Below are 70,306 nucleotides of genomic sequence, written 5' to 3'. Positions count from 1 at the left end.
AATCAGCCTGTTTAGGTGGTTATTTAAATTTCAAGGTCAGGTCATCTCTCTTAGCCCATACAGCATAATACATGATTGCCTCAGCAACCATGTAAGCAGCAATTTTTCTTTTAAGTGGACAAAAATATCTTGCACCAACTAGAAATAAACAAATTTAAAGGAAAAGTAGACACTCCTCCAAAAATAACTCTCAGAAGCAGCCCTGATTAAAGATCTAATGTTATGCAAAGATAAGTAGTTGGTTTCATCTTTGCACACTGCCAAAAAAAAGTCAAACGGGAATCAAATGGTAAAAATGTCACTCCCACCACTATGTTATTAACCAGTGAGTATAAGGGCTGATGAGCGCCCTATGATGGAGAGGCAGGAGACTCATTAATATTTGTGTATTGAACATATGAGCATAAGAAATAGAAACGGTAGAGGCCATACAGCCTCTCGAACCAACACTGCCATTCAATATGTTCAAGGTTGTCTGATCTTGGCCTTAGCTCCACATTTCTGCCTGATCCCCATAATCATTGACTCCCCTATAGTTCAAGAATTTATCTATCTCAGACTTGACTATACTGAATGTCAGCCTCCACTTCTCTGAGTTAGAGAATTGCAAAGATTCATGACCCTCTGAGAGAATACATTTTTCCTCACGTTCACCTTAAATGGATGATACCCTATTCTGAAACTATGCCCCTGAGTTCTGGATTCCCCCGCCCACCACCCACAACCAAAGGGGAAGCATGCTCTCAGCATCTACCCTGTCAAATCCCCTCAGAATCTTTTATGTTTCAATAAGATAATCTCTCATACTTTTAAACTACAATGAGTATAGCTTCATCAATAACCTTCCTTCCATCATAAGGTCAGAAGTGGGGATGTTCACTGATGATTGTAGTGAATGGTGCAATGAATGGTCAGCACCATTCCTCATTCCTCAGATACTGAAGCAGTCCATGTCCAAATGCAGCAAGACCTGGACAATATCCAAGCTTGGGCTGACAAGTGGCAAGTAACAATCACTCCACACAAGTGCCAGGCAATGACCATCTCCAACAAGAGAGAATCTAATCATCGCCCCTTGACATTCAATGGCATTACCATTGCTGAATCACCCACTACCAAAATCCTGGGGGGTGGTGGGTTACCATTGACCAGAAACTGAACTAGACTATCCATAAAAATACTGTGGCTACAAAAGCAGATCAGAGACTAGTAATCCTGTGGTGAGTAAATCACCCCCTGATTCCCCAAAGTCTGTCCACTATCTACAAGGCACAAGTCAAGAGTGTGATGGAATACTCTCCACTTGCCTGGATGAGTGCAGTTCCAACATCAAGTAGGCAGAAAATTAAAAAAAAAAATGGACATAAGAAAAATATCTTGCGCTAACTAGAAATTGAAAATAAAAGTAGACACTCCTCCAAAAAGAACTCTCAGAAGCAGCCCTGATTAAAGATCTTAGGTTATGGAAAGATAAGTACTTGGCTTCATCTTGAAGAAGCTCGACACTGTCCAGGACAGAGCAACCTGCTTGGCTGGTACTCTATCTACAAATATTCACTCCCTCCATCACCGATGCACAGTGGCAGCCATTGGTACCATCTGCAAGATGCACTGCAGGAACTCACCAAGGCTCCTTAGACAGCACCTTCCAAACCCATGACCGCTACCATCTAGAAGGACAAGGGTAGCAGACACATGGGAACACCACCACCTGGAAGCTCCTCTCCAAGTCACTCACCATCCTGACTTGGAAATATATCGCTGTTCCTTCACTGTCGCTGGGTCAAAACATGGAAGTCCCTTCCTAATAGCACTGTGGGTGTACCTACGCCACAGGGACTGCAGCGATTTAAGGAGGCAGCTCACCAGCACCTTCTCAAGGGCAATTAGGGATGGGAAATAAATGCTGGCCCCATGAATGAATTAAAAAAAAATGTTGACTTGAAACATTGGCCCGAATCTTCCATGAAGCAGCAATTAGCATCAGATTACTGCTCTACTCCTACTTTGCTGTGCCACAACTTTGGTCTGCATTTCTGGCTGGGTCTTTTGATCCTGGCTTCAGAAATGCGGAGTGGCCTTCCAGCGAACTGTTTCCTTGTAGCACTGGATCACCGGGGGAAGTCAAACCATGCCTCCATTCTACAGTACCAGCTGTCATATTCTGTTAAGTATTCACGAACACACTGAAAAGCTTTGGGCATTTAAGTAGACTTTCAGTGTTGAGTGAATGGGTGAATGTGTAGCCATGTAAGTGGGTGAGGTGGGTGAGCTAAGTAGGCAAGTGGTTAGGGTGGCAGCTGGGTAGGGTGGAAGCTAGGTAGAGTGTTAGGTGGGTGAAGTGGGTAGCCTGAGTAAGTGGGTTGGGGTGGTTGGCGCTGGTTGGGTTAGGAAGCATTGGGGGCAAGGTCTTGTCGCAGGTGGGGGGGAAAGTCAGGGGTATTGGGGGTTCAGGGGGAAAGTCAGGTTGTGAGGAGAGTCAGGGCATCCTGGGGGATGTAGTTGCTGCAGTTGGCGGGGGGGGCGGGGATCGAGTGGGATGTCGGGGGTGTCCGTTGGATAGTTACCCAAAGGTTAGACTAGGATTTTTCTAACATTTGTTGCGGAACTATCTAGGTAAGTAAGTCAGAACTGTCCAAAGTCTCTGACTCTAACTCAGAGCTGGAGACTTTTTCAAAGATGTCATGAAAGCATAATAATTCTCATAATATTATTGTGATTTATTGCAAAAATAGGTTAATAGTGGGGTTTGGATTTTTCGTGTGTGTGTGTGTGTGTGTGTGTGTGGGAGGGGGGTGGTGGATTTAATTGAACTGGAGACAGCTGGTCTGGAGGCTTTGACTCATCAAAAGAAGCTAGGATTGAAATACTAAATATGTAAGCATGGCTGAAGTCTTAGAATGTAAGGTGAGGAGAATTAACACTTTTAGATAAATCAGGGCAGTTTGAATTTCAAAGAGATGGTAGGATGTTTACACCTAGCCAGATAAGCGAGGCCAGACAGTGTGTTTATTTTCCCAAAGGTTACTGACAATATTAGCACCATAAAAAGATCTATATTATGAGAAAGGTAAAGTTCCAAAGACATTTGGGTACAATGGAATTTACATTAAAATGGAGAAACTTATAAAAAGGAGAATGAGGCTGTGTCATGAAAGGCATTATAAGATCTAACAGAAGTATGAGAAGTCTCCAGTATTTGTGCATTAAGCCTGCTGTCTACAGAAAATGAAGTTAGGAGAAGCCACTTTGAATTCCACTGTCCAGGGTATTGTGTTGACTTGCCGGAATCTGTTTAAACTCAATTTTTTAAATTGTTGCTTTAATGGTGGTGTAACTGGAAGCCAGATTAATTAGAGGATTTAGGAGTTATAATAGTAATAATTTGTAGACCTATGTATGTGCTTGAAATCTTTCCTTTTGTTAATAAATGTTTAATTTAGTTTTCTTAAAAAAGCTCTGAAGTCTTGGTGGATTTATTACTTCTGAATTCAGGGCATGCATGTTGAAATAAATATAAATTGCAAAACCATTGTGATCGTGTGATCAATTTTCCCTCATAAGTTTGATCAACCTGGCACACATCATCTGCCGTTTCATAACAAAGGGTACCTAGGACCAAGGGAATTGCCCATCAGAGGTTCAAACTTCCAGGCAATTCTCAAAGAGTCATTGCATCGGGACTTCTGCAGGGTCCCAAAACGCAAATTGGGGGCTATGTCCAGTCTCCCACAATCTGGAGACAGGAAGATCTGGCCATTAGTCCTGATTTTCCAAGACCTGCTAAGTATTTCCAGCGTTTTCTGTTTTTACTTCAGATTTCCAACATCTGTAGTATTTTGCTCTTGTATTAGGAATCCAATGTTATTTTAATTGCTGCACAGGAAATACTGAGGTTATGAATGATGCCAAGTGAACCCAGGGTTTGCTTCAGTATTGTTCAATATGCTGGATTAAGGGGCCACGATCAGTATAAAACTGCAATTGGATGATATTTTCCTCAAAAGTTAGGAGATTGGATGTATCCCATCAGATGTGTTTTGGAACTCTGCAGTAGTCCCGATGCAATTACTCCACGAGAAGTTGGAACTTCTGATGGGGAATTTCTCTGCTCCCTGAGATCCACAAAAAAGTGTCCAACTCTGAGTTAGGGTGGAATCGTCCGTGCCCATTGGCGTTGAGTGTGTTCGGTGGCGTGACAGAACAATATGGCAAGAAGGCCAAAAATCGGTTTCACAACATTGTAAACCAGTTTGCAATCGTCTGCTCAGCCCGTCGATGGCGGGCCGCATTTCCTGCCATCGGATGTCAGAAACTTCATTGTAATATATTAGCATACTATTATAAGGTTAGCCCATGGCAATCATCCCCCACTGTTGGATTGTCCGCCCACAAATCACGTCAACATGTTTCACAACAGCATATAAAAGGTGTGCACTTGGTGGTCTGTACTTTGAGGGGAACTCAGGGATAAGTGCACAGTAACATTGCGGAGCGCTCATAAGAGACACCTGTTGGTCTTCAAGGTTGAGACGTGTTGGGGTGGCAGGTTGGGGAGCAAAGGCTGCCCTGTGGTTGAGGCGACTTTGGGGGAGGGTGCAAAGGCTGCCCTGCAGTTGAAGGTAGCACACAAGCATGTGGGGGGTTGGGTGGGCAAGGGAAGTGGCCACGCATTAGGGATACCTTGTGCAAAGTGACCATTCCTCTGCAGCTGGGACAGTTCAGGCACAGCCATATTGATATGATTGGAGTCAGGCCTCTAGTTTACCTGCCCACTCAAGCAATGCAGAGGCATGAAAGTTGCAACAAGTGCTCCAGAGCTTTTGACCCCTTGGTCACAGACTGCAAACTAATGAGCATTTTAGTGGACTGTAGAACAGTTGGATGACTGGGCAAGTTGTACAATCTCCTTGCTAAAGCTAGCCATGGAGCAGTCACTGGTGGAAGTGCTCACAGCCCCTTGCAATGTCATCATCCTGGTTTGGACCAGTCTCTCCCATGGTTCAAGCTAACAGTGCAGCCTTACAGTGCAGGTTAGGAGAATGCCTGCACCTGAGCTGTGAGCACAGCACACAGTCCAATGGGCAAAGCTGCCACCAATCAGTCAGGTGGAGTGGAGTGGAGTGGAGGAAGATTGCATTTCGGGCAGCCTTACAGCACACTAAACTCTGGCCATCCAAGTGGTGGCCAACACTCCCTGGAATGTGTTAAGGGGCCTTCAGACTTAACCAAGAGAGGTTCTTATTACACCCATGCTAACTCACACATCTCTCTCTTTCATCTTGCAGCAGGAGTACATCAGGATTGTGGATCCTGGTCAACTAGCTGTATGCCTCATGGTGTACAGGGAGTGAAGGAAATGAAGAGACCGACTGAGATGCCAGGATGCTCAGAGGGAGGAGCAGCACCGTCTGGAAGAAGGGGCGACTGGGGCTCCCACACACATCACTGAAAGGCCACAGCAATCCGTCACTGGTCAGCACCTAGCTAGACACAGGGTCTATAGACGCCGCCTTTCATTCCTCCAAATGACTGACAACCAGTGTCATCAAAAACTGAGCATATCCAGGGAACTGGTCAGTCACATCTGCCACTTGCTGCAGGATTAGGCACCATGGGGACATAAAGGGCATTCAATGCCAATGGCCGTGAAAGTGACCGCGGCGTTCAAGCTTAAGCCTCAGACTCTAACAGAGCGAAGGTATAACAAGACTCATATTGCAACTTGCAACTTGGTGGAACAAACCATTGGGATGCTGAAAATGAGATTCTGCTGCCTGGACCAGTTTGGTGAAGCCCTGCAATACAGTCCACAGAGGGTGTTAAGCATCGTTGTTGCCTGCTGCGCCCTTTACAACCTGGCGCTGCAATGGGGAGGGGAGCTGGCCGAGGAGGAGATACTGGAGCTGAAGGTCTCCTCCGATGAGGAGAACATTGCTGGTGATGAGGGTGAGGAGGTCCTCGAAGATGATGATGACCTCGCACTGGCCAGGACGAAACGGGCGCACTTGGGAGGCCCTCATAGCTGCTAGGTTTGTGGAGGATGATGACGACATGCAGTGAGGAGACACCATAAGATCCTCACATTGCATCTATGAACTCTTGACTCCAACCTGGCTTGAGGCAGTGCACATACTCTCTGTGATAATGCTCCTGTGATGGAGACGCAGTGGAGGCCCTAATAGTCACATTGATTGTAGGAAGATGATGACGACATGCAGCAAGAACACACCATAGATCTTCACACAGCCTCTGAGAATGTCTGATTCCTGTTTGTCCGTGGGCAGCTCAGTCATATCATAAAGACGCATCCATGAAACTTTAAAAGCATCTGGTCCTTTGTCTACCGTCAGTACCTGTCCCCTTCAGGAGCACAGCATCACTAGTCACAGAAGCTGAAGAGATAGGGCTCAGCCCCACATTAAAAGTGCTGAGAGCACACAGAGAGAATGATGGAACTCTGTGAACACCTGCCTACTACATTCTGGCAGCAATGACAAGAACTATCGAGGTGCAGGCACTAGTAATGTGTCCAGGTAGTGTGAGGCTCTACCATCACTTTGGTCTGAAGGCTGCACAAAGCACAGGGAAGAGGCCATGGACAGAGACACCTGCCTTTATCTTGTGCAGAAGCATTTCACATCTGAGTGACAGAGACAATGCTGATCAGAACAAGGAGCCATAGGCAGGGAGACATTCTTGGGAGTTTATTGGTAATCGTGAACAGTATGTACAAGTGATTAATACCCGTGCCCAGGCTGTGTAACTACATCTTCTTAACCTTCCTAACCCTGCTGTTACATTTTCGTGTGCCCCAGACATCCACAGTGGAGGTGGAAGCAGCCTGCTGACTGCTACACCCTGTCTGTGATGAATTGGATGGGCGTCCTCTCGAGGGCTAAAACGTGGAGGGCCCTGGCCTGCTTTCAGGGACTTGCTTGTGGCAGTGGCACCCTCCTCAAGCTGTGGAGCTGGAGCTTCTCAGGTCACAGGAAGAGGGGATTCGGATGGGCTGGACGCTCCCAGGGTCACATGGGTGGATGGCCCTGGGGTGTGCACCTGCTGATCCTCCTCCCTATGGGTGCCCATGCAACCTTGGCTGACTCCTTTAGGAGGAAGGGTAGCTGGAGTGAGATTGAACTGCCCAGCACCTGTCTCACATACACACAGTTGGAGGCAAACTATGGCGTCAGCCATGGTGTTAAGCCCACACAACACTGCAGGAGCAACATCCTGGACCAAGGCAGCCACCATCCTACCAGTGTTGGTCTTGGTGCATTGGCATTTCAATGTTAGCACCTCAGTCTGAAGGTGGATGGACTCCATTGCGCCTTGCAACCTGAGGAGTGCAGCGGACATTCCTTCCTGATGTTCCCGAGCTTGCCTTTGCAGCTCCAGCAACTGTGACATGACCGAGTCCGGAGGCTCGTCATCTCACTCGGAATCAGCAATTTGCTGGCCTCCAGCATCCCTCCAAGTGCCGGACACCTGCCGCCGTCTGCTGTGGATCAGAAAGTGTGATGTGCTCACCAGATTGTGATCCTGAGGCTACTTTGAAGCTAGGTCCCACTGAGGTGTGTGTCTCTGCACTGGTGGAAGTTGTGGGTGAGCGCTGTGTCGGGACTTCAAGGAGGGTGTCTTCGGATTCCTCTTCAGAGGTTTCTTCAGTGCTTGATTGGAGGTCCTGGGTCATGGACTCCCTTGGTTGTTTGGCAGATGTGCCTGCGAAAGCAAGGGGAGATAATTAGTACATGGCAGTGGCTTGTGAAACAGGAAACATCATTCACAGCATGATTGTCTGATGGATGTTGCACTACTGAATCCTCATTTGATAGAGCACCGCCGAATTCACCGCCAGCACAGGAACGGTCCAGATCTTCAACTGCCAGCTGAATGGCTTTGTATTTGAAGTCCGTGACTTTGATTTCAGGCATTCCTCCACTGGTAAGCGACCTCTCCCTCTTGTGTGCCAGCTTGTCCTGCATGAATAGAGATGGAGAGAATGTAAGCAGGACGGCTGCCAGACCAGGTGATAAGTATGCCTGGCATGCATGGGTGGTGAGTGGCAGGGTGAGGACAATGAAGGAGCGTATGAGAGAGTGAATGGTGATGACCCTTGAATTGGCAGTGAGTGAGATCCCTGTGGATGTGTGTTGGGTTTGTGAGTGTGTGAGTTGAGAGTGATGAGAATAGTGATATCCCTGGCAGAAGGGAAGAGATCATTCATCCTCTTGCAGCACTGGGTGGCTGTCCTCTTTTGAAGGGCATTGGCGCTGACCACTGCTGCCACCACCTCCCAAGCCGGATTAGTGATGTTGCTGCCAATCCTGCAGCCAGAGCAGTGGTAGAGGACATCACAGTGAGCCTCCACTGTGTCCATTCGCGGGACACGCAATTGAACCTGGGTGCTGCAGTCTTTTTGCCTTTCGGGGCCATGTCTTCTGTGCAGCAGTCATGTGCTGGAAGCACTGAGAAGTGTGCGCAAGGCCGCGTTTAAATATGGCACCTGGTGTAATGAAGTGGCGAGGAGATGGTGTGGCGGGCAAATGAGAGCCTGCTCATCATGAAACCGTGTATTTCCTGTGAATGCGGCGGTTTGGGACGATATGGCATGAAAAGCTACCTTTGCAGCCAGTGGGTAAAACGTCATTTTCCCCACCCGCTACTGCATATAGTGCAAATCTGGGAAAATTCCACTCTTAGAGTCGAAGACTTTGGAGAGTTCCAACTTAATTGCCCTTATAGAAAATTCTTAGTCTAACTCCTGGGAGACACCACAACTGACATCCCAGACTCGCCCCTGGATCCTCAGTGTACCCGCTGACAATGCCCCCATCAAAACTACCCCCATTGACTTAACTTGCCCCCAGCACCTGATTCTCCCTGACTCCCTGACTTCCTCCAACCCGACCTGACTAACCCCCACCACCTGACACCCCCAACCTGACCTGATTAACCCCCACCACCCGATTCCTGCCTGACCTCTGTCTCCCCTCCGACCAGACCTGACTAGACCCCAACCTGAAAACCCCTCCTGACCCAACTACCCTGACTCACCAACCCACACACCCACCCTACCCACCTCACCCACCTACCACCCTACCCAGCTGCCACCCAACCCAACTTGTCCTACCTCCATTTGAGGAAGTTGAACACCAAACAATTTGAAGAGTATCCTTTCCACCATACCCCCTATGCTGAATGAGTTGGGCAAGAAGTCAGATCATCTCTTTGATGAGTAATTCCAATTAAAGTATCTCTACCTCTGGCACAAGCCAGCTTTGTTCACCAGAGAGGGGACGATATCAATATGATTCTTCAATGGAAATTCTAGAATAAAGGGCAGAAGCCGTGAATTTAGTGCAATGCAGAATTTGGGTCTGAAGGAGAAGAAGGTGCCTGCTTTTGGTTTCCAATACTTGTCGTTGGTTTGAGCAAGTTTGATGCTTGATATGGTGACTTCCAGAAGGTATTTTATAAAGTCCTTTATAAGAGGCCGTTGGCTGAAGTTGGAACCAGTGGAATGCCAACTATTGGCCTGGCTAGGAAATTAATTGGTTGAGCAGAGAAGTGAGAGAGTAGGAAAAATGGATAGGTGCTCTAATTAGCAGTACGTGCCTAGTGTTGTCCTGTGTTTGAGCTTCAATTATTCTCTACACTCAATAATGTCTTAGATGATGAGATAGAAAGCCACATATCCAAATTTGTTGATGCAAAGATAGGTGATATTATAAGCAGCGAAGAATTATTGGTAGGTTCAGTTATTTGGGCAAAACTATGGCAAGTGGATTTCATTGTAGGCAAATTTGAGGACATCCACTTTGGATCTAAAAAGGATAGAACAGGGTACTTTCTAAATGATGAAAATCTAGAAACTGTGGAGATCCAAAGAGTCTTGGGGGTCCAGGTAAATATATTATTCAAATGTCATGAACAGGTAGAGAAAATAATCAAAAAGGCTTTTGGAATGCTGGCATTTAAATCTAGAGGTTAGAATAAAAAGGTCTAGAAGTCTTGCTTCAACAATACAAAGTAATGTCTAGACCACACCTGGAGTACTGTGAGCAGTTCTGACCTTCACACCTTCGGAATGATATATTTTTACCTTGTAGGCATAGTGTAGTACATAGAGATGTTCCACCAGTGATTTACAATTCCTCAGTTTAAACATTGACTAGAGAAATTCCCTGTTTCTCTGGCCATGGATGCTGCCAAATGTGCTGAGTAGTTCTGGCATTTCTTGTTTTAATTTCAAGGTCAAGTAGGTCGGTTCTAAGTGCTCTTTCACTAATCATTTGATGTAGTATCAGTCTGCAACCAAATCTTTGAAGACTTGGCCTGTTTGATCAGTTATGGTACCACTGTGCCATGCTTGGTGGAAATTGAGCTGCATTGTTCTTGCTTCTCTTAGAGTCTCCCCTCAGTTATATTCAACATGGAGTAGTATTAGAGCAAGTCAACATGATTTTGCTAAAGGGAACTCCTGTTTAACAAATTTATTGGAGATTTTCTGAGAATGCAATTAGTAAGATAGATGAAGGGGAACTATTAGATGTAGTATACCTGGATTTTCAAAAGGCTTTCTATAAGGCCCACACAAAAGGTTAATAGACAAGTATGCATAGAGTTGGAGGTAATATAATAGCATGGATGGAGGATTAGTTAACAGGTAGGAAGCAGATAGTGGGCATAAATCAGACTTTTTCAAGTTAACAGATAGTGAATAGAACAGTACCAGGAGGGTGAGTGCTGGGACCTTGGCTATTTGCAATCTATATTAATGACTTGGATGAAGAGGCAGAGAGCAATATTAAATTTGCTGATGATTCAAAGCTAGGTAGAAAGGTAGGCTGTGGGGAGGACACAGAGAGGCTGCAAAGAGATGTAGACAGGTTAAGATGAGTGATGAATTATAATGTGAGAAATGTGAAGTTATTCACTTTGGTCAAAAGAATAGAAGAGTTGAATATTTTTTAAGAAGTGAGAACCTTGTAAGTGTGGATGTTCAAAGACACTTGGGTGTGCTTATACAATGCATAAAGTTAATATATATACAGCAAGCAATTAGGAAGGCAAATGGCATGTTGGCTTTTATCGCAAGTGATTGGAGTACAAGAATAAAGAAGCCTTGCTAAAGTTGCACAGGGTTTTGGTGAGACCACATCTGGAGTACTGTTTGCAGTTTTGGTCTCCATATTTAGAACCATAGAACACTACAGCACAGAAAACAGGCCATTTGGCCCTTCTAGTCTGTGCTGAAATATTATTCCGCTAGTCCCATTGACCTGCACCTAGTCCATAACCCCCCATCCTCTCCCATCCATGTATCTATCCAATTTATTCTTAAACCTTAAGAGCGAGCCCGCATTTACCACGTCAGATAGTAGCTCTCACCACTGAGTGAAGAATTTCCCCCTAATGCTCCCCATAAACCTTTCCCCTTTCACCCTAAAGCCATGTCCTCTCATGTTTATCTCTCCTAATCTAAGTGGAAAGAGCCTACTCACATTTACTCTGTCTATACCCCTCATAATTTTGTAAACTTCTATCAAATCTCCCCTCATTCTTCTATGCTCCAAGGAATAAAGTCCTAACTTGTTTAATCTTTCCCTGTAACTCAACTCCTTAAGACCCAGCAACATCCTAGTAAATCTTCTCTGCACTCTCTCACTCTTACTGATATCCTTCCTGTAGTTAGGTGACCAGAACTGCACACAATATTCCAAAGTTGGCCTCACCAATGTCCTATACAACCTCACCATAACATCCCAACTCCTTTACTCAATAATTTGATTTATGAAGGCCAGTATGCCAAAAGCTTTCTTTACAACCTTGTCTACCTGTGACGCCACTTTTAGGGAATTATGTATCTGAACTCCCAGATCCCTTTGTTCCTCTGCACTCCTCAGTGCCCTACCATTTACTGTGTATGTCCTACCTTGGTTTGACCTTCCAAAATGTAACTCCTCACACTTTTCCGCATTAAATTCCATCTGCCATTTTCTGGCCCATTTTTCCAATTGGTCCAGAGCTCTCTGCAAGCTTTGAAAGCCTTCCTTGCTGTCCATAACGCCTCCAATCTTAGTGTCATCAGCAAACTTGCTGATCCAATTCACCACATTATCATCCAAGTCATTGATATAGACAACAAACAACAACGATCCCAGCACAGATCCCTGAGGCATACCACTCATCACAGACCTCCAATCTGAGAAGCAATCATCCACTACCACTCTCTGTCTTCTCCCACACAGCCAATATTTAGGAAGAGATATTCTTGCATTGAAGACAGTGCAGCAAATGTTCACTAAATTGGTCCCTGGGATGAGAGGGTTATCCTATGATGAGATGCTGAGTAAATTGGGTCTATTTTCTCTGGATTTTAGAAGAATGAGAAGTGATCTCTCTGAAATGTACAAGGTTCTGAAGGGGCTTGATAGGTTAGATGCTGAGAGATTGTTTCGCTGGTCGGGGAATCTAAATTGCAGGGGCACAGTCTCAGGATAAGGGGCTGATCATTTAGGATTGAGATAAAGGGAAATTACTTCACTTAAAGGGTTGTGAATCTTTGGGTGGAATTTTCACAGATTTGCACTAAGTGCGGTAGTGGGCGGGCAAAATGGCATCCTATCTGCCAAAGGCGATGGTGGGTTTTTGTGCCATATTGTCCCAAACCCACCTCATTATTTATGCATTCCCAGGAAACATGCTGTTTCCATGACGGGCGGGCTCTCGTTTGCCCTCCTGCCATCACCCCGCTGTTGCATCACACTGGCCGCCACGTTTAAAAGCCAGCACAGCGCTCATTGCTATCAGCTCACCACTGCTGCCTGGAAGACAAGGCCTGCTACGAAAAAAGAACCTGCAGCACCCCCCCTGTTTCAATGCTGGGTTCCTTGAGTGACTGCTGGATGCCATGGACGCCTGCTGGGATGTCCTCTATCCCCACTTTGGCCACAGAATGGGCAGCAACGTCACCGACTTAGCTTGGAAGGCGGTGGCAGCAGTGGTCAGCGCAAATGCCCTTCAGAAGAGGACAACCACCCAGTGTTGCAAAAGGATGAATGATCTCCTCTGTTCCACCAGGGTAAGTCACTCTTCTCATCACTCTCAACTCATACGCTCACAAATCCATCACACATCCACAAGGCCCTCACTCATTACCATTCACTCCTTCACACCCAGCTGCGTTATTCTCATCCCGTCCATAGGGCCACTCACCACCCACACAGGCCAGGCACATGTATCATCTGGCCCAGCAGGCATCCTGATACAGTCTCCCCATCTCTATCCATGCAGGACAAACTGGCTCACAACAGGTGGGATAGGTCGCAGACCGGTGGAGGAATGTCAAAGTTCAAGGTCCTCATGGAATTTGAAAACAGAGCCATCCAGCTGGCCGGTGATGACCAGGACCGGTCCTGGGCTAATAGTGAGGTCACGCTGCCCTACCAAGTGAGGATCCAGCAGTGCAACAACCACACTGTGAGTAATGTGTCCTCTTTCACAGGCCACTGCCATGCACTAATTACCTCCCCTTGTTTCTGCAGGTCCATCACTCCAAGAGCCGATGGGGTCCATGACCCAGGGCCTCCTAGCCAGTTTGGAAGGGACATCCGAAGGGGAACTGGAATACACCCCCCTACAAATTCCGTCTCAGCGCTCACCCACACCCTCCACCAGCACAGAGATACACACCTCGATGGGATCTAGCTCTAGAATAGGCATGGGATCACATACTGGTGAGCACATTGCTAAGTCTGATCTACAGCAAGCGGTGACGGACTTGCCAGGTCCCCGGCAATCAGAGTACTGCTGGAGGCCAGAAACCTGTTGAGTCCGAGTCAGATGATGAACCTGTGGACTCGGTCATGTCACAGTTGCTGGAGCTGCAAAGGCAAGTTTGGGAACATCAGGAAGGGATGTCTGCTGCATTCCTCAGATGGCAAGACACGGTGGAGGAGTCTGTCCGTCTTTGGGCTGAGGCGATAGCGCCAGCATGTGAATGCACTGAGGTCAATGCTGGCAGAATGGCGGCCGCCATGAAGACCTTGGTCCAGGACGTCGCTCCTGTACTGCTGCGCAGGCTTAACTCCATCGCCGATGCCATAGTTGGCCTCCAACAGTGTGTACACGAGAGGGGTGCCGAGCAGTTCGATCTCACTCCAGCTACTCCTTCCCTTCAAGGAGTCAGCCAGGGACCCTTGGGCACCCATAGGGAGGAGGATCAGCTTGTGCACACCCCAGGGTCATCTACCCAGGTGACCCAGGGGGAGTCCAGACCATCCGAATCTCCTCTTCCTGTGACATCCACCGTTCCAGCTTCACAGGCCGAGGAGGGTGCCACCACCACACAGCAGGACCCCGAAAGCAGGGGCCCTCCAAGTCTCAGCCCTCCAGAGGACACCTGCCAAAGTCATCACAGACAGGGCATCGCTGTCAGCAGGCTGCCTCCACCTCCACTGTGGATGTCCGGGGAGCACCGAGAGGTAGCGGCAGGATAAGGAAAATTAAGGAAAAGTAGTTGCACGGATGGGGCATAGGTGTTGGTCACTTGTACAGCCTGATCACTATTGTCAATAAACTCCTAAAATTGTCTCCCTGCCTGTGGCTCCTTGTTCTGATGAGCTATGTTCTTGTCACTCAGATGTGAAACCTTTCTGCACAAGATAAAGACAGATGTCTCAGTCCAGGGCCTCCTCCCTGTGCTTTTTGCAGCCTTCAGACCAAAGTGATGGTCGAGCCTCACACTCCCTGGACACATTCCTGATGACAGCACCTCAACGGTGCTGGTCATTGCTGCCAGAATTAGTAGGCAGGTGCCACACAGTTCTTGCATCCTCTCTGTATGCTCTCAGGTCATTTAAGGTGGGGCTGCTCAGGTGCTGAAGGCAGACACAGCATCGGATGCATCTAAACTTTGATGGCTGCGTCTCTGAGATGGCCCTGATCACAAAGCGGAAGCGAGCTGTCCTCAGCCAGACCAGAGTTGGACATTCTCAGAGGCCATGTGAAGATTCATGAAGTGTCCTCACTGTCTGTTGTCATCATCCTCCTGCAATCGAGCGACTATTAGGACCCTTGCTGCGTTTCCATGACAGAAGCATTATCAGAGCGGGTATGTGCACAGTTGAGTCAAACATACACAACTGTGATCTGAGGATCTATGATTTATCCTCACTGCATGTGGTCATCATGCTCCACAAATCTGGCAGCTATGAGGGCCTCCTGAGTGCGCCTACCTCATCTAGCCAGTGCGAGAGCCTCATCCCTGTCATCCTCACCACCGAGGATCTCTTCACCCTTATCCCCACTGCCATCTTCCTCATCCGAGGAGACCACCAGCTCCTCCTCAGACAGCTCATCTCCCCATTGGAGCGCCAGGTTGTAAAGGACGCAGCAGACGATGATGATGCTTGGCACCCTCTGTGGACTATATTGCAGGGCTCCACCAGACCGGTCCAGGCACTGGAAACTTACCTTCAGCATCCCGATGGTCTGCTCCAAGTTGCGAGTTGCTGCATGAGCCTCATTGTAGCGTCACTCTTCTGCAGTCTGAGGCCGCCGCATGGGTGTCATCAGTCTCGGCCTCTGCTGGTAGCCCTTGTCCCCGAGGAGCCTGCGAGACTGCAGGGACCTGTGAGCGACTGGGGATGTAGGCGTTTTGCATGCTCCCTGGAAACTGTGCACATACCTGCAGGATGTGTTTCTGGTGGTCACATACAAGCTGCAGATTCAGTGAGTGGAAGCCCTTGTGGTTGATGAAGTCCACTGAGTGTAGCAATGGAGACCTTAGTGCAACATGAGTGCAGTCATTCGCACCCTGCACCTGTGGGAATCCCGAGATCAGGGCCAATCCAATGGCCTTTACATCCTGGCTGTCCCGGTCCCAGGCGAGATGAACAAAGTTGTGTGCTGTGGAGAAGATGGCATCTGTGATCTCATTGATGCATTTGTGGGTGGCGGCATGTGAGATCCCACAAAGGTCACCTGTGGAGCCCTGAAAGGAGACATTACCATAGAAAATGAGTGCTGTGGTCACTTTCACAGCTATTGGCAGGTGATGCCCACCATATCCCCTTGGCACCAAATCCTGCAGTAAGTGGCAGATATGTGACCAGGTCCCTAGACACTGGTTCTCGGTCATCTGCAGGAATGACAGGTGGCGTCTATAGACCCTGGGTGTCACTAGGCGCCGACCAGCTAGAGCTTGCTGTTGCTCCTGGGCAGTGTGTGCGGAAGCCCCAACAGCCCCTTGTTCCTGAGGCTGTTGCTCCTGCCTTTGTGTAGCCAGGAGCCTCAGTCACCGTCTCCTCCATCTCCTCTGCTCTCTGTAGGTTATCAGGCATACAGTTAGGTCACCAGGATCCATGATCCTGACGTAGTCCTCCTGCAGCATGAGAGAGAGAGACGTGGTTAGCATGTGTGTACCTGGCATCCTTTACTGGCCGTGTGTGACCGTCCCTTAATGATACCCCAGGGAGTTGTGGATGCTACACATTGAATTAAGGCTGAGATAGACAGATTTTTGGTCTCTCAGGGAATCAAGGGATATGGGGAACAGGCAGGGACTGGAGTTGAAGCCCAAGGTCAGTCATGATCTTATTTTATGGTGGAGCAGGATCGAGGGGTCACATGGTCTACACCTCCTCCTATTTCTTGTGTTCTTGATTAGTTAGCTAAGAACGATCAAAACCATTCCCATCTGATGTACACCACTGTGCAATATGATTGTTTACAGCTGGATAGTGTTCTTGGCCACTTCAGAAGGTACAAAGAATCAATCATGCAGCATTAAACTGGAATCACATGTAGGTCATTCCAGGGATGGCATATTTTTCATGACAACCAGGTGGCTTCCCTGGGGCAGGATTTTTAGTTCGGTGTACAGGCGCGATTGGCGGGTCCAGGAGCGGCTGGGGAACAGAACGCCGTTGGCGATCAGCCCTTGACCGCGATTTTATGCTGGCTGGCAAGCCAAAGTGAAGCGCGTGCTGAAATGCTCAGCACTGCCAGGGTGGGGACAGGATGGGGACGGGAGGAGGGCAGGTGCTCATGTAGGTGTGGGCGCGGGCGAGCACTGAATGGAAGCTCCCTGAAGGCAGAGAGCTGCTTCAGGGAGCTGAAGGCTACAAAACAATTAAATAAAGATTTAAAATCCAGAAAAATAATGTCCATGCCTCAGAATCAGTTAACTGAATATACACATGATGAAAATTCAGTCCATACAATTTTATTTAATAATGGAAACTTCATCCCGCCCTTGGTTGAAGCATCATCACAAATGCAAAGTCCGCTAATCAGATTCGCCCGTCCGCCAACCGTAAGGTTGGGTGGACCACGAAAAATCGGGACAATTGGAATTTTAACAACTTTAATTGTCTTCTTAATTGTCGGGGGTTGGGGGGGGGTGCACGCTTCTGAAACTCGCATGTGCTTGCCGTCCAAAATATCACTCGAGCGTAGGATGACGTTGGGACGTTCGCCTGATGTCATCTGGCACGATATCATGTCTGATCGGGTCGGGCACGCACCCGCATGCTGACCTAAAAATTCTGTCCCTGGTTATTTTCTGGTACTGGCATACATATTTGATGGGCCAAATGGCCTCCTCCTGTGCTGTAAAATTGTATGAAAGTACTAAATTTATTCAATTTTGTCTCAGTTTTATATGGTAGAACTTGAACTCACGACTTCTGTATAACTTGTCAAATACAAGGCTGCCATACCTTTTATTTTAAAAGTAATTGTGTTGTAAAGCATCTATAAAAATATAAACAAGCAGATAAAAATGTAAGAATCAACAGTCAGAAATTCTCCATAAAAACAGAACACTCACTTCTTGTAAAAATTAAGCACATTGTTACATCCGGGATTCTTAACTTTTAGGCAGCGTTAATCTATTAAACACGCAATATGGATTACATTGAACTCTTTTCACAAGCTAGGGAATACATTCTGTGTCCACCTGTTACTTTTTGGTAATGTATATTTCTTTTTACAGATTTACTGTTAGTATTTACATAATATAATCTGATGTAAGCATTTGTTTAATTTGCACAGGGTATATAAAATCATTATTCTTAAAACGAAAGAATATTGAATTCACAGTTCTTTATTATAAATGTTTTATCGAATTTTACACTGAATAATGAAACTAGTGATATTTGGGGTTCGATTTATAGAATTAATACCTATGTTTTAGCCTTTTATGTTTGATATTGCTCACCAACATCAAAAGTAAGGGGGAAAATTTTCTCCCTGTTGGGGGTGCTGGGCGGGAGCCGGCCAACTCCAGTGCGCGCCCACTGAACTGAAAATCGGAATGACGCGTGGTAACATCAGAACGCACGCCCGACGTCACCGCGCATCATTTACGCGTCGGCGAGTGGGGCCCGCCCCCCCACACACCAACCCAAAGATCTGGCCAAGATTATTTTGTTGTTTATTTATACAATATTTTGCGGCAGCAAGATTACTATTTTGTAGCATCAATTTGTTTCAATATGTAATTCTAACTCTTTTCTGCTAGAAATTTACAGAAAATTTGTTTTGTAAATATTTTATACTACTGGTAAAAATATAGATTTTGAAAGCTGCAGTGTACATTTATTATTGAAAAGTTTGAATAGCTTATAATGGTCTTTTTTATCCGCAATGAGAAATTGGGTCTAGTGATATTCTTGCTTTGAATTTAAAGTTTGAATTTAAAGTTTTCATCCTCCTGTTCAAATCCCTCCATGGCCTCACCCTCTCTATCTCTGTAACCTCCTCCAGCCCTAAAATGCTCTGAGAATTCTGTGTTCTTCCAATTCTGTCCTCTTGTTCACCACCCTGCCCCAGTATTGATAGCCATGCCTTCAGCTATGTAGACACTAAACTCTGGAAATCCCTCCCTAAATCTCGCCACCTTTCTCCCCTCCTTTAAGACACTCCTTAAAACCTTCCTCTTTAACCAAGGTCTTAGTCACCTGCCTAATTTCTCCTTTGATTTGGTATCAATTTTTGTCAGATTGCATTCTTCTTAAACACCTAGGGACATTTCGCTATGAGATATAAGTGTAAGTTATACTTTTAAGGAGTTTGTGGAGAAAGGTCTCTGTCAATACAATAGTCTATGATGTAAAGCTAGTTTTTGCTATTTCATCTTAATTTGTTCACCAACTTCAGACTTTTATTAATTTATTTATTATGTTAAAATTTAGTTTTCTCCAATTTTCTTTCCTTCACCTGTCAATGCACTGGTTCATGCCGGGAAAAGATTTCTTAAGTATCGGTAGCCTCTTCAATACCTGACCAAAGTAGCCATTCTTTATACATAAATCTAGGAAATAATGGCAAGTTATTTGACCTTGTGAAAATTACAAACAAGCCAAGTTCTGTCCTTGTATGTGCACTTCCCAAAATGATCTTTGGATAATTGGTCAGGATTCAGAACCCTGGATGATTTGTTTTCTACTCCTTATTTGAGGGACACTGAGGTTAGCTTTAGTATCCACCCGCTGCTTTGGTATATCTTAGATAGCATAAGAAAGAATTTGGCATTCATATAGTGCCTTTCATATTATTGGGACATTCAAATTGGTTCACATACAATCGGTGTCTTGTTTTGAAGTGTGGTCACTGTTATGCATGGCAGCTGAATCTGCACACAGTGAAGCCTCACAAACGACAATGATATGAATAACCAGATACTCTGGTTTGGTGGTGTTGGGTTTTTGCATTATTGTTGGCTCAAAAATTGAGAGAACTCCCTGCATTTTTTTTCTTTATTCTTTCATGGAACGTGGGTGTCACTGAAAAGGCCAACACTTGTTGTCCATTGCTAATTGTCCTTCAACTGAATGGCTTGTTAGGCTATTGCACAGGGCAGTTAAGAGTCAACCACAGTGCTGCAGGTCTGGAGACACATGTAGGCCAGACCAGGTAAGGATGGCAGATTTCCATCCCTTCCCTAAAGGGAAGTGAACCAGATGGGTTTTCACAAACAATTGATGATAGTTGTCATGGTCACCATTAACTAGACTAGCTTTATATTTCAGATTTATTCATTGAATTTAAATTCCACCACCTGCCGTGGTGACCAGAAGGAAAAACAGTTCAGACCAGCACTCTTATCTCCCAGTTTTTACTGGTGTTCCATTTTAAGGTATACAAGATGGGTTCAGACCAGTGTTTTTATTTCTCAGTTTTTACTGATTCAAATCCCACCCAGAAGGAAAATACAAAGTACCCAGAGCATTAGTCTGGCCCTCTGGATTACTAGTCCAGTGACATTACCACTACATCACCATCTCCCTCTTCAAACAGTGCCACTAGATCTTGTAATTAAACTTGACAAGCTGAACAGCACCATCTGAACCAAAAGACTTCACCTTCAGCAATGCAGCACTCCTTCAGTATTTTACTGTCAGCTTGAGTCCTGCAGTGTGTTTGAATCCACAATCACCTGAAGTCCTGCCTCCCTGCAACTACAACCTGAGAAGCAGGTTCTAGCTGTTATGTATAGGGAAAACAAATAGGGTTCTAGCAAATGAAGAAAGACAAAAAGGAATATGGAAGGACTGCATATTTACCAGCAGAGGAACTTATTTTGTTTTTATCAGATTATTTTACTTTACAAAGCATTTTTGAAAGAACAGAAAGTTAATTCTGTTATCAGACTTCTTTTGTTATTCATTTGAATACACTATACTACGTAAAATATTTTGAATGAAACACTGTGTACAACTTAACACTGCTAACTTCCTTTTGGTTGGCTCTAAATGTTTATGTACTTCTTTAAAAATTCATGCTCGATCATGGTTCAGCATTAGTTTTCTGCTTTCCATGTTCTGAAGAAAGCAAATCTTCATGTTCAGGTTTACCATCTGGCACCTATGAATAAATAAAAGAATCACATAATTAAAGCAAAAATGTAAAACTTTGGCTTTGCACATTCATTTATCCCATTTATCAGCTGAATTTAACATGCCCCTGGTGACTGTGTTTCCTGTGTGGTAGTGGTGAGGTGGGCACATAATATGGAAGGGGCACATAAAAAGGATGCCCTGCCTTCCACCTTCCTGTTCACCCCCATAACATGGCAGCCCACCTGCTATATTTAAATAAACAATTAAGGGTCAATTATCCAGCCAGTTGACCCTGATAAAACGCTGCCCACAGCGTAAAATATTTGGAAATGAGAAGCCCAATTTTTCAGCTCAAGTTGTTAATGGGCAGGAAAGAAAAGGGGAGTCACTCTTTTGGGGCTGCCCTTTGCCAATCTCGTTCCAGTAAATTCCTTCCTACCCTTTCCCTCAATTGAACCCACCCCTGCCTCCCTCCACTGCCTCTCTCGAACCCAAACCCACCTGGCCTTGGTGTCCTTTCTTCACCACCTGTCCCAGCAGCAGACAGTGATGCCTCCCTGGCACTGCTAGGACTGATGAAGCTGCCGGCCAATCCGATTGGCCAGCAGTTCCGGTGGGGTGGTGGGGAGGGGGGGGGTGGTGGTGGGGGGGGCCGCGGGGAGCGACACTACGGAAATCCCACTCGACATTCGTTAATCAGCCCCACAGAGCTTTATGACTGTGGTTTCCGGGGAGAGGGGTGGGTGAGTCATGCTGTCTGCGCCCCCTGCCTCCGTATTATTCAACCCATGGGCCAGAATTTTTAGCTTGGTTGGTGAGCGTGTGAAATGAGGCCCGATGATGTTGGACGAGCGTGCCCATGTCAACGTGCAGTCGCGCGATAGTTCGGTCAGCAGGTGTGCTGCCGGAGCGATCCGCTGACAATTAAAGGCCTATTAAGGCCATTGAGTTTAATTTTTCACTGCCCGTTCAACCTAATGGTTGACAGGCAGGCGAAAAGGCCAAGCAAAAACCTCATCCACGGGCAGGATGGGGTTTCCAAAAGCAAATACAAATAAAATAAAAACGTTATTTTTAAATTAAAAACATGTCCCTGCTTATGTGACAGAGCCATGTGAGAAGGGACATGTTTTCTTAAAGTTTTCTGATGTTCAATAATTTGTTCAATATATTCTTCATCTCCCTGAGGCACAATAATTCTGCGCTCTCTCTTGTGCTTGCGTGAAGTTCGTGCTAGGCCTGCTCGCACTCCTCCTCCTGTCCGCACAGGCAGTGTTGAGCGCTGCCGCTTGCGTATTACGCTGGGCGGGCTGTAAGGTTGGACAGGCAGCGAAAAATGTAAGTTAATTAAGACTTTAATGGCCTTAACAGGCCTCTTAATTGTCGGCGGGTAGGCTGCTGATTCCCGTGCGCGTCCGTCCACCGAAATATTGTGCAACTGCGCGCTGAGGTTGGGACGTTCACTTGACGTCAGCACGTCATTTTATGCTCGAGGAAGTCAGGCGCACGCTTGCCCATCTAGGTAAAAGTTTTGCCCTATATATACATAATAACTAGAATTGGAAAATTCTTAAACCCCATCTAATGTTTTAATCCTAAACATGTTGAAAATATTTACCAGGAGTCATTTTGCTGATTTTCAGGGTAGATTCTTTCATTATTCCAAAGCTAATTTCTCTTATGTTCTTAACAACAGTTGACCAGACTGGAAAGTTCTCTTTAGCATCTATTTAGCAGTTCATAGAAGGCTTACTAGCCTAATACCTAGAATAGGTGGGTTGTCTTCTGAGGAAAGGCTGGACAGGCTAGGCTTGTATCCAATGGAGTTTAGAACAATAAGAGGTGACTTGATTGAAACACATAAGATACTGAGGGAACTTGACAGGGTGGATGTGCAGAGGGTATTTCCTCTTGTGGAAGAACCTAGAACTAGGGGTCATTGTTTAAAAATAAGGGGTTGCCCATTTAAGTTTGAAATGAGGGCCGGGATTTTCCGGCCCAGTTGCAGGCGGGACCCGTCGTGGGCGAGGCAACGCTCCAGCCAGAAGTCCATTGACTTGCGGCGGGACCGGAAAATCGGGGCAGTGGGCGGGTGTGGAAAATCCTGCCAGAGGACGAATTGTTTTCTCTCAGAGGGTCGTGAGACTTTGGAACTCTCTTCCTGAAAAGGCGGTAAAAGCAGAGTCTTTGACTATTTTTAAGGCAGAGGTGGAAAGATTCTTGATAAGACAGCTGATTGGGGGTAGGTGGGAATGTGGAGTTAAGCTATAATCAGGTTATCCATGATTTTATTGAATGATGGACCAGGCTTGAGTGGCCAAATGGCCTACTCCTGCTCCTAATTTCTATGTTCGTATGTTTGTATTTACATCATGGCATTGGTCTATCTTTATTGTATTAAAACATTTTTTGAGGGAGGATGGGATTGAAGAATGTTTAATGCTTATCTGTTTGCAAGATCTCAGCCTTGAATATATTTCAAGTTTTGATGCAAGGACTTAGTTGGACTGATCGCCAGTTGTAACTATATTACAGATGAATCCCACAATTCTAGATAGAACTTATCTCTTTCAGGAGATCTTGGCCCAGAATAAAGTTCTGCACTAATAATGTCAGTTAAATACTTATTTTTGAGATTCAGTACTCAAGACATGCGGAAGACAATGTCAAAATTGAAGTATTAAGGCAATATTAGATTCATTAAAAACAAAATGACAAGTGCCCTTTCAGTGCATGAGCAGATAAAATGCAAAATTTATTTACAAGCTGTGTATAAAGAAAAAAAGTGGTACTGTTATGTGAAACTTTATATGAATATATTACAATTTCATACCTCCCAGTAAATTTGATCATCAAAACAATTTTGATCCGGTGGTTGCCCCCAAAAGGGGATGCGCAGAATGAAACCTGTGAATAGAGGATATGTAGCTCTTTGAATTATAAATAGCTGTAGTTATCTTTTACCTTAGAATTTTTATTTATCTACATAGCATAGCTCATCTATTTTTTTCCTGTCCATACAGTTCCCAGTTTATTCAGTTATCTCTTAAATAATATTTTTGCCAGCTTTATAAGTGGCTTTTCGTTATCAAGGTACTTTGAAATATTATTTATTGCTACGATAATGTATTCATCAAACTAATAAATGATTGATTTTGAAATTAATCTAATTTTTCCTTTGAAAATCTGCAAAAGAATTCTTTAGTGTGAATACTTGCTACTTGATTAACAATATATTGACTCCAATGGAAAATTGTAGCAGCCCCATATTGATTTGTTGGTTAAAGAAAAAGGCTGAGCACAGGATAACATCCAAAACTGAAAACATAAAGCAATTCTTCATAGTTAAGGATATTTCTGCACCTTGAGTGCAATATTTCACTATATCTTCTGAGTATAAGTTAGTATGTTTTAATGTGCTCATGTACTAATATTTTCTGTAAAACTGAGTAACAGTTATAAGTTTTGCATAGATCTTGTTTTATGTTATCAATAGACATAATCGGTCAATCACATTTACTCTTTCAGGCATTCGTATCATAAATATGTATAATCGTTGCATACTGTAGTTATAAATTATTGATTGGGCGGCTTCAGATATAGCCAATCACGTGAACATCCCAAAGTTAATGCCTGAGGACACTGTTGCATATTCACAGTTACTTCTAGAAACAGGGGATTTTTTTTATAATAAAAACAGAAAAGGCTGGAAACACTCAGCAGGTCTGGCAGCAACTGTGGAGAGAAAAACAGGGTTACCATTTCAGATTGATGATCAAATCTAGTCTGATTTGAATTTCTCATGTTTTGTTAAGTGATCTAACGTGGGCCAGTTTGTACAAGTTTGTACAAGTTTTCATCAGTGCGTTTGACTTGCTGGTTACACCTATGACTATATACTTCTGGTAGTCCAATAAGGCAGTCTATGCACCTGTATTTGAGGTGAATATGGAAATACCATGAAATCCTGGTAAAGTTACATTGTTAAGGCAGGCTAAATTATGATTATATGAGTTTTGTCCATTTATCATACAAAGTTTGGGTGATAACATGGGAATCAACTCAAAATTATTGAACCAATTTGGTTTTAGTTAGACAGTGAGCATATATCTTCTTATCCCGTACATACTTAATTCTGCCACAAAGTGACACTAAGAGTTATAAAATAACATGTAAATCTGCGACCTTATGTCACCATCTTGACCATCAGACTATTAGGCCTATAAAGCCTAACTAGTTTGAATATTATCATATTTAACTTGAAAAGAGGAACTGAGGATTAATTATTAAAAATGGGGTAAATACACTTTACAATGGGCAACAAATGGCTCTTTGGCTGACGTCAAGATCAAAGCTTAGTTATGAATAGCAATCCAAACAATTTTTTTTTACTTGATTGATTGACAGATTGATTCTTGTGAGCACATCATACTGGAGCTTGTATTTGTGAAGAAACTGTGCACAGAACAAAGTATTATTGGTAATATTTCATTTTCTGACCTGTGATAATTCCTCCAATGAGGGCCACAGCAAGGCTAGCACCCAATCCAGCAGCTTGGTATCCAGCCTGTACAATAGGAGTTCTTGCTTCTGGGAAAGTTAAAATAAGACTGAAAAAAAGAATGTTAAACATTAGAAGTTCTGCTTATTAAATTATTAAAAGCATGTATGATTAGGTATCATCTTCCAGTAGATTTCAATTCCCATTTTTCTTTCCTTTTTAGTCTGCACCCCTGTAATCAGCTGATGGATACCAGCATGATTCCTCCTTCACCTAACAGGATGGACTAATTTGAACATTTGTTTCTACAGAAGTTGTCAATACTGAGATCTCATCAGTTTTTCTCCCTCAAGGTGGAGTATGGATGTGAAAGGCCATTCAACTCCATTCATCCACACACAGAAACCTTAAAGTCTTCTATAGTCACATCCAATTGTTCCTTAAATGACTTAATCTCTCAGTCTGGCTGAAAGTGAGCAATGTAAATCTATTTATGATGAAATAATTTATTTTCTTTGTTCATTCACAGGCTGTGAGCATCATTGGCAAGGCCAGCACTGATTGTTTATCCTTAATTGCCCTTGAGCGGATAAGCCATTTCAGAGGGCAGTTAAGAGTCCACTATATTGTTGTGGGTCTGGAGTCCCCTGAAGGTCAGACTATGTGAGGGTGGCAGATTCCCTTCCCTAAAGGACATCAGCAAACTAGATATTTTTATGACAAACCAACAGTTTCATGTTCATCATTACTGAAACTAGCTTTCCAGATTTATCTAATAAATTGTATTTAAATTCCCCATGTGGGATTTGAACTGTTTTATAGATCATCAGTCCAGTCATCTGGATTATTAGTCAAGTGACATAATCACTGTGCTACTGTAGCTCCAGTCATTTATGCCTAGGATTTAGCAACATACCCTATGGATAGCTCTCAGCAAAATCAGCTGAGTAATCCTTGAAGAAGACTGGACCAATATCTGAGGGGAAAAAATCCTCCATGAAATTCAGCATAAACTTTTCAGGGCACATCTCTTCATCTGTCAGAAATGGCTAAACACTGACCATCCATATACTAAAATGTCATAATTGGGATGAATCCGCAATACCAGACTTCAAGAGGGGAGCTGTGATCACATGATGTTCAGGTTGACAATTTGGAGGTACAGACGTGTAGCTCCAGCTGACATGCACATCCAGATTGCAAATGCCCTGCTGAAATTGTGGGATTATAAAATCACCAAAAGAAGAGCTTAACATCCACAGTAAGTAGAATGGAAAAGTGTAGAAAAGTTTGCAATCCATCCCAATGATTCAAAAAGATGACCACTCTTAATTTCCAATCCCTCAATATATATTCAATTCTCCCTTACATTTCCACACTATCTGCCACCAATACCTCCCTGGGTGTCCATACCACACGTTCACCATCCCCTGCATGTGGTAGTTAAACAATTCATGCACTCTCCCTCTTCTAAACTTGAGTCCATTTTCTTGGTTGAGGAGTTTATGGCAATTTTGAACATTGAGTTCAATTTATTGATTCCCCTAAAAGTTTTGAGTAATATCAGGAACGCTACACCAGTACTTTACACGAACTGTTTATCACTACATGGGATCTATGCTCTATCTATTTGGCTATACAGCCCAACATCCAGTTTACTTCCTTTACTGTTGCCTCACACTGCTTCTGGTTTCAACATTTACCCTGATATTTCTCCTGTGCTGTGGTCTATAGTGTAAATTATTTGATTTATTTTCTTAATTACATGTTTTCCTTAGTCTCACTACTTTTCATTTTCCATTTTAATGGAATTTTTTTAAACTTTAAACTGCTGATGGAAGGCTGCATCTGCCAGCAGTGCATATTGGAAAATTTCCCCTCAAATACCATTTACTGCTCATCAGCCCACCCTCCCAAACTATACCATTATATTTAATACAAAAATAAAATATTGTGGATGCTGGCAATCTAGAATAAAAACAGAAAATGCTGGAAATACTCAGCAGATCTGGCAGCATTTTGGAGCGAGAAACAGAGTTAACATTTCAGGTCGATGACCTTTCATTATAAAATTAGAAAAGGTTAGAGATGTAACAGATTTTAACCAAATACAGAGGCAGGGAAGGGGAGGAATGAACAAAAGGGAAGGACTGTGTATAAGGGGGAAAACAAGTGCCAAGGGATAATGGTGCAAGGCAAAGGGGGTGGTAACAGAGCAAGTAAAGAAAGAGAAGATGGGTCCAGTGGAATGTAAATGAGAAAAATAGAATTATCAGCAACAGCTGTCATCCCAAAAAAGGGCGCAAAGGTTACATTTGAAAATTATTGAACTCCATGTTAAGTATGGAGGCTGTAAAGTGCCTAATCAAATGGTGAGATGTTGCTTCTTGGGCTTATATTGAGATTCATTAGAACAGTGTGGAGCACCGAGGTCAGAGAGGTCAGTGCAAGAGTGCAGTGGAGAATTAAAATGACAGGCAACTGGAAACTCGTGGTCATACTTGTGAACTCAACAAAGTGTTCACCAAATCTGCATTTGGTCTCCTTGGTGCCGAGGACTGCGTACTGAGCACTGAATATAGTACAGTAGGTTGAAAACAGTACAAACAAATCACTGATTCAGCTGGAAGCAGAGCTTGGGGCCTTGGACAATGAAAAAAGAAGAGGTAAAAGGGCAGAAGTTGCATCTCTTGCGCTTACATGGATAGGCACCATAGAAAGGGAGTGGGCACTGAGAGTGGTTGAGAAATGGACCAGGATGTTGCAAAGTGAATGGTCCCTATAGAATGTTGAAAGGGGAGGGGAAGATGTGTTTGGTAGTTGTTCATGCTGAAGATGGCGGAAAAGGTGGAGGATGTTGTGTTGAATGTGGAAGTTGGCGGGGTGGAAGATGAGGACAAGTGGAGCCCTATTGTGGTTCTGGGAAGAAGGGGAAAATGTGAGAAAAGAAGTATGGGAAATTGAATGGACACGATCAAGGCCCTGACAATTATAGTAGTGTATGATCCCCAGTTGAAGATGGAGGAAGACATTTCAGAAGCACTGCTATGGAAGGGGCATCATCCGAACAGATATGATAGAAATTGGAGAATGGAAATGAGTCCTTACAGGAAGTGGAATGGGAGGAAATGTAACCCAGATGGCTGTGGAAGTCCTTGGGCTTATAGTGAATGTTTGTTGATAGCCTATCTCCAGAAATAGGGACAAAGAAGTCGTAGAAAATAAAGGAATAGTTGGAGATGAAGCATGTGAAAGTAATTAAGGGAAGGGTGGAAATTGGAAGCAATTTTTTTTGAAAGTTTCCAGTTGGAGGTGAAATCAGGAAACAGATTCAGTCACAATGAATTTTCAAAAGAGGTGAGGGAGGGTAGCTGATTAGGACTGGAACAAAGAATGTTCCACATAATCCAAAGAAGGCAGGCATAGCTAGGACTATAATAGTTTCCATAGAAACCTTTTTATTTGGAAGAAGTGACTGAAGTTAATGGTAGGTTTTTCAATGAGAACAAGTTTAGTCAGGCAGAGGAGGGCGGTGGTGAATGGGGACTGGCTGAGCCTCTGTTCAAGGAAGAAATAGAGAGATGTCAGACTGTCCTGATGAGGAACAGAGATGTAAAGAGATTGAATGTCCATGTTGAAGAGAAGACGGTTAGAGCCAGGAAACAGTAAACTGATAAAATGGCAGATGGCTTCAGACGAATCACAGATATACGTGGGAAGAGATGAAATAAGGGGAGAAAAATAGAGTGGAGATAAGGAGAAATCAGTTCTGTGGGGAAATCAGGCTGAAATGATGGATTTACTTTGGCAGACCTGTTTGTGGATCTTGGTAAGGAGATAGAAGTGAGGTGTTTGTGGCTAGGGGACTATGAGATTGGAAGCCATGGAAGGAGGATTTCCAGAGGAGATGATGCCAATTACAGTCTTGGCAGTTGATGGCTTGCAGTGGAGGCACAGTACAGGAGAGTTAGGAGGAGATGTCAGAGTTAGAGTTCAGCCTCTGTTTGGTAGAGGTTGATTTTCCAAATAACAACAGTGGCCCCTTAATCAGCAAGTTTGACACTTTTAGGGTTGTCCTGAGAGATTGGAGTACCTCAATTTCAGAGGGAGATGAGATAAAGTGAATACGAGAAATTGAGAAAGCAAATGTCATACCAGCAATTCGCAATTAAATGATCTATTGAATTTGCCTGTTTCCTATTGTTTGAATACTCCACCCACAATTTGATATCAGCAAATCAACATTGTTCATGGCTTTTGATTTACTTTTTCAGTATTTGAAATATAGAACGTAACAACACACAACAAATTGCAGCCCTTAGTGAAACTCACCCTTTGCCATATAATTGCTGACTGGCCATTGCAGCTGCAATTATACCAGCCACACCTCCAAGTATTCCAGGCATGCCATGAAGATTATGTACACCACAGGTATCATGTATGTTCAATTTAGATGCCAAAATTGGCTGGAAAAAGAAAAATAATGCAATTAGTGGAATAATTGACTGTTTTTTAAGAAAAGGAAACATTATTTTTGATTTTGTCACAAATAGGAATCTAACATTATTAAATGACTTAATAGAAAGCTATAATCCATTCCCATTCAGCATTAGCACATAACTATAGAATGGAGCAAGGCTGAGAGCAAATGGAAGAAAAGATAGAAATAAAAAAGTTTAAAAATTTTGGAAGTACACCTCAGGTCAGCTAATGAGATTCTTCATCAGAATCATTTTGTTAAACATCTTGCTTCTGTTTGAAACAGTAATCATTGGGATGGAAATTGAAAGAATTCAATGACAGCCAGGCAATCTGATGCACTATATTACCACCCAGGCAGAAAAGCTCAAAATGACTTCCCACCTCCCTATTTAATTTTCTCTTTGATATCAAAATTGAATTAACTTTCAGGTTTTTTTCTTCCTTGATTATTTTTCCTGCTGAATTCTTCTATCAATATTGACTACTTCCCTTTCATTTTGAAGCTTTATTTAACTTATCTTTTGCCTTTTTCTCATGCCTGATAATCCTTTTTACTGTATTAGATCTTTCTTACATGCAAAATATATTTGCAGGTTATCGAATCTATTGGTTACTTCACGGTAAAAGTAGTTTGTATTATCTACATTTTTGGTTTCTACCTGTTATTTTCTCTGCCGCACTTGTGTGAGGGGACTAAGACCTCAACTTGTATATTTTTTATAAAATATATCTTGATATTCTCATGGCTATTTCTAACATTTTAAAAATTGGACAAAGCCCTTTTGAAATGGCCGAAGCTATGTCGAACAAAAGGAGCTACCTGGCAGTATCAGGGAAACTTGCACCTCATTATCGCTGAACCTGTGGGTTGCAGAGACCAAATTCAAGAGAGTTATACAAAGGCCATCTGCATTTCATAACCCAGGTTGCCCAAGCGGCATCCACTCATCTGCTAGGACAAAGCAACCTGCAACTTTCCTTTCAATTCTTAATGGCTGAGACATTTAACCATCTTGGGGAGCCAAACGAGGGAAGCGCATCCCTTGTCAAAGACAATGTGGAGAAGTGGGAATCATGTGATATCGACCTTTAGTTTGTGAAACTGGTAATATTGCCTTGTGGAACTGCATCTCAGCCTGCTGGTTACCATCCAAGAAGCAGCCTCATGGAAATGGGTTTGGACATCTGGCCCTTCTGTACCATCACCTACAAGACTGATTAATCCCTGCATGCCTATCTCATCATGTGAAGTTAACACAGCCAGAAGAGTGAAAGAATACCTCATTGAACCTTGCTCCTGGACTTTGGACCCACGTGAAATACTAATTCTTTTCTCTGTGGTCTTTGCCCTGTAAATCTTTCCTTTCTTTATCCCTCTTTTACTGTATGAATACATAGAAGGCGATGCTCCTCCCGCGTTTTGAGTGTGTGCAAATAAACTAATCCTTTGCATTTATCCTATCTGGAGTTTGCTGTGGGGTTATTGACAGAAATTGGATCACACCAAAACCGAGGAGTTGGGAAACATGCCACCGCTTATAAAGGAGAAGCAAATCACAAACACCTTTCAAATCACAAACACCTTTCAAATCACAAACACCTTTGGAAGCAGCCATGCACTTGGAAAAGTTTGTCAAAAGTGAGCATTCTTCTGCAGCTGAGACTGTTTAGCTGCAGCTCCATTGACATGCTTGGAGTTGAGCATCTGAAGCTTTTCTGCCCAGTCAAGCAATGCAAAAGCATGAAACTGCCACCAGATGCTCCAGAACTTTTTACCACTTGGGCGTGGACTGCAAATTAATGTGCATTTTAGGGGGCAGCAGAATAATTGGCCAACTGGGCAAGTTGTACAATCTCCTTGCGAAATCTAGCCATGGAACAGTCAACGGTGGAGGTAAACACAGCCCCTTGCAATGTCTATATTAAGGTTTGGACCAGTGTTCATTATGGTTCAGGCTTACCATGCAGCCTTGAAGTGTGGGTTAAGAGAACGTCTGTGCCTGAGCTGAGAACACAGCATACAGTTTAATGGCTGAAGTCCACCAATCGGTCAAGTGGAGTGAGGTGGAGGTGGATGGGGTTTCGGACAATCAATGGCTGCACTACACACTGGCCATCCAGCATGTGTGAAGGGGCCTTCAGACTTAACCAAAGGAGGCTCTTAAGACCCCTGTGCTAACACACTCATCTCTCTCTTTGATCCTGCAGGAGGAGAACATCAGGATCAGGGAGCCTGGTGATTTAGTGGTGTGCCTCATGGCTTACAGGGAGCAGAGAAGAAGGAGAAGAGAGTGGTAGAGGTGCCTGGCTCAGCAAAGGGAGGAGCACCTCCCTCACGTTGAAGGGGTGGCAGGGCCTGCTGCTCATGCAGCAGAAGATCCACAGTGAGCCGTCGTTCATAAGATCTTTGCCAGACCCAGAGTCTATAGACGGCACTTGTCATTCCTGCAGAGGACTGAGAACCAGTGTCACCGAAGACTGCACACGTCTAGTGAACTGGTTGGTCACATCTGCCACCTGCTGCAGGATTTGGCGCCACGGGGACATGGAGGGCATCCACTGAAAGTGACGAAATCTAGCCATGGAACAGTCAATGGTGGAGGTAAACACAGCCCCTTGCAATGTCTATATTAAGGTTTGGACCAGTGTTCATTATGGTTCAGGCTTACCATGCAGCTTTGAAGTGTGGGTTAAGAGAACGTCTGTGCCTGAACTGAGAAAACAGCATACAGCGCTCAATTTTTATGTCAGTGGCTCCCTCCAAGGCTCCTCAGGTGACCTCTGCGGTACCTCACAAGCCTCCACACACAAGTGTACCTAAGAGGTCACAGACGCCATCTTCATGATGGCACAGAACTTTGTGCATTTTGCCCGGGATCAGGAAAGCCAGGAAACAAGAGCGCTGGGATTTGCACAGATCTCAGGTTTCCCACAGGTTCAGGATGCCATCGACTGCACTCACATGGTGCTTAGATCTCCATGGCAACAAGCAGTCAATTACGTCAATCACAAGGGCTTCCACTCGCTGAACGTTCAGCTGGTCTGCAACCACCATAAGCACATCCTGCAGGTCTGCATACAATTCCCAGGGAGAAACCACAACTCCTACATCCTTAGCACGTCTCAGATCCCTGACATCTTCCATGGTCCACAGAGGCTGCAGGGTGGGCTCCTCAAGGACAAGGGCTACCCACAGAGGACATGGCTGATGATGCCCGTGCAGCAGCCTCAGACTGCAGCAGAGCGGCAGTATAACAAGGCTCAAGTCACGACCCAGACTTTAGTGGAGCAAATGATAAACATCTTGAGAATAAGGATCTGCTGGCTCGACAGGTCTGTTGAAGCACTGCAATACAGTGCACAGAGGGTGTTGCGCATCATCTTAGCTTGCTGCATACTACACAACTTGGCTCTGCCACGGGGAGAGGACCTGGCTGAGGATGAGATGGAAGAGCTGCACACCCCCTCCGATGTGGAGGACATAGAAGGGGATGATGATCAGGAGGTCCTCGAAGGTGAGTATGCTGACGATGAGGCTATCACACTGGCCAGATGAGGCAGGTGCATTTGTGAGGCTCTCATAGCCTCAAGATTTGAACAGGGTGAGGACCAAATGCAGTGAAAACAGTCCTGACATCCTCACCTTGCATTTGTGAATGTTTGACTCCTGGCTGGCTGATGGCAGCACACATACCCTCAGTGCTCAGGCTCATGTCATGGAGACACAACGGAGGCCCTTATAGTCACTCGATTGCAGGAGGATGATGACAACATGCAGTGAGGACACTCCATAGATCTTCACATAGCCTCTGAGAATGTCTGACTCCTGTCTGGATGAGGGCAGCTCCCTTGCCCTCTGTGATCAGGGTCATATCATAAATATGCAGCCTTGAAACTTAAAATGCACCCGATACTTTGTTAGCCTTCAGCACCTGAGCCCTTCAGGAATACAGCATCAATGGTCACAGATGCTGAAGAGATGGGGGCCAGCCCCACCTTAAAGGTGCTGAGAGCACACAGAGAGTATGATGGAACTCTGTGACACCTGGCCATGACATTCTGGCAGCAACGACAAGAACCATCCAGTTGCAGGCATCACTAATGTGTCCACTGAGTGTGAAGCCAGATCATAATTTTGGTCTGAAAGTTACACACCACAAAGGGAAGAGGCCCTGGACTGAGACACCTGCCTTTATCTTGTGCAAAAAGGTTTCACATCTAAGTGACAGGAACACTGTCCATCATAACAAGGAACCACAGGCAGGGAGACATTCTTGGGAGTTTATTTACAGTGAACATTATGTACAAGTGATTAACACCTGTACTCAGACTGTGCAACTACATCTTATTAACTTTGCTAACCCTGCCGCTACATCTTGGTGCTCCCCTGATATCCACAATGGAGGTGGAGGAAGCCTGCTGACTGCTACACCCTGTCAGTGATGACTTTGGTGTGTGTCCTCTAGAGGGCCGAAACCTAGAGGTCCTCAACCTCCCTTGGGTGTCCTGCTGTCAGCCAACTGCACCCTCCTTGGCCTGTGGAGCTGGAACTGCTGGGGTCACAGGAAGAGTGAATCCTGGAGTCACCTGGGTGGATGGCCCTGGGGTGTGCACCTGCTGATCCTCCACCCTATGGGTGCCCATTGGGCCCCTGCTAACTCCTTGCGGAGAAGGGGAAGCTGGAGTGAGATCGAGCTGCCCTTAACCCTCTTGCATTGACACCGTTGGAGGCCACGTATGGCATCAGTGATGGAGTTCATTCCAAGCAGCTGTGCAGGACTGATGTGCTGGACCAAGGTCTCCATGGCAGCTGCCATCCTGCCAGTATTGTCCTCAATGCATTGGCATGCCGGCACTATCACTTTGGATTGAAAGTGCACAGACTCCTCCATCGTCCCTTGCAATCTGAGGAGTGCACCAGGCATCCCTTCCTGATGTTCCCCAGATTGTCGTTGTGGCTACACCAACTGATTGAGGACCGAGTCCAGAGGCTCATCACCTGACTCACACTCAGCAGATTCCTTGTCTCCAGTAGTCCTCCGAGTGCTGGTGATCAAGGATGTACCTGCCTCTGCCTGCAGTGGAACAGATTGTGTGCTGTGCTCACCAGATTGTGATCCTGAGGCTACTCTACATCTAGATCCTGCTGAGGTATGTGTCGCTGTGTTGGTGAAGGATATGGGTAAGCGCCGTGATGGGTCGTCAATGGTGCTGCCCTCAGGGTCTTCATCTGACTTGCTCTCGGCGCTGGGGTCAGTGTGAGGTTTGTTTGAGGGCGACATGTCAGATGTGCCTCGGACAGAAAGTGGAGATTATTAGTGCTTGGCAGCCACATTGAACACAGAACAGTGGACTCAGAGTAGCATTGGGAGAGGGATGGTGTGGTGCAGGATCCTCTTGTGGGTGTTCGCCGCCAATCTCAGAGGAACGGTAGACGTTCTCTCCTGCCCGTTTCAATGCTTTATTCTCAAATGGGGTGAGGACCTTGATGCCTGGCATTTCACCCAACCCCCCCTCCTCCCCCCGCCCCCTCCCCCCCACCCCAGTCTGAGACATCTCCTAGTGATTGTGCACAATCTTGTTTTGCATAAAGACAGATGGACAGAGTGTGAGCAAGGTGCATGCCAGGCCAAATGAGAAGGATGCCAGGTGTGTGTGCATGTGTGCTGAATGGAGCCATGGACGGGGTGAGGAGGCAGTCTCCAGAGTTGAGGCCAGATGGAGATGTGAGTTTGTTTGTAGTGATGTCCCTTGAGCTGGCAGTGAATGAGATGCCGTGAAAGAGTGATGGCCATGTGAGTGTGTGAGCTTAAAGTAATGGTGGCACGGATGAGATCACTCATCCTCTTTCTGCACTGGATGGTGAACCTCTTCTGTGCAGCATTGGCACTGACCACCTCTGCCACCTCCAACCCTAGCCGGAGTGGTGAGATTGCTGGACCTCCTGCAGCAAAAGCGGGGTGGAGGACGTCACAATGGGCCTACAAAAAGCAATCCAGTGATGGGTCACTCAACCTTTGTTGGTTTTCAGGGCCATTTCTTCACTGGAGCAGTCCTGGGCTGCAAACATTGAGAACTGTGTGCATGGCAGCAGTTTAGGTATGGCACCCAGAGTGAGGAAATGGTGACATAATGGTATGGTTCAGAGGCTGCTTGCCAGCAAGACGGTGTGTTTCCTGTGGCTGCGTAACTAATGAGGTGGGAAGCGGACAATACGGAGCAAAAACCCACCATTGCGTCTGGCGGGTAAAAAGTCATTTTTCACGCCCACTACCAACTTAGTGCAAATCTGGGATGATTCTGCCCTATAGCTTCAATTGTTCCCTTTCAAGGCCCCGGAGGTTGATTTTCATGTCAGGACCATAAATCCCAGCATAAAATGATTCTTACAACATGAAATATTTGCAATAAGATTCATTCATATTTGCAATACAAATCCAGTAATTCTTTGCCTTTCATGGGGAGGCTGAAGACGAGCTCCAGTTTTTGAGAGGATAAAAATGGAGTGGGACAATTCATCCAGAAATTTGTGGTAATTCTTGAATCATGTCTCCGATCTCTACTTCACTACAAACTGCTGATTTTTTCACACATTAATAATGATGAACACCGTGAACTCACCATTATTTTTCCAGCAGTTTCTGGACTAATATCGGAGTTAGAATGTGGAAGAATATATTATGAAATAGTTGTGGATCTGTTCCATTCATTCACTTATTTAAATCGGCTATTTAGCGGGTTTGTAATGATATTAAATAAATATTATTTACAGCAGTCGTGATTGCAATTATATTTTTCCAAGATGCTATGTTACAAGAAAATATCTGTATTAAAGTTTAGAAAATGCACAATCTTAATGAAGTTTTTTTTAAAGAGAAAGTTGGTTTATAATTTTTAATGAGGTTGTATTTGTGAGTTGTAATGCATAGAAACATAGAGAATAGGAGCAGGAGTGGGTCATTCAGCTCTTTAAGCCCGGTCCGCCATTCAATATGATTATGGTTGATCCTCTATTGCAACGCCATGCTCCCGCGCTCTCCCCGTATCCCTTGACGCCCTTAGAGTACAGAAATCTATTTATTTCTTTCTTAAATATATTCAGTGACTTGGCCTCCACAGCCTTCTGTGGTAGAGAATTCCACAGGTTCCCCACCCACCGAGTGAAGAAGTTTGCCCTTATCTCAGCCCTAATTGGCCTACCCCATATCCTGTGACTGTGACCCCTTGTTTTACACCCTCGGCCAGAGGAATTATCACCCGTGCATCCAGTCTGTCCAACCCTGTGAGGATTGTATGAGCAGAATTTTGTGTTCGGTTTGCAGGGGAGAGCCCGACATGCCGGAAGTGAAATGATGCGCAATGATGTCGGGCGTGTGTCCTGACGTCATTGCGCTGTCTCACGATATTTCTTTTGGCAGGCGCGTGCTGGAGTTGGTTGTGCGCCCATCGATATTTGAAAGGTGTATTAAAGCCATAAACAAACTAATTAACTTCAAATTTACACTGCCCCCAACCTAATGGTTGGCGGGCAGATGAAAAGGCCAAGCAGCCTTTGTGTTTTTTTAGGAAACTTCTTTCACGAGTGGGATGAGGTTTCCCAAAGCTATTACAACTTAAATAAAGACTTTCTTTGAAAAACGAAAACATGCCCCATCCCATGAGATGGGATATGTTTCATTAAATTTTACCGCATTTATTTATTTTTTTATCAGTCACTTCAGTCTCCCTGAGGCAACTCCGTGCCTCAGGGAGATTGAAACGCTTTTTCGCACATACGCGCGAAAGAGTGCTAGACCGGGCTCTCCCTCCTCCCCCCGCCTGCACAGGTAGCGTTCAGCACTACCGCTCGCATTCCAAGCTGGGCAGGCCTTAATTGGCCCGCCCGTGAAAAATCTGCCCACGGTCAGCTTCACATCCGCCCCCGGCCGCTCCCGCCGAGCCCACCCGACTAATGAAAAATCCTGGTCTATATGTTTCAATGAGATCCTCTCTCATTCTTCTAATCTCCAGTGAATACGGGCCTAGTCGACTGAATCTCTCCTCATACAACAACCCTGTCATCCCAGGAATCAGTCTGGTGAACCTTCACTGCACTCCCTCTATGGCAAATATATCCTTTCTTAGGTAAGGAGACCAAAACTGCACAGTGTTCCAGGTGTGATCTCACTAAGGCCCTGTATAGCTGCAGTAAGACATCCTTGCTCCTGTACTCAAGTCCTTTTGCAATGAAGGCCAACATAACATTTGCCTTAACTTATTGCTGCACCTGCATGCTTGCTTTAAGTGATTGGTGTACAAGGACACATAGGTCCCTTTTTACATCATTTCCCAATCTATCCCATTTAAATAAAACGCTGCCATTCTGTTTTTCCTACTTGTTATACTGTATCTGCCATGTATTTGCCCACTCAGCCAACATGTCTAAATCATCTTGAAGCCTCTTAACACCCTCCTCATTGCTCACATTCCCACCAAGTTTTGTGTTGTCAGCAAACTTGGAAATATTACATTTGGTTCCCTCATCCAAGTCATTGATATTTATTGTGAATAGCTGGGACCCAAGCACTGGTCCCTGTGGTACCCCACTAGTCACTGCCTGCCACTCTGAAAAAGACCCATTTATTCCTACTCTCTCTTTCCTGTCTGCTAACCAATTCTCAATCCATGCCAATATACTATTCCATGTGCTTTAATTTTACACATTAACCTCTTATGTGAGACTTTATCAGAAGCTTTCTGAAAATCCAAAACACCACATCCACTGATCCTCCCTTATCTATTCTGTTAGTTACGTCCTCAAAGAACTCCACTAGGGTTGTCAAACATGATTTCCCTTTCATAAATCCAAGTTGATTTTGTCTAATCCTGTTGATATTTTCTAAGTGTCCTGTTATCACATCCTTTATAATTGACTCTAGCATTTTCCCTACAACTGATGTTAGGCTAACCAGTCTGTAATTCACTGTTTTCTCCCTCCCTCCTTTTTAAATAGTGGGGTTACATTTGCCACCCTCCAACCTGCTGGGACTGCTCCAGAATCTACAGAATTTTGGAAGATGACAACCAATGCATCCACTATTTCCATGGCCACTTCCTTTCATTACCTGGGATGTAGATTATCAGGCCCTGGGGATTTATCAGCTTTCAGTCCCATTAATTTCTCCAGCACTATTGTTTTAGTAATACTAATTTCCTTCAATTCTTCCTTCTCACTAGACCCTTGGTTCCCTAGAATTTCTAGGAAGTTATTTGTGTCTTCCTCCATGAAGACAGAACTAGAGTAGTTCTGTTTAGTTGCTTTGCCATTTCCTTGTGCTCTATTATAAATTCTCCTGTTTTGGACTGTAAGTGACTTATATTTGTATTCACTAATCATTTTCTTTTTACATACTTATAGAAGTTTTTACGGTCCGCTTTTATGTTCCTTGCAAGTTTACTCTCATACTCTATTTTTCCCCTTTTAATCAATCTCTTCATCCTCCTTTGCTGAACTCTGAACTGCTCCCAATCCTCAGGATTGCTACTTTTTTTTAGCAAATTTATATGACTCTTCTTTGGATCTAATACTATCGTTAATGCAGCCATTCATGTATATTCAGTTACACTCTTTCCATTCTTGGTTTTATACATAAAGAGATCTTCAACTTAGTTAATTAGTGCCAAGCCAATATGAGAGTAGATGGTTCCCTGAAATCAGAGATTTATTAACACAGAAAGTCAAACCTACTGTCAGGTATTTAAATCCAACTGTGGAGATTATTCCAGCAATAAATCCAATCAGCAGACTTCCATAGGGATAGATCATCATGTCAGCAGAGGTTCCAGCAGCTACACCACCTGCCAGAGTAGCATTCTGTATGTGAACCTGCACAAAGGAAAGCAAACACTAGCTTCATTTGAAAAATAGCACAGTAATACTTATTTGACACATTTAAAATTAGCACAAATTGTAGGAGTCAATCGGAAGAAAAGGTTGCCTTAAAGGCTTTCCTTTTGGAAAAAAGTGCCTGTCAGAATTATTTTTCTTTGGTTAAGCAATGCCAAAAAATACAATAAAACCCCATAAAAATGCGGACAAATATCACACTAAGAACAGATTAAAGATTATGCAGCAGAACATAAACCATCTAAATTCTTTATATATACAAATTAGGAGGGTGAACATAGATTTGTTTAAAATAAAGTTAGCCATTGTAGGTATTGCCTCATCATGTATACTTATGCTCAATTAAGCTCATGACTGAAAATTAATGCTCAATTTAAAGTCTAACTGAAGCCCGGCAGACGGAAATCACACAGAAGTTTCATCTTCATTTGAACGGCATTACTTTTGCATTAAAAAATATCACCTGGTCCTTAGAAACTCATATCTGTAAAACCCTTCACTCCTCAAACTCCCCAAGATTGAACATTGAATGCTGCAGTGTTGCAAGACGAGTTAAATAGATTTATACAACTAATGAAATGTTAGAAACTCCCAGAATTCAGTCTAGGATGAGCAAATTGGATTGACAGCAAGGTTTAGGATTTAGGATTGAATTTTCTGAGCACTTGGTGGGAATGGGATGACTTTTTCTTCTATTACATTTACTGTTGCAATTACGATGGATGGGATAACTCCTCTTTTTGGTCAATAGCTGAGTTGTTCTACTTCAAGCAATGATAGAAATGGAAATGTATGCCGGAATCTTGTGCATTCACTAGTGATGAACTTGGAGACAGGAAAGGCTTTTGCTTAGGTGGGATGGTGACATACCAGAACCAGAACATTCCCGCCCCTGCCAGAATTAAGTTCTGGGGGGAAACCCCAGATCGACCTTCCTGCTCTGCCAACAACTGGGGCCCTTATGTGGCCAATTAATGACCACTTAAGGGCCTCATCACACCACCACTACTATTAACCCAACTGCAGGTGGGCCTGTCGCCATGCACGTGCTCGATAAGTAAAATTATGCAGCCAGCTTGTCACCTCCGGGAGGTGAGGTGGGGATGGGGTCAGTGGGGTGGGGCTTCAATCAAAGACATTCAGTGCTTGATCAGACTGGATATCAGGAAGCGGGGGTGGGGGAGCCCAATGATAACCACCACCCCTGCCCTTTCAGCCGGCCCTCCTGCACCCCTCTCCCTGCGACCCCCACCTCGTGAAACCACCTGCTCCCCGCACCCCCCCCCTCCCCCGCCCCCACCCCGACTCTGGTGCCTGTCCTTCCAGCAGCAACCACAACCTCCCCAGTGGTGCTGCTGAGCACAAGAGGTGCCAGCCTCTGATTGGCTGGCAGCTCCCTGTTGGCAAGACTTCCCCCTTCTGTGCCCACACCCCCCACCCACCACATGGGGTCTTGATTCTAGGGGAAGGCCTGCCTCTGGCCTCATCACTGCCTGATTGGCTTGTGGCTTGGTGGGTCTTCCCAAAAGGAGGCAGCACAGGTCTTTCCAGCCAGCAGGTGAGATCCCGATAACTCAGCAAGATTTCATCAGTAATTCCTATGAATTAAATAATGAAGTTGTCATGCATCAGAAATTGCCCTAATTGGAGAAGGGCAAAATGATGTCCTGTTGCAAAATAGAGTCAGTAATTCTTATAAAATTAATAAATATGAAAATGTTTATCCTCACCATGTCCAATTTTCCTTTCTTATCTAGCAAGCTAGAGAGGGCATAAGCAGTGAGCACACATGCAGCCAATGAGTAATAAGTGTTGATAATGGCTCTGTACTGTCCATCAGGGTTTTCTACAATGGCAGAGTTAAAACTTGGCCAAAACATCCATAAGAAGAGAGTACCTGTAACATATTTAGAACAATATTGAAGCTTAAAAAAAATGTGGTAAATAGGAATCTTAAAATTATTGGTTATGTTTATAGGCTGAAGATTAACTGATTAAATTTAAAACATCTATATTAAAAGCATAATAAACAGAACTGGCAGAGGCACTTTTAGCATTGAGCATCACATAATAATCACATAAGAGTGCCACCGCTATCTAGGAACATCCCCAACCATCAAAAGAGAAGATTAATTACTTAAGTTCATATATATATTTTAATTAAATATTGGTTGGAATCTGGGTTCAAAAGCAGCTCAATCAGATGGGATAAAAATTCTCTTTGTCTGCAGACTATATGAGGTTAATTTGGCAATATTAATTCAGGTCCCAGAAAATATGAGCCAATGGAAACCCAAATCCCCCTAATTTGATACAAGTTGTCACTAAGTTAGCTATCATGCAAGATTGTGGTGTAAAAGTTAATAAACATCATACTAATGTAGTAGATAGTGCTCTTCTGAGGTTTAAATTGAGGCATATTGTTAGGATAAAATATGGGTATTGTTAATTCTGCATATAATCTTAGGGCTAGATTTCCATTGTCCTAATCGGGACCAAATGGAGGTGGAATTGAAAAAAATGGCTTCCAAACAAGATAGCCAGAGGTCTCGTCTCTGTTCCCACTCTTGACCATTTTCACGAGAGCGGGGGAAGGAATTGACCCAGAACCTGCCCATTCCTACAAAGGAGGAAACTGACAGCACTGTGGGCATATTGAGAGCCAGGCCCAGATAATTTTTTAAAATTTTCATGGAGACAGCTAGACTTTAGCATCTGTTGGGTTTTACCCAGCTGCATGGAGGCATGGACAATGGATTGGAGGTGGACGCAGTGAAAGTTAAGTAAAATGGTTTTGCCTCCTTTACAGTTCAACATTAAATGCTGTAGCATGAGTTGTATCTGCACTTATTATGGTGAGTCATAAGAGTGCTATGATTGGAAAATGTAGCTACCCCTTAAATAATATATTTACCAGATCATTATTTCTGCCAGCTGGCAAGCTATCAGGTAAAAGATCAATATTGTAAATATGGAAAAGTCTTCAGATTAGTTTAAAAAGCTCATCTAATGGAAAAAAAGGTAGAATACATTTTGCACTATTGAAAGGGTAGCCTAGTATGAAAACCAAAGTTTAATCTTTTCCCATTGCTCTTATGTATTCAGTCTAGATATCTGTTGAGGTAGAAGTGCTGAAATCTGAAAATTTGCTTAGGGAGTTTTATGGGTTCTTTGCTGCAATCCAACTGCCTAATCATTTTACAAATGCTTGACACTGTTTATGCAGCTACTTTGAAGAATCCATTTGCTTACTCAGGGAGCTTTCAGTGGCTTACAACTGCTACAATAGGACTTATGAGTTCTGGTTAAGAAGTGGGTCATATGTGAGGGCAAGGGGAGTGGGAGTTTGAGGGGGTGATGGGGTTGAAGGGTGCTAAAGGAATAAGTGAGTGGGTGAGAATGAGGGGTATGAGGGGGAGAGGGTGGGAAGGGTGAGGTGGTGAGACTGAAGGGGTGAGGGTGAGGGTAAGTGGTTGAGGGGATGAGGCTGAAGGTGTGCAAAGTGGTAAAATCAGCTGCTCATTGCCTTGGAAGGACTAGTCTGAGGTATCTTTTGGCAATAGGGGCAAGCCTTTTAACCTGCTCATCCTGTACTCATCCCGCCTCTGACATGAAACTTCAACCCTTAGAGTCCCTGATCTAGAATTGATAGGTGCTGGCATGGGCTAACCAAAATGGAAGTGTTCTATTCTTCAGCTTATTTATCCCTCACTATAATAAAGACAACATTTATTTAAATATTTAAAATAAAATAAGTAATTATAGAGTCTTAAGATGTTTGAAATACAACATGTATCAGATTGAGCAGCTTCCTGTCCATGCAACATCTGATTTCAATGTCAAGATTCCCATCATGGTAGTCATTGGAGAGTATGGTGGAAAAAAATATGCCATTCCTGGCATCAAAATCAGGAACCACATGGACGGGTAGCTGCTCAATCTGAGACCACTCCAGGCAAAGACCAAGGACATACTTCACAATTTCCTGTTTGGCGATGACTGTGCACTAACAGCTTGTTCAAAGCTGGACATGCATTGTAGCATCAACATGTTCTCAGATACATGCAACAACTCTGGCCTTATGATCAGCATGATGAAAACTAAAGTAGTGTCATAGCCTGCTGCAGGAAATCCCTATCATGGGCCCAAGTCCCATGACCAGAACCTGTCAGCAATGGATAAGTTCATTTATCTCAGCAGTATATTCTCTTGACCTGTCTATGATGATGAGACACTTGCAAGAATTGCCAAAACTTGTTCTGAAGATGAATCATATTGGACTTGATACATTAACTCTGTTTCTCTCTCCACAGATGCTGCCAGACCTGCTGAGTTTTTCCAGCACTTTCTGTTTTTATTGCCAAAGCAAGTGTAGCCTTTGGATGATGTGTATCGGTTTTAGGGACCACACCTGAGGTAATCAAAAATAAACAAGAAGAACAACTTGCAATTATGTAATGACTTTAATATAGAAGAATGTTCCAAGGTGCTTCAGAGGACAGTAACCAAACACAAATTGATACAGGGGCAAAGAAAGTGACATTAGGGGAGGAGGCCAAAGGTTTGGTCAAAGAGTTAGGTTTTAAATCAGCATCTGAAAGGAGGACAGAGCTATGAAGAAGCAAGGAGTTTGGGTGAGGTAATTCTAGATCTTTGGGCCTAGACAGCTGAAGGTATGGCCACCAGAGTGGGATGAAGGAAGTAGGGAATCTACAATAGGCCCATACTGGAATTCAGAGTTCTCAAAGGGTTGTAGGTCTGGAGGAGGTTACAGAGATTGGGAGGGATTTGAACAAGAGAATGAGAACTTAAAATCAAGACAGCTGAAGTGAGAGGACTGCCCTTGACATTAAGGCCGCATTTGACCATGTGTGGGATCAAGGAGCTCTAGCAAAACTGGAGTCAATGGAAATCAGGGGGAAACCTCTCCACTGGTTGGAGTCATACTGAGTACAAAGGAAGATGGTTGTGGTTGTAGGAGGTCAGTCATCTCAGCTCCATCACTGCAGGAGTTCCTCAGGGTAGTGTCCTTGGCCCAACTATCTTCAGTTGCTTCATCAATGACCTTCTTTCCATCTTAAGGTCAGAAGTAGGGATGTTTGCTGATGATTACACAGCGTTTAGCACAATTCATGACTCCTTAGATACTGAAGCAGCCCATGTCCAAATGCAGCAAGACCTGGACAATATCCAGGCTTGGGCTGACAAGTGGCAAGTAACATTCACGCCACACAAGTGACAGGCAATGACCATCTTCAACAAGAAAGAATCAAACCATCACCCCTTGATGTTCAATTGCATTACCATCACTGAATCCCCCACTATCAACATCCTAGGGGTTACCATTCGCCAGAAACTGAACTGGACTAGCCATAGAAATACTGTGGCTACAGGACCAGGTCAGAGGCTAGGAGCTGTGCGATGAGAAACCCATCTCCTGACTCCCCAAAGCCTGTCCACCATCCACAAGGCACAAGTCGGGAGTGTGATGGAATACTTCCCACTTGCCTGGATGAGTGCAGCTCCTACAACACTCAAGGAGCTTGACACCGTCCAGGACAAATCAGCCCTCTTGATTGGCACCACATCCACAAACATTCACGGCCTACACCACCAACACACTGTAGCAGCAGTGTGTACCATCCACAAGATGCATTGTAGGAATCACCAAGGCTCATTCGACAGCACCTTCCAAGCCCACCACCACTACCATCTAGAAGGACAACAGCAGCAGATAGATGGGAACACCGCCACCTGGAAGTTCCCCTCCAAGTCACTTACCATCCTGACTTGGAAATATATCACTGTTCCTTCACTGTCGCTGGGTCAAAATCCTGGAACGCCCTCCCTAACAGCACTGTGGGTGTATCTACACCACATGGACTGCAGCAGTTCAAGAAGGCAGCTCACCACCACCTTCTCAAGGGCAAGTGGAGATGGGCAATAAATGCTGGCCCAGCCAGTGAAGCCCACATCCCATGAATGAATAAAAAAATGCTGGCAGGGAATGTAGAGGAGATTGTGTAAGGTTTGTGTAAAGTACAGTAGTTCAGAAATAGGCTGTTTGTTGGTTAATGCAAAATGTGCATCTTATGTTCTAAAATGGCTGCCATGAATTGTACATTTTTACTTACCAATCATAGCAAATAAGTCTGAATGATACACAGATCCTTCGTTTTCATGGCCATCTTGCAATCCTGGCCTGTATAGGACACGAGTAACAGCCAGACCAAAGTAGGCACCAAAAGCATGAATAGTCATTGATGCACCAACATCTTTGACCTGTAAAAGGCCCAAAAACTGTTACTCTATCTAGATTAGTGAAAATGCATAAAACTCCAAATTATCTTAAACAAGTGAAAAACCACATTTGTATCCCTAACTCATCTACAGCCCTTAAGAAATCAAAACAGAAACTGCTGGAAATATTCAACAGGTCAGGCAATGTCTGCTGAGAGAGAAGGAGTTTACGTTTCAGTTGATGACCTCTTGTTTGATAAACTTCTACAGATGCTACCTAACTTGCTGAGTATTTCCAGCATTTTCTATTTTTACTTCAGACCGAGAATACGCTATATTTTGCTTTTATCTTAAGAATTTTATTGGTTTTGTCATTGTGATTTCTTCAGTGCATACATAAAATATTTGCAAATAATCAAGCCCTTTTTGTAATATTTTTCATCAGATTGCAGAATGATACTTCACAGATGGAAGGTGCTCAGCTGATCATGCCTGTACTAGCTCTTTGAAACAGCTATCCAATTAGTCTTACCTCCTGCCCTTTCCTCACAGCACTGCAATATTCCCCCTTCCAGTATTTATCCAATTCCCTTTGAAAAGTTATTATTGAAACCCCTTTCATCTCCCTTTTAGCCGGTGTATTTCAGATTGCAACAACTCTGCTTAAAAGAACCTCCTTTATTCTTTTGCCAATTACCTTACATCTAAACCTCTGGTTACTGGCTCTTCTGTCTCTGGAAACAGATTCTCCTTATTTATTCTAGCAAAACCCTTAACCTTCTCTGCTCGAATGAGAACAACCCAAGCCTCTCTAATCTCTCAATGTAACTGAAGTCCTGTATCCCTGGTACCATTCAAGTAAATCTCCTCTGGACTGCCTTTAAGGGCTTAACATACTTCTTGAAGTGCAATGCACAGAATTGCAATACCCCATTTGGGGCCTAATAAGTGATTATTAAATGTGTTACATCATGCCTCTGTTTTTTAAGGTCATAGATCCACTATAATTTTTTTGCAAACTTCTTAACTTGTTCTGCTAGTTTCAAAGATTTTTCTATGTGTACCCCTTTAAAATTGTAACCATTTAGTTTTTTTATCTCTCCTCTTTCTTCCGACCAAAATACATTGCTCAATTTAAATCAATACATTTTAAACTTTATGAAAGCAAGATGCTTCTTCATTTTTAGAAAAGTCCTAAAAAGGAATTTTTAAATGATATAAACCCAGATAAATTATTTGTTCATATAAATCACAAGTAAACAAATTGTAATGCATTAATCCTAGAAGGCAGCTATAGCTTAAAGTGTTCCACTGATACAAAAACAATGCTGCAATCTGAGAAGAATCGTACTCTGAACAAAATATTGATGGATTTTAAAATTTGGGCCAGCAGCCTGTTTTTCAATTCTATTAGAGCAGCCGCTTCTAAACTTCACAGCGTTAAATCAATTATATATTATGCTGCAAATTTTACGAGTTGGTGCATCCAAACTAACGCAAATTGAAAGATCAGGCACTGGGATCTCTCGGACACAGCCAACTCTAGTTATTAACTTTCACTATCCAATCTCCCCACGTATTGGGTCTGCCTACTCTCAAAACTCCTGCCTTATGTTTTTATATTAGTTTGGATGTTATTTATTCTGTAATTCTGTAATGTTAACTGTATTGCTTTTTGCCCTTGGATTACCTGCACCCGACTCTGATGACCCACTGGAGAAGTAACAAAATCTGAAGAGACATTGGACTAGAAATTACTGAACTAACATCTTTGTTTGATATTCCTTTATGTTTTGCTTTAATGGAGACTCCAAAAATGCCTTAGTCACTTTTCTCTATTATTGTCGGACCTTGCTGAGTGCCAATTGGCATGCCCTATTCTTGGCGCATCACAATACTTAGGACGGAATTGTCCCAGATTTACACTAAGTATGGTAGCGGGTGGGTGAAACGAGGTTTTACCCGCTGGCCACGATGGCAGGGTTTCACACCGTATCCTCCCAAATCGTCAGGTTATTTATGCACTCCCAGGAAACATGCTGTTTCCATGGTGGGCAGGCTCTCATTCGCTCGTCTGCCATCACCTCGCCGCTGCATCATGCTGAGCGTCATATTTAAAGTCCAGCTGCAAATACAAATCTCAGTGCTTCAAGACCACCACTGCTGCGCAGAAGACATGGCCCTGAAACTGAAGAAGACTGAAGCCCCCAGGTGCAGCAGCACGTCCCTCGAGCGCCTTTTGGATGCTGTGACGGCCCATCGGTATGTCCTCTACACCGGCTCTTGCTGCAGGATGGGCAGCAACAGCAACAGCTTAGAAGGCGGTGGCAGTGGTGGTCAGCACCAATGCCCTTCAAAAGAGGACAGCCACCTCTTGTGCCACAAGAGGCTAAATGATCTACTCCGTTCCACCAGGGTAAGTCACTCTTCTCATCACTCTCAACTCACACACACAAACCCATCATACATCCACAGGGCCCTCACTCACTGCCAGTGCGAGGGACATCACCATTCACTCTCTCGCACTCACTATCATTGTCCTCATCCTGTCCATGGGACCACTCACCACCCTCACAGGCCAGGCATACTTAACATCTGGCCTGGCAGGCATCCTGCTTACACTGTCTCCATCTCTATTCAGGCAAGACAAGCTGGCAGACAACAACAGGAAGAGGTTGCAGACTGGGGCGGAATGCCTGAAATTAATGTCCTCACAGACTTTGAAAACAGAGCCATCTAACTGGCCAGTGAGAATTTGGACCATTCCTGTGCTGATGATGAGGTCGGCGGTGCTCTACCAAGTGAAGGTCCAGCAGAGCAACATCCATCAGACAATCAGGCTGTGAGTGATGTGTCCTCTTTCACAGCCCACTGCCATGCACTAATTATCTCCCCTTGCCTCCGTAGGCACATCTGCCAAACAGCCGATGGAGTCCATGACCCAGGGCCTCCAATCAAGCCCTGAAGAAACCTCTGAAGAGGAATCTGGAGGCACTTTCCCTGAAGTTCTGTCACAGCGCCCACCTACACCCTCCACCAGCACAGGATCACATACCTCAGTGGGACCTAGCTTTAGAATAGTCCCTGGATCACAATCTGGTGAACACATTGCATCATCGATCAACAGCAGGTGAAGGCAGGTACTTCCCAGGTTTCTGGCAGTCAGAGGACTGCTGGAGACCAGATCTTTGCTGAGTCCAAGTCAGATGACGAGCCTCTTCACTTGGTCATGTCACAGTTGCTGGAGCTGCAAAGGCAAGCTCGGGAACATCAGGAAGGGATGTCCACTGTGCTCCTCGGATTGCAAGGCACGATGGAAGAGTCCCTCCACCTTCAGTCTGAGGTGATAGCGCCAGTATGCCAATGTACTGAGGTCAACACTGGTTGGATGGCGGCTGCCTAGGAGACCTTGGTCCAGGACTTTGCTCCTGCACTGCTGCGTGGGCTCAACTTCATCGCTGATACCACAGTTGGCTTCCAACAGTGTTTACATGAGAGGGGTGCTGGGCAGCTTGATATCACTCCAGCTACCCCTGCTCCTCAAGGAGTCAGCCTGGGGCCCTCGGGCACCCATAGGGAGGAGGATCAGCAGGTGCACATTCTGGGCCCATCCATCCAGGTGACTCCGAGAGTTTCCAGCCCATCTGAAACCCCTCTTCCTGTCAGCTCAGCAGCTCAGGCTCCATTGGCCGAGGAGGCTGCCACTGCCACACAGCAGGACCCCAAAAGCAGGCCGGGGCCCTCCAAATCTCAGTCCTGTAGAGGTTGCCCGCCAAGGTCATCACAGTCAGCGGGCTGCCTCCACCTCCACTGTGGATGGCCAGGGAGCATGAGGAAGTAGTGGAAGGTTAGTAATGTTAAGAAGAATTAGTTGCACAGCCTAGGCATGGGTGTTAATCACTTGAACACAATGTTCACTATTGTTAATAAACACCGAAGAATGTCTCCCTGCCAATGACTCCTGTTCAGATGAGCAGTGGTTGTGTCACTCAGATGTGAAACCTTTCTGCAGAAGATAAAGACAGGTGTCTCAGTCCAGGCTCACTTCCCTGTGCTCTGTGCAGCCTTCAGACCACAGTGATGGTTTGGTCTCACACTCCCTGGACACATTCCTGATACCTGCACCTCAGCGGTGCTTGTCATTGCTGCCAGAATGTAATGGGCAGGCGCTAAGAGTTCTCTCATTCTCCTGGTGTGCTCTCAGCACCTTTAAGGTGGGGCTGGCCCCCATCTGTTCAGCAACTGTGACCAGTGATGCTGTGCTCCTGAAGGGCTCAGGTGCTGAAGGTGGGAAAAGAATCAGATGCTTCTAAAGTTTCATGGCTTTGTCTCTATGATATGACCCTGATCACAGAGCAGAAGCAATCTGCCCTCGGCTAAACAGGAGTCAGACATTCTCAGAGGCTATATGAAGATTTATGGAGTTTCCTCACTGCATGTCGTCATCATCCTCCTGCAATTGAGTGACTGTTAGGGCCTCTATTGTGTCTCCATGGCGGGAGCATTCTCAAAGAGGTTATTCACACTCCCATTAGTCAGACTTGAGTCAAACGTTCAGAGATGCGATGTGAGGATCTATGTATTGTCATGTATTGCAGGCTCCACCAGACCAGTCCAGGTACTGGAACCTCATCTTTAGCATCCTGATGGTCTGCTCCACCAAATTGCAAACTGCAGCATGAGCCTCATTATACCGTCACTCGGCTACAGTCTGAGGCTGCCGCATGGGTGTCATTAGCCACATCCTCTGTGAGTAGCGCTTGTCCCCAAGGAGCCAAGTCTGCAGCTTCTATGGACCTTGGAAGACTGCAGGGATCTGTGAGTGACTGAGGATGTAGGCATTGTGCTTACTCCCTGGAAACCATGCGCAGACCTTCAGGATGCATTTCTGGTGGTCGCAAACTAGCTGCAAATTCAGTGAATGAAATCCTTGCGATTGATGAAGTCCACTGTGTGGTGTGATGGAGATCTGAGCACCACATGAGTGCAGTCGATTGCACGCTGCACCTATGTGAAACCCAAGATCTGGCTGAACCCAATCACTCCTGCATCCTGGCTGGCCTGGTCCCTTTGTGTGCCCTCGCAAAGTTGGCATCCATGACCTCATGGATGCATTTGTGGGTGGATGCTTGTGACATCCCACGGAGGTCATTGTGGAGCCTTGTAGAGCCCTGAAAGAAGCCACTGGCATCGAAATTGTGTGCCATGGTCACGTTCACAGCCACTGGCAATGGATGCCCTCCATGGTGCCAAATCCTGTAGTAGCTGGCAGATGTGGGCGACCAGTTCTCTGGACATATGCTGTCTTTGGACAGCTGCAAGAATGAAAGGCAGTGTCTATAGACTCCGGGTGTCACTAGGTGCTGGCCTGCGACGGCTTGCTGTGGCTCTTCGGTGGCATGTGAGGGAGCCCCAGCCGCCCCTTCTCCCTGAGGGTGCTACTACTGCCTCTGCACAGCCAAGTGCCTCAATCTCTCTCTCCTCCATCGTCTTCACTCTCCGTAGGCCATCAGCAGGACAGCTAGATCACCAGACTCCATGATCCTAATGTACTCCTCTTGCAGGATGAAAGAGGGAGACACTTGGTTAGCATGGGTTTACCAAAAACCTGTCCTGGTTAAGTGTGATGACCCCTTAACACTTCCTGGAGAGTGCTGACCATCACTTGGATGGCCAGAGATTAGTGCCCTGTTAGCTTGAACCTTGGGGGAGACTGGTCCAAACCGGGATGCTGACATTGTAAGGGGCTGTGAGCGCCTCCAGCAGTGACTGCTCATGGCCAGCTTTAGTGAGGAGATTGTACAAAGGGTGCAGTCGTCCAACTGCTCTGCAGTCCACTGAAATGGCCATGAATTTGCAGTCTGTGCCGGGGGTGTCCGAGGGCAGGGAAAGCTCTGGAGCACTTGGTGGCATTTTGTTGCCTCCGTGCTGCTTGAGTGGGCAGATAAGCAAGGAGCCCGACCCCAACCATATCAATGTGGCTACACCTGAATTCTCTCAGCTGCAGAGGATTGGCCACTTTCTATAGGTTTCCCTAATGCATGCTGCTTCCCTTGCCCACCCTACCCCCCACCCCAAATGCTTGTGTGCTATATTAGACAGCGACAGCAGGGCTACCCTTTCCTCCCACCCCCATCATGAGTTGTCTCAACGGCAGGTCTGCCCTTGACCCCAACTCCCCAACACCCTGAAGCTTGAAGTCCAACAGGTGACCCTTGCGAGCATTGCACATTGTTACTGTGTATTCACCTCTGAGCTCCCCTCAAAGTGCAGGCCTCCAGTGCACACCTTTTATGTGCTGTTGTGAAACGCATCGGTGTGGTTTCCCACTGACATGGATGGATGATCCAGTGGGTGGGTCGATTCCAGCGGGCTGGCCTGTTAATGATATGCTGATGAGGTTCCTGATGGCTGGAAATGCAGCACGATTGCAGACTGAGCGGACAATCGTGAACTCATTTCCTGCCGTTGTAAAATCAATCACGCCATATTGCTCGCTCAAGCCACTGATCAGGCCTGATGCCAGCAGGCACGGAAAATTCTGACCTTAGCTACCTGTGAAACATTGGGCCGAATCATCCCAGGTTTGCACTAAGTGCGGTTCCTGGTAGGAAAAGCGACATTCTCCCCGCTGGCTGCAATGATGCTCCAAACCCACTACATTAATTATGTATTCCTGGGAAACACACTGTTTCCATGGCAGGCGGGCTCTTATTCCACCACGCCATTACCTCGCCGTTTCAGCATGCCGGGCACCATATTTAAAGTGCAGCCACGTGCACACCTCTCAGAGCTTCCAGCCCATGACTGCTGCATGGAAGACATGGCTCTGAAAGGTAAAAAGACTGCAGCCTCCTGGTTTAATGACACGTCCCCGAGTGCCTTTTGGATGCAGTGGAGGCCTGCCGTGATGTCCTCTACCCCTGTCCTGGCTGCAGAATGGGCAGCAACATCACCAATCCAGCTTGGGAGGCAGTGGCAGTAGTGGTCAGCACCAACACCCTGCAAAAGAGGACAGCCACACAGTGCTGCAAGAGGATGAATGTTCTCCTCCATTCTGCCAGGGTAAGTCACTTTGCTCATCATGCCCAACTCACACACTCACAAACCCATCACACATCCATAGGGATCTCACACCTCAAGGGACAACACCACTAACTCTCACACACACCCTAACATCTCCAACAGGCTCATATCTCCTCGAGCTCACGTCCTCATCCCGTCCATGGCTCTGCTCACCACACAAACATTCCACACAGTGCCATGTGTCCAGCTCACACTCTCTCCATCTGTTTTCATGCAGGAGAAGCCTGCTGACATCAGCAGGGAGAGGTTCCAGACTGGGAGGGTGGAGTGGTCCACATTAGGCCCCTCACTCACTCTGACTGGTGAGGACATGGTCTATGTCTGCGGCAACAGTGAACACTCATGTGAATCCTGCACCACATCGTCTCTCTCAACACAACTGTGAGTGCTCTCTCTCTCCTGCTTTTGACTCTGCTGTCATGCACTAATTATCTCTACTTTGGTTCACAGGGAGCTCTGCCAAGCGATCAACACCCTCAGCCAGCCAGTCCCTCAGCTTCACCCACATCCTCACCTTCAGCCAAGAGGACACCTCCTCCAATGAAGAGCTGGAAAAAAGCAGCCTGGAAGACCCGGCACAGCCCTTACTCACACCCTGCAACAACACAGTGATACACGCCTCAATGGGACCTAGATCTAGAGCAGGCTTGGGTTCACAAACTGGTGGTCACCGCATAGACATGTGTCCACAGCAGGAGGAGGCAGGTTCAGCCAAGCTCTCCGGCACTTGGAGGACTGTTGGGGAAGAGGCATCTGTGAGCTCAGAGTCAGATGTTGAGCCTCTGGATTTGGCTATCCAACTCATCCTGGAGAGTCAGCAGAAGTGGGGGGAACATCACGCAGGGCTGTTGGAAGCCCTCAACAGAGTGGCACATGAGTTGGAGGAATGCATCCACCTGCTCCCTGATGAAGTGGTGCCAACATATGTGCATATAGAGGTCTCCATGGGGAGGATGGTGAATGCATGGTGACCCTGGTCTAGCAGAATGGGGAGATGAGGTCAGACCTGCACTCCACCGTAGGAGCCAAGGGTGAATTCCTTTAGTGGCAATGGGAGAGGGAAACAGAAAACTCGATGTCCCCTCCTTCTTGGTCCTTCCCCTCAAGGAGTCAGGCTGGGGCGCCCAGGAACCCGAAGGGAGGAGCTGGACACCCCTGGGTCATTGACTCAGGAATCTTAGAGGCTGTTCTCTCCCTCCTGTTCCTCTTTGCCTGTGTCCTCATCTCCTGTCACTACAGAGGGAACAGCCGGCCCACAGGAGGATGGCCAAAGCAAGCCAGGACCCTCAAGGCCTCGGCTCTCCAGAGGACGCACACCAAAATCATCAGAGGCAACAGTGCCAACCATTGCACAGGCTGTCTCCACCCTCGCTGCAGATGTCAGTGCAGCAACTAGAAGTCGAAGGCATTCAAAAGTTAAGAAATTCTGATCACAGTTGGTTGCCCGGGTGAACACATTTTGTCACTTTACAATCTGGAAGTATATTCACTTTCACTGAATAATGTGTAATGGTGTCTTTCAGCTTCATTGACAGGCTTCTCAAGTCCTCCCACTGCGCTTCCCCCCACTAGTAGCACGTAGCAGGCCCATGAACAATTCTGGAGGGAGAAGTGTGTGTGTGTGTGTGTGTGTGTGTGTGTGTGTGCGTGTGTGTGTCTGTGTGTGTTTGCATGCGTGTGCTAGGGTTCACTTTCAGTTGTCCATCTGAGCTGACCTGCATCTCTGCCCACCCACTGATCACACTCCTATGCAGCACCTGATCTCACCCACCACGACTACTTTTGATTTAGCTAGCATGGAGGTAATACATTTTTTCTTTCGCTCCCCTGTCCTTCCCCCTCCTGCAGTGATCCATTTCCTTTCCTCCATCACTGTTGACCACCCCCTGGCATCACATTCCACCTCCTCTCTGTGACCTAGCAGCCACAACCCTTTTCTTTCGGGAATGTCCAGATGAACGTGCACATTCCCTTCCTTCCCAAAAATTCCACCCCTGTCCAAATTAACCTCCCTGACCTCCTCCTACCCACCTCCAGTGTACATGTCTGCCTCTGAGTCCCCACCAACCACGCTCACCGTCCCTCCTAGCAATACCTTTGAACCCTCTTTCTCCCACCCTACTGCCTCACTCTGCCCTCAGTCATTCTCACCATTACCTTGTACAACACCCACCCTCAGTTCACTTCCCAGCAGGCAGTCCTCAGAGCCTCCCCTTGCATGTTCACCTGGACATACCCCCTCCGAACTCCTTCCCCTCTTAGAACCCGTTCCCCGCTTTGAGCTCCTTCCCCTCCTGGAACTCCTTCTCCCCACCTCACCCCCCCCAACCCCACCCTGGACTCCTCCCCAACTTAGTCCTTCCCCTTTCGCAACTCCTTCCTCCAGCCTTACTTCTTCCTCCAGCCTTATCCTTCCCCCTTCCTGACTCCTTCAGACACGCTTACTTCTTCCTCCACATTTACTTCATCTCATCTCTGCACTCCTTTTTACCCCCAGACTCCTCCCTCCCTCTGGACTCCCTCCCCTCTCAGCATTCCCTCCCCCCTCCAAACTCCATCCCTTACACCTTTCATCCCCCTTACACCTACACCTCAGTTGCTGTCTTCTACCCTGTTACCCCCTCCTCCCCCATAGTCCCTCCCTCCCTCAACCTCCCCCGACACCTTTGTTCCCCCCTCCCAACCTTAGCCCTGACACCTTCATTTTCCCCTCCCAACCTCACCCCTCCCTGACAGCTTCATTCACCCCCCCCGGCACCTCTTCCTTTCCCAGTCAATCTTAGACCTTCCTGTCCCACCCCCCGGTACATCTTCCTCTCCATCAAACACAGCTGGGCCTTCCACTCCACCCCCTCGACCATCATCTGCTGTGAGCAGACCCTCAACTGTGACTTTCCAACTTCCGTGGGCTGCTCTGCAGCAGAGCCATGTTCATGAGACTCCACCCAGCATGCCATGGACAGTCCTCCAGGGTCCCATTGCTGGAGGGCTCCTTGGATGTCTGCAATGTGAACAAGGCCCTGGCGGTAAGTCCTGACTTCTGTACATCACACTTGTCAAGACGTGTTCTACACCAGCATATTTTCCAGCCAACATGGGCAGACGATTCGGCGGACTGGCCTTATAATGTTATGCAGATGTATTACAATGAGGTTCCTGACGTCCAATGGCAGGGAGAGCGGCCCACCATCTATGGGTTGAGCGGACATTTGCAAACCAGTTTCATGACGTCACAAGATGAATTTTTGGCCTTCTTGCCATATTGTCCGCTCACTCTGCCAAACATGCCCAATGCCAGTGGGCACGGAAAACTCCACCTATTATCAGAGATGTTGTGGATGTGAAAGACACATAAATGTAAGTTCTTTCATTACAGCACCACAAGGACCAGTTTTGATCCCTTATGTCATTGTAACTTGACCTGTACACAATGCTCCACAGAAGTCCTGACTGGGCCACTGTGCAGATTCATTATGAATTCTGGGTATTTTCCATTCTTGTTCCTTCTAAGATCTCATGTATACTTTTCCCCCTTCTTTCCACCTCAACAATGATGATAACATCAACACTCATTGATATTTCCTCAAATTAACTCATTTCTTTCCAGAACCACAAAATTCCTTATCCCTCAATCTTTTCTTCTCTCTAAAATCCAAAAGATAATACAAAACTTTCATCCTTTCATCACCTAATCACTACTTCCCAATTTATCTAATTTTTTTTGGCCTGAGTTATGTCCTACACTGTGACATTTTGCCTTGGTCTCTCAGAAAGTGAAGCATACATACCTTCAAGATACCAGTAACCAGGTGCTCATTGCAAGCAAATATCGTAATCTCGAGCAGAGTCATAATCAGAAGCTGGATTGGACTGGTCTTCCCCAAGACTGCTCCAAATGAAATCAGAACAACTGCTGTGCTGAAGTCTGCATTAATCAAGCTACAGAACAATAATATTTACATTACTTTCCATTGTTAATGTTCTGAATTCAGTTCAATGGTTATTAAATGTCATTGCTGACATTTGTACAATTTACAATGGTTACAATTTAACTCATAATACTCAATGTTGTGTAGCTTATAATCAATTGAATATAAATTATTTCCAACAATATAAATTATTTCCATTCAAATCCATGTTCAGTATAATGTTCCAGCATACTAGCCACCAGCTAATTGTGGGTGATTGGGATTTCAAACGTGGATTATTGCTATTCTGAGTAGTAAATAAAAATTAATAATAGACAGCGTTATTAGGCATGTGATCTAAATACCCATATTAACATGGCATATACAAACATAATTAACCATTTTGTGAGTTTGTTGATAAAATGAAAGCAGTCTGTGTGAATAATGATTGGTCATTGGTAGGGAAACTATTGGAAAAAATTCTGACGGAGAGAATCTATCTCCACTTGGAGAAGCAAGGTTTGATCAGGGATAGTCAGCATGGCTTTGTCAGAGGGAGGTCATGCCTAACAGATTTGATTTAATTTTTTGAGGAGGTGAGCAGGTGTGTAGATCAGGATAGTGCAGTTGATGTAGTTTATGTGGATTTCAGCAAAGCCTTTGACAAGGTCACACATGGGAGACTTTTAAAGAAGGCAAATGCACATGGGATACAGGGTAATTTGATAAGGTGGATTCAAACTTGGCTTGGTTGTAGGAGGCAGAGGGTGATGACAGAAGGATGCTTTAGTGACTGGAAGCCAGTGTCCAGTGGTGTACCACAGGGATCTGTACTTGGTCCCCTATTATTTGTCATTCATATATATGACATAGATGACAATGTGGGGGATAGGGTTAGTAAGTTTGCGGATGACACAAAGATTGGTCGGGTGGTTAACAGTAAGGTTGAGTGTCTTGGGCTACAGGAAGATATAGTTGGGATGGTCAAATGGGCAGGTAAGTGGCAGATGGAATTTAACCCTGAAAAGTGTGAGGTGATACATTTTAGAAGGAATAATTTGACAAGGAAGTATTCAATGAACGGCATGGCACTAGGAAGTTCTGAGGAACAAAGGGACCTTGGTGTGTGTGTCCATAGATCTCTGAAAGCAGAGGGTCATGTTAGTGGGGTGGTGAAAAAGGCATATGGGACACCTGCCTTTACCAATCGAGGCATAGATTACAAAAGTAGGGAGGTCATGCTGGAGTTGTATAGAACCTTGGTGAGGCCACAGCTGGAGCACTGTGTGCAGTTCTGGTCACCATATTATAGGAAGGATGTGATTGCACTGGAGGGGATGCAGAGGAGATTCATCACGATGTTGCCTGGGATGAAACATTTAAGTTATAAAGAGAAGTTGAATAGACTTGGGTTGTTTTTGTTGGAGCGGAGAAGACTGAGGGGGTGACCTGATCGAGGTGTACAAGATAATGAGGGGCATGGACAGGGTGAATAGGGAGCAGCTGTTCCCCTTAGTTGAAGGGTCAGTCACAAAGGGTCATAAGTTCAAGGTGAGGGGCAGGAGGTTTAGGAGGGATGTGAGGAAAAACTTTTTTACCCAGAGGGTGGTGATGGTCTGGAATGCACTGCCTGGGAGGGTGGTGGAGGCGGGTTACCACATCCTTTAAAAAGCACTTGGCACATCATAATGTTCAAGGCTATGGGCCAAGAGCTGGTAAATGGGATTAGATAGGTAGGTCAGGTGTTTCTCACATGTCGGTGCAGACTCAATGGGCCGAAGGGCCTCTTCTGCACTGTGATTCTGTGTGATTGCTTGCATGACTTTCTTGATGGTGGATGTTTGGTAATTAAAAATGCATGTGAAGTACATTCACTTGCATTGTGTTCTACTAAAATTAGTGCCTACGTCTAAAAATGCCTACTCAGCAATTTCTATTGACCCACTCTGGTCTAGTGCAGGTAAATCCTGCTCCATATACAGCAGAAAGCTGCAAGTAACTTGGCAATCTTAATTAATGCCCATTTAGAAAGCTACATTAATAACTGCCATAGGACACTGAAATGTAATACTTTTGTGTGGTACTGATTCTTTTTCTGAGGTTGTGGTTAGGATAGTTTGTTAGGAAAGAGTAAATGGAACTTCACTGTACTTCTAATCTGTGTTGTGCTTTGGGGTACAAGTGCACCCCTTATAAGGCAATTTTGTGTTAGCTACACATTCAATTTGGGCTGTTTCTTTAATCTCTCCGAGAAGTAAGAAAGGAACAAAATATAAGGATATTACAGACTATAACTGAAATGGCTGGGTAGATTTTACTAATACTTTGGAGTTCTCTTATTGGGAATTCAGTTGCAGAGGTTAGAGGACTCTGCAGGAATATTTATTCATTAATTTAAATGGATGATAAGATGATCACAAGACATGCAGAGCACTTACCACCTGAGCCCTAGGAAGCCATCCAATGACCAATACAGCACTTTATCAGGACCAAAACACTTTTAGAGCTTTAATGCATGAATTCAATCAGCAATTAATAATAAGTAAATGTACCTGAAAATGTTGACTTTAATTACTCCATCTTCAAAATGATGCAGCCAGCCTTGCATCAGTGTGCCCCACTGAAGACCAAATGCAGCAATGAGTAAATTAAATCCAACACTGCTGAATCCATATCTCTTCAAGAAAGTCATCAGAAAGCCAAATCCAACAAAGATCATTACATGTACATCCTGGAAACCTGAAAAAGAAATATGTATAACTTATTATTACCATTGCCTTGCCATAAACACTATAAAGAAATGTAGGGGCTGATTCTCTTGACTTGCTATGCTTTAGTGCTGGATAGGATTAACACATTAGAAGTGCATCGTTCCTGTCCAAACCCATTTGGCTGGCAGCTGTTTTCCTGGCCACTGGTCTCATTCTGGTTGCTGTGACAGAGCAGCAGTGAGAAGGCACCAAGGCCTTAAGATTCAATAGATAACGTGGATACAGATTACTGCTTACGTTTTGGGGTCCTTAAGCTTTCTGCCAGGCTCCTTTGGACCCTCCAGTCTGAAGGAGGTTTGCTGTGAAATAGAGGGATCTCTCTGAAAGTTGACTAAGTTGGAAGGAGCTTTACTCTCCATTTAAATTGCTTTATGCATTCTCAAAGTCCTTGCATGTCTCACTGACACTGAAAAAGAAAGTGTTCTATTCCTAGTGCTAGCAACTTCACATCATGAGCAAAGCATTTTAAAAAGTAGAAGAATAGACAGTAATTCAAAATTATTTTCTGGGGTCTCTGAATTCAATGCAGCATGTTAAATGTCAGTTAACAACTCGAGGTAACATTTGAATAAATCATTTGTGTGTGCATGCCAGCAAAAGAAGATCAGGAGAATATAGTAAAGCAGCCTTGAATGCAAACATATGCAGAACCCTTTTCTGTGAGTTGCAAAGGAAATAGTTTCCACCATGCTATGAATTGTCACAACTCTTTGAGGCCATTTTTGCTGTCACAAACGTGAAAATTTACTAAGAAAGCAAACTGAATGGTGACAATGACTATGCAAAGGACATTAATGCTTAACAGAATTGATCTTTAAGGGCAGGATTTTTAGGTTGGCTTGCGGGCGCAATCGGCGGAGCTGGGAGCAGCCAGGGAACGGACCACCGCCTGCAATCGACCCCCGACCACGATTTCACACTGGCTGGCCAATTAACACACATGATGTGCGTGCTAAAATGCTCAGCACTGCCAGGTTGGGGGCGGGAGGAGGGCGGGCACTGACGTAAGCGCGGACACAGGGGAAGCGCTAAATGAAAGCTCCCTGAAAGCAAAGAACTGCCTCAGGGAGCTGAAGAATTTAAAACCAATGAATAAAGATTTTAAAATCCAGAAATAAATGTCCATGCATCAGAATCAGTCACCTGAACGTGTACATGATGAAAATTCTGTCCATACATTTCTATTTTTTAATTTAATAACGGAAACCCCATCCCGCCCCCGGATGAGGTTTCATCAAAAATGCAAAGTTCACCTGGAAGATTCGCCCATCTGCCACCCGGTTGGATGGACCATGAAAAACAGGGACAATCGGAACCTTAACAACTTTAATTGTCTTTTTAATTGTTGGTGGGCATGCTTCTGACCCTCGCACGTGCCCGCTGACCAAAATATCGCTTGAGCGTGTCCGATCGGGTCAAGCACAGCCCGCATGCCAACCTAAAAATTCTGCCCTAAGGGTTGCAAAACTTTTCTACAGATCTACTGATGCATTTTGTAGAGGATGCAATTGATTGCATCATATTAACCAGTCCACCAGAGGACGCTGTGACATTATTTCTATGGGTTAATCCAGTCCTTTGTGTAGAACAGGGTGCAATTGCAATAACTTAAATTTAACAATGGTTTGTCCTTCATGCCTGAATATATATTTAGAAAAATCATATTATATTTATTTAGCAAATATCTTTGGGCCATAGCAATGTTTAAAAGCACACAGCCCACCAAGATAGCTGGGAACCTATTTTTGAATCATCATACATCTTTATAAATAGTTGGTTGGTAATACAGAACTTTAGTATTGCTGAAAAAAAGAGACATGCTGTCAAAGCTTTTCATCTTGCAGTCATCAGGACAACTTGAAAGATAGTGAAGGAAACAACAATTTATACTGCATGAGAAGAGAGTGCTGACTAGTTGGTAAGTGGACTCTGATTGGTAGAGGCGTTTGCATGGAGAATGCAGCAGAGAACTGCCAAGCTTTTGTTCAAATTCAAACCAGGCAGATCGACTGTAATTGCTCAAAACATTGCTATGGTGAATGAGCCGGGGAAAGGCTGTCCCCCAACTTTTTATTTAGTTGGAAAAGGCGTGGACATGCTCCTTCTGTCTGCAAAGGACAGGGCCCTGTGTGTGAATATATATGGCTTCTGGCATGTGAAAGTGAGCCATACTGTGAGCCCAACTCATAACCTTAAATTGCTTTCAGTGTAATTCTTGACGTTGTCCAATTATGGAATCACATCTCATGTTGGACACTATGTTTTGAGTTTTAATAGCATGGTCCTTGTTAGCCAATTCCCTATGACAAATGTTAGTCTAACTGGTGTATAGTTTCCGGCTTTCTGCCTCCATCTTTTTCATTAGCTCTTTCCAATTCACTGGGACCCTTCTAGAATTTAAGAAATTTTGGACAATTATAATCGATGCATCTATTACCTCTACAGCCACTTCTTTTAACAACGCCTCCACCATTTCCTTGTTTTTCATGATCAATTCCCCCAACCCACTCTCTAGAGGAGAAACACTAGCTTCAGTTATTCTTCTCCTATTTAAAGACTTATAGAAACACTTACTATCTGTTTCTATAGTACTAGCTAGCTTTCTCTCACACTCTACTTTCCCTCTCTTCTACTTTTTTAGTCATTTGCTGATTTCTTAAAACCTGACCAATCCTCTGACCTACCACTAATCTTTGCAGATTTTCAGTATGTTTCTTTCTATTTGATGCTGTCCTTAACTTCCTTATTCAGAAGGATGATGCATCCTTCTCAACTGGTTTTTCTTTCTCACTGGGATAAATATTTGCTGAGAGTTATTAAACATCTCCTTAAAAGCCTGCCACTGCATCTCTACTGTATGACCAGTTCCCTGGTTCACTTTAGTTAGCTCTGCTTTCATACCACAATTACCTTTATTCGATCTTAGATCGACACTTCTTCCCTTCAAACTGAACATAAAATTCTATCATGTTATGATCACTGTCACCTAAAGGCTCCTTTACCACGAGGTTATTGATTAATCCTGTTTCATTGTTTATTACCAAGTCTAAAATATCCTGCTTCCTGGTTGGCTCTAGAATGTACTGCTCTGAGAAATTCTCCCAAATACACTCTATGAATTCATTTTCCAGGCTATCTTTGCCAATTTGATTTACCTATTCTACATAGAGATTAAAGTCACCCATGATTATTATGGTACCTTTCTTAATGGCCCATTTTTTTCTTCCTGTATATTCTGGTCTACAGTGTAACTGCTGTTAGGGGGCCCATAAACTACTCCAGCAAGCAACCTCTTACCTTTCCTTTTTCTTATCTCTACCCAAACTGATTCTACATCTTGTTATTTTGAGCTAAGCTCATCTCTCACTCCTGTACTAATGAAATCCTTAATTAGCAGAGCTAAACCATCATATTTTCATAGCTTCCTATCTTTTCAAAATGTCAAATACCTTTGAATATTCAGGTCCCAGCCTTGATCACCCTGCAACCATGGGCAGGATTTTTAGTTTGGTGCGCATGCTTCCGACTCTCATGGATGCCCACTGACTGGAATATTGCGCGAGTGTGCGATGACGTCGGGGTGCTTGCCCGATGTCATCACATGCTATTTCATGCTCAAGCGGGTTGGGCGCGCACCCACATGCTGAGTGAAAAGTTCTGCCCCATGTCTCTGTGATGGCTGTTAGGACATAAATATTTATTTCTATCTGTGCTAACAGTTCATTCATTTTGTCATGAATACTGCCTGCATTCAAGTATAGTACCTTTAACTCTGTTTTTTTGTTACCATATTTGCAATCTGTGGCCTCATCTGCTGGTGCTCTCTTAAGTTTGTACTCTCTATCCCTTCTTGCCACAGTCTGTTTATCATTGCCCAAATCACTACCCTGCTCCATTACCTATTGTTTCCCTATGATTTACTACATTTCCTCTCATATGATCCCTTCCCTCCACTATTTAGTTTAAAATGTCAGCTATGAATACAAATGTGTTTTCATAAGGAATTAAGTACTTGAATAAAATATTTGCTATGAAAAGGGATTAAATAGTTGAAGGAATTTAACTGTATTGAATGGGTCTTTATGAATGAGAGTTTTTTTTTTAAAGTCTGCAATAGTTACTTGGAACTTTATTTTATTTATCTCAGCAAGGGTCCTGAGGTCTGCCCATGAAGGGTACTGGTGAGTTGGCATGGACGGTGTAAGGGCAAAGAGTGGTGAATGGGGGAGCATGTGTTGGCACTAAGTTGGCATAAGGAGTGTAAAGGGACATGGGGTTGGTAGAGAGACATAGGTTAGCATGAGGAGTATGAGTGACTATGTGGGGGTGGGTGAGGGGCATGAGGTGGTATAAATTTGCATGGATGGGGCATGGGGAGCTTGTGAGGAGGGGGTGAGGGAGTGTGAGGGGTGAGGGCTAAAGGGATTTTTTTGTTTTATTCTTTTTCTTACAAGTCCTGGATCACCGAGGCGGGCCTTTCAACTGCCTGCGTCCAAACTCGGCAACCCCTTTGGCTGCCTCCAAATTCTTTCTGAGGCAACAATATGGGAAGGTGTAACAGGACATTTCATCTGTTTTCTTAATCTAATAACCTTAATGGAGTGAGTTTACAGGATATAGTTAGGTTCATCAAAATCCTTAGCTTTTTCATCATTTTTCATATCTAAATATAGGTGATCCAAAGAGGATGGAAATGACACATGCAGTGTGACCACGGATTCGGACTTCTGGCTAGCAGAAAAATCATTGCTGCAACTTTTACATTAACGTGATTTTATGTGAATTCTCAATTGAGACTGCTCATTGCAATTAAATACGATTAGTAATTTAGTTTTCTACAGATACATTTGTTCACACTTCAGTGGTGTTCCCTTGAACCAGGAGAGGGCCAACTTTGATCAATGCATTAGAGACTTTCACCGGACAGTAGAATTTGTCATTGAATTCAAATGTGAGGCAACAAACACCCTTTTCCCAAGACTTGATGAACAAATATAGGCGGTCAGAATTGCAGGACTGGTTGAGGAGTATTAAAAGGATGGGTTAAAACTTTTGGTGTAATCCATCAGAATTGTTTTATTGAAGGCCTGTTTTATTTTATTCATGGTGAACTATATGCAATGTGAGTGGGGATTTAAAATTTGTTTAATCTGGTATTATTTAGCACACAGCAATTTATAGCATGGAAGATGAGCCTTGCTGGGGTGAATTTATCTAAATTGAGAATTGCTATAAAATCCAGTACTTTGGTTGCATTAATGTAAAACTTGCAACAATGATTTTTCTGCTAGCCAGCAGTCAGAATCTATAGTGACCTTGCATCTGTCATAGCAATATGCTTTGGATCATCTATGCTTAGGTATAAACAAATGAAGATAAAAACTAAGGGCAGAATTTTACACCTCACAGGCAGGCACGCGCCCAACCCGATTGGGCGTAAAAACCGCTTGAGATAATGTCGAGCAAGCGTCCCAACGTCATTGCATACTCACACAATATTTCGCTCGGCGGGCATGCACAGAAGTCAGAAGCCAACAATTAAGTGGGCAATTAAGCTCATTAACAGTGCAATTGTCTGCGATTTTTTGTGGCCTGTCCAACCTTACAGTTGGCAGACGGGCGAATAGGCCAGGCGGCCTTTACATTTTTCCTCAATCCTCATCTAAGGGCGGGATGAAATTTCTGTTAGGAAATAAAATAAAAAGAAATATCTGGGGACAGCATTTTTGTGAGGTATGCATTCAGGTGCTTGATTGTGATGCATGGATATTTTTCTGCAGCTCTTTACAACTATATCCCATTATTTTCTGGTCTGTAGCTCCCTAAGGCAGCTGTCTGCCTTCAGGGAGATCTCTTGCAGTTCTCATCCATGCCCACGGTGACCTCGTCGCCCGCCCTCTTCCTACCCCCACCCGACAGTGCTGAGCTTTTCAGTCCGTGTTTCATGCTGGCGGCCAGTTAATTGGCCAACCATCGTGAAATTGCGGTCAGGAGCCAATTGTGTTCGAGAGTCCATTTCCCTGCCTCTTCCAGGCCCACCAATCACGTGTGCCCCAACGACAGAAAAATGCAGGCCTAAGGATTTTAAAGAACGCACCTATATCCTGTAAACTCACCATATTAAGGTTATTACATTAAGGATACAGTTGAAATGCCTGTTTGTTCTCATTTCCTTTGTTCTACCTTACATTAATGCATTGTGTCTGCAAAGCATGGTTTTCCTTGTTACACTCAATGAAGTAAAATTCAATGTAATTGCCATTCAAATCAGTCCAACAGAACCATTTTAAATTATATGAAATGCTGTCTATCACAGTCTCCAATAACAGGGGGCACTGACAACTGACTCACAAGCTTCAACTTTATGTTATAAATAATAGAATATCAGGGAATTGCAATGATATAAGATCCTGATAGCTTTGAGTAATGTTGATAAATGGTTTGGGCTTCACTCTCAGTTTATTTCAATATCTGCAGCTTATCACATTTTCTTGCCATGTCTTATCATATTTTACACACAAAAATGCAGACACATGCACATACGCAATAGCACAGATAGAGGTAGTGAGGTTAATTTTTAATTTCACTGACTGTGTGGTAACTTTCTGGATCACTCGCCTGTTATAGAATCTGTTTGATTTTCATACCATTGAAATTAATAGGATGAAAATTGTGTGACTTCAGCTAAGGACAGCTGATCTGCTTCACTGAACTGAATCATAATTGGACAATTATCACTCAGAATATACTTACAGGAAATATTTTTCTGCATCAAATGTGTAGCTTTAGGTTAATCTCTAGTTTGTTTAACTGCTACATACATTACAGAAAGAGGACATTTGTGTACAAAAAATGAAAGCAGAATGTACATAACAGTAGATTAACATCAGAAGCAAAAATGTTTCAATATGCATTCCTTTTCAGATGCTGGCAGAGATTTGGCTATTTTCAGTATTTTTTGTTTTTAATTTCAGAGTTCAGCATTTGATATTCTTAATTTTCATCTCTAACTTGAAATTAATGTATTTCTGGAATTTGACAAGAGTTTGCAAATGACTTGAAAAGTGAACTTTACAGAATTTAGTTAGGATTTGGATTATTTTTGTGAAAATACACTTACTTGTATTACAAGATGTTCAACTTGATATTTTGACTTGAACCATTTTACACAAAAATACCTCTTACATACAATCACAGATGAAACTTGCCCCATATTTGCATTGAATTTTAGGTTAGAATTGTAAGAAGGAAGCTAAGGAAGTAAATCAATGTCCTTTAACAATTGGAAACAAACACCCAGTAATAAAAAGAAAATGCCCAACTCTGCAACACCAAAATACTCCTTCCAATTTATGAAGCACTAAGCTCCGGCAACACCTAGAATAGAGCGTACACAACCAAATTGGTTACATTATAAAACAATTTTCTTCCAAATTCTTTTACTTAATTTCTTTTATAAGTGTACTTCATAAATACATTATTTATATATTTTAATTCTTCATAATTTAGAGTAATCTAGTTTGTGCAGATTAACAAACAAGTCATCTGTGCATTACAACCGGGAAGATTTAAAACAATTCCAAAGCAAACAACTCTATTTTACACCTCATTTTTATAACCCTCTTTTTATATTCTCTTATACTGAATCCTGCCATAGAAATTGACTTTTGTTTTATTGAAAGGAATTTAAAAAAAAATTACGTAAACACTTGCAACAATTATACCTAAAAAACACACTTCATAGAAAAGCAAATGAAACAATTTCAGGCTTTAAGGTTTAACCATCATATTACTGGAGGACAATAAGACTATGGTTTTTAAAAATGCACCAAATAGCAACATACAACAATATAAGCTTAGCTATTACCTTGACTACTTTAGTTATACTCACTTGGATATATTTTGTAGAATGGGTCTGGACTCTTAGTGTCGTTAAGAGCAAGTCTAGAATTAGCTCCATCATCATATGTAATAAAAAATGCATATAAAATAATGATCACAGCTTCCACTACTAAAGCCAGTGCAGGAAATTTAAAACGCATGTTGGTAGAGTAGGATGCAGGCATCTCACAGCTTATCTTTGTCTGAGCAAACTTTCTGAGATATACTGCTTGAGTATAAAAGTGGCTTTTAGTGACTGGAAGCCAATAGCAATGGAATAAAACTGGTCAGTAGTTCACGCCCACCGCAAAAGGGTGGGACCAACTGGCAAGTGTTCAAACTAGCTGTATTGCCGTTGTTAAACACTACAATTTTGCAAGTCTTTTGCAAACAAAACATTGTTACTCGTCTAACTTTCTGAGGTTGAGCCCCCAGGAAATGTTGCAAATATAACCAAAAGCAGATTGACAGAAACTGTCTCCACATTTTGCCTAAAAATAAGTTTCTTGAAAAGAAAATCAATGACGTAATATTGGCTTCATGCCCTTTGCTTACAATTTTTTCTGGATAATAAGTATAAAATTCAAAAGCAAGTAATTATAAGTGCAAAACCAAATAGGAAATTGTATTAGCGTAGCAAAAACAAAGAAAGAGCTTATATTTACATGGCAATAGTGACCATAATATAATACAGTTTAGGGTAATAATTGAGAAGACATGAGCAGGCTAATAAATTGGTAAAAAGCTGATTTTGAGGGGCTGAGAATAGAACTTGGGAAAATAAAATGGACAACAAAATTAGTGAATGATGAAGCAGAGCAGCAAAATTTTAAATAAGGTTACATTGGGCTTTCAATGGAGCCCAGAAAGATATATATTCCACTAAAAAAAATAGAATACAGTCAACAATAATAAAGCACCATGCCTGAATAAAGTCAAAAGGAAACGATGAGGGAAAGGAAAGGCCTGGACAGCAGGACAAGGGAGGATTCAAAAAGAGAAGTCAATAAAACAATAAAGAGGGCAAAGAAAAACTAAATTAACATATCAAGGAACATAAAACAAAATTAGTAACATTTTCAGCATGCATAGAAATAAAAGGTGGAAAGTTGGAATGGGAATCAGGTCATTAAGGACCAATCAAATAGTGAAATAGCAAAAATATTAAATTATGTTTTGCTTTAGTGTTTATTTTGGGCATGTTATTGGAAGGTAAGGTTGGAAATCATATAACCACAACCATTGTAAAAAGAGAATAAGTATTAAATAAACTAATCAAACTCGAAGAGGATAAAGCCCCAAAGGATCTAGGGTAGAGATAGCAGAGGCACTACTGCATATATCTAATAATTATTTACAAAACGTGTACTGCCAAAGATAGCTATCTTTACATAAATAAAAAACAAAAAAACTGCGGATGCTGGAAATCCAAAACTAAAACAGAATTACCTGGAAAAACTCAGCAGGTCTGGCAGCATTGGCGGAGAAGAAAAGAGTTGACGTTTCGAGTCCTCATGACTCTTCAACAGAACTAGGTGAATCCAAGGAAGGGGTGAAATATAAGCTGGTTTAAGGTGTGTGGGGGGGGTGGGGGTGGTTTGGGTGGGGGGAGAGAAGTGGAGGGGGGTGGTGTGGTTGTAGGGACAAACAAGCAGTGATAGAAGCAGATCATGTTGTCTGTGACATCTATAATGCACAAGCGTTCATGATGGTGGGTAGGGTGGGTGAGAGAAGCAGCCACGCATTAGGGAAACCTTATATAAAGTGAGCATTCCTCTGCAATTCAGACAGTTCAGGCATAGCCACATTGATATGATTCATGTTGGTCTCTTAGTTTATCTGCCCACTCAAGCAACACAGAGGCATGAAAGTGCCACCAACTGCTCCAGAGCTTCCTCTGTCTTCTTCGATATACCGGAGATACAATTTTAACTCTCTGCAAGTCTGCTGGCACTACACCTTTTTTTGACCGATTGTTAAATAGGTGGAATCGTGCCTCTGCAATCTCTCTGGAGATTCTTCAACATGAATGATTGGAGACATAAAGGATAAAAACCTGGTCCAGGTGGATTGCATCTGCGCATTCTAAAAGAATCTCCAGAGAGATTGCAGAGGCACGATTCCACCTATTTAACAATCGGTCAAAAAAAGGTGTAGTGCCAGCAGACTTGCAGAGAGTTAAAATTGTATCTCCGGTATATCGAAGAAGACAGATAGAATATATTCAGAGAGCTATAGGTCAATCAACTCACCATCAAGATTTAGGAAAAATAATGGAATCCCTAGTAAAGGAGAAAATAGAAAAACATCTCAAAACCAAAAATATAATAATGAATATTCAACATGGATTTCAAAAGGAAAAGTCTTGTTTGACCAACTTTATTCTTTGAAGAGGCAACAGAGTAGATAAGGTTAATGCAGTAGATATCAATAGATTTCCAAAAGGTCTTTGATAAGGCAGAATATAATAGACCAATGAATATGGTCAGAGCATGTAGAGTCAGAGGACCAGTAGCAGAATGGACAATGGACTGGCAGAAAGCAGCAACTTGCAGTAAAGCATAGGTATTCCACAAGAGTCCCATAAGAATTTTTAAATATTTGTTCATGGGATGTGGGCGTCGCTGACTAGATCAGTGCCTGATTACTGGATTAGTGCTGGAACCACTGTTGATCACAATTTGTATTAATGATTTAGA

The 70,306-nt window shown here is 44.1% G+C and overlaps 1 protein-coding gene across 1 annotated transcript; it reads right to left on the bottom strand.

Moving 5' to 3' along the window:
* Window positions 1–20,571: 20,571 nt before the first annotated feature.
* On the bottom strand, window positions 20,572–67,889 carry rhag (Rh associated glycoprotein). Its single transcript, XM_041188037.1, has 10 exons — window positions 67,618–67,889; window positions 59,508–59,694; window positions 56,836–56,986; window positions 45,856–46,003; window positions 41,452–41,618; window positions 39,563–39,700; window positions 29,686–29,819; window positions 25,353–25,462; window positions 23,686–23,759; window positions 20,572–20,877 (listed from the first exon to the last, which is right to left on the bottom strand). Exons 1-10 carry the CDS (start codon window positions 67,790–67,792, stop codon window positions 20,800–20,802), a joined length of 1,362 nt encoding a protein of 453 aa, XP_041043971.1. The 5' UTR covers window positions 67,793–67,889; the 3' UTR covers window positions 20,572–20,799.
* Between the last annotated feature and the right edge of the window lie 2,417 nt (window positions 67,890–70,306).

Source organism: Carcharodon carcharias, chromosome 5 (genome assembly GCF_017639515.1).
Source record: "Carcharodon carcharias isolate sCarCar2 chromosome 5, sCarCar2.pri, whole genome shotgun sequence".
Lineage (NCBI taxonomy): Eukaryota > Metazoa > Chordata > Chondrichthyes > Lamniformes > Lamnidae > Carcharodon > Carcharodon carcharias.
This window is presented reverse-complemented; position numbering and strand designations above follow the sequence as displayed.

Excerpts from the sequence above, each read along its gene's own strand:
- rhag (XM_041188037.1), bottom strand. The coding sequence starts at position 67,792 with ATGCCTGCATCCTACTCTACCAACATGCGTTTTAAATTTCCTGCACTG. Across the intron at positions 25,463-29,685 it reads CAGCAATTATATGGCAAAGG|TCTTATTTTAACTTTCCCAG; the intron begins GTGAGTTTCACT and ends TCTTTTTTTCAG. Across the intron at positions 20,878-23,685 it reads ATGATCAAATTTACTGGGAG|GTGCCAGATGGTAAACCTGA; the intron begins GTATGAAATTGT and ends ATTTATTCATAG.